Below are 68,003 nucleotides of genomic sequence, written 5' to 3' on the forward strand. Positions count from 1 at the left end.
TTTTTAATGCTTCTCCCCAAACCTCTCGGAACATCCTTTTTTTTCTGCTGCATGTATTTTAGACGGTAAAATAGTTAATCTAAGTGTACGAACCGGGGAGCTTCAGCACTTCCCGGGGGAGGAAATGTGCGGAACGGAGCGCAAAGCGCAGCGGACGCTTTGGGAGCAGCCATCGGGCCCGGTCCAGTCCATACGTATCAAACAAACAATTCTTACTGTTACTGTTTACAATAAAGATTTATTTTGTTTTTTTTTCAAATATCTATTATATCCAACGAAACATACGGTGTTGATCTAAGTGTTCTAAAAATTAGCAGTAGACGAAACGAGTCTTGGCGGCGCAGGTCAAGTCGTCCCCAGGTCAACTAACCAACGAACCATCTAAAAACTAGATATGAATGGTGTGATGAGGATTGCCTTAAGCTACGTGATAGTTAAACTCTCAGTGGGACGCGACAAATATTTCACCTGAACGAATCTTTGACAATCCAATCTATGATGGTAGATGTAGGGGAAGATTTTTGATTCCCAAGGATGTAAGAATCTCAGCAGAGTTGCTGATCACGTTTGTGACATCAACGACATGTCACAGGAAATCTAGTCGGTATTAGTGTTGGGTAAATTTGATTCAGATTAATGAATCTGAATGAATCCTTCAATTGATCCAATGAGTCTGAAGCTAGGTTAGAATGATTCATGAATCTCAGTGATTTAAGATTATTGAAATATTAAATAATCTAGAATGATTAATCAAAAGATTCATAAACCTCGAAAGATTCACGAATCTCAAGTGCCTCAAATATCTCCAAAAATACATAGAGCTTGAGCTTCTTCTTATTGTTCTTCTTCGCGTAACATCCTACGTGGTCATGCCAGTCTATACAGGCTTTTGAGACTTCTGGGCAAGTACCACGCAGCCGGATAGCTTGTTTTGCTACGGGCAGACGTCCCATGCGAGGCTTGAACCCACTACGAGCATGGTGTTAAGTTAGTGCGAGTTTTCCAATGTACCATGAGATAGCGCAAATTCAATGTTTAGAAGAATAAAAAAATGAATGAATGCATGAATCCTTGAAGACTCATTAATCTTTGAAGAATAATGAGTCTTTATAGATTCGTGAAATCTTGGAGATTCACGAATCTTTAAGGAATTCGATTCGAGTTCCGAATCACTGATCACTGAAGAATCACATGATTGAATCTTAAAGAAAGATTCATGGAACCTAGCATGTCAATTGCATCAGACAAGTTGAGAAGTTTCTTGAAGACCTTGAAGAGCTTGAAGAATCATCAACCAGCTGACATCTAAAGTTCAGTAATTGTTAAACATAACTCTGCCAGATTGAGCCGGTCTGGTGGTACAGCCGTCAACTCGTACGACGTAACAACATGCCAATCATGCCTAAGGTTAAAATAAGTCACTGAAAACCAAGCTCACTTCACTTGTGGCTACAGGCAGGCCTTGACCGACAGCGGTTGTTGTACCAAAGAAGAAGAACCCGGCAGATGAGGTTGTAACTATTATTGATTCTTCAAGGATCTATGGGTTTATTTTTCTGAAGTTCTTGAATCGTTGAAGATTCATAACTCTCTCACAACGCAACCGAATTCCTTGATTCATCTCAAAGATTCATTTATCTCTTTGAATCTGAAGCTGTTTTTACCCTACAAAGAGTTTAGATAGATAGAGAGTGAGAGAAAATGGGGGATTAAACTACAAAGCTGGTTGCGATGACAGGAGCGTATGGGGACGGGAACGGGCGATACTACAGACGAGCGGTTTGTAACGTTAGTGAGAGAGATTTCGGTATCACCCTAGCCTCGTTGCCATTTTCCACGCTAGCTGGCCCCTTCTCCTGTGGCGTGCCTGTGAGAAGAAGCAAAAGCGGAAATCAGAAATCCATGCAAATACTACACTCTGTGCGCGCGAACAGCACGTACGTTTCGAGGGGTCGCGACCGCGCCTGAACAGCATCCGCTCCAGGCCAATGATCGGCGACTCGAACAGCAGCGTCCAGAGCAGGGCAAGCGTGAGCGTGAACCCGATGTCGCCCCAGAACTGGTACACGGCGAGCAGGTCGGTGAAGTAGTACGGTACCCGCACCGTGCCCGCCATCATCAGCTGGATTGGGAGGTGGAGCAGATAGATCGCGTACGAGAGGCGCCCGAGCGGCTGCCAGACGGTGGCACCGAGCAGCCGATCGACCGGACCACCGTACCCGTTGACGCACGCGAACACCACCCACCCGACGGCGGTCGCCCAGCACACCCGGCTGAGCGACTCGTAGATGGCGTCGACGGCCAGCGGCAGCCGCTCGTAGTCCGGCTGCTGGATCGGGTGGTCGGCGAACAGGACGGCGAGCATGGCGGTGGCGGCCAGCGCCCATCCGAGCCCGACCGACCACCGGGGCAGCGGGACGTAGTGTTTGCGGGTGCGCTGCAGCACGTAGCCGAAGCAGACGCCCACCAGCCAGGCGCCGGCCCGCGTATGCGTCGGGTAGTAGGTGTAGACGTGCCGCAGCCGCTCCTCATCCACCGCCAGAAAGGACAGGCGCAGATGGTGCACGAAGAACAGCACCAGCACGGCCACCATGGAGGCGACGGTGAGGGCGACGATCGCGGCCAGGACGCGGCGGCCCCACCGCCACAGCGGGTACACGATGAAGGGCGACACCAGGTACAGCTGCATGTCCACCGACAGGTACCAGGTGTGGCCGAGGCACACCTCCTGCGGGTTGACGTAGTTCTGCACGTACAGCAAGGCCGACCACCAGTAGCGGCGGCACGGGTTCTCCGACAGGGTCATCGCACCGTCCCAGAACGGGCCAGAGCCGGCGTGCCGCATCAGGGTGGCGGCGAACAGTATGATCGCGGCCAGCGCCGGCGTTAGCCGCAGATAGCGGTGCAGATACATGACGGGCAGGTTGAGCCGGCCGTGCCGGTCCAGTGCGTTCAGTATGCTCCAGCAGGTGAGCAGCCCGCTCAGCAGGAAGAAGGTATCGACCGACACAGTGGACGCTACGACGAGCACGCTATGGTACGACTCGAGCCACTGCAAGAATAAAGCATTGATGAGATGAGTGGTGGACAGGTCAAGACAGCCAGGTCAACCGGCTTACCGACAGGATGACGGGCGAGTTGTAGAGCGGCTGCATGCCGATGCGCACGTAGTTGTGGCTGAACACGACCCACACCATCGAGATGACGCGTATGCCGTGGATGCAGTCGATCGTGCTGGACTTGACCGTCGTGTCCGTCGGGTTGCGCCGACTCGTCGCTAGCAGCTTCCGGCCATTTCGGTACAGGGAAAACATGGCCAGATTGGGGTGCGGTGTACGGCGCCGGCAGAGCGTCACCGCTTCGTACAGTGTGCTCGCTGCTGCTAGCAGCAGTACTGTGCCGAAGACTCCACTGTGTGTCGAAGTGTTAGTTCTGAGTTGTAGAACGATACGATACTTGAGGACGATACTTACATTGCAACCCACTGGGCAGGTCCGAATGTCGGAGCTACCTCGTTGCAGGTCATTTGCACTGGTGGAAGGTTAGGTACGATGCGCGTGAGAAACTGCTGGAACTGTTCGGCGGAGCAGGCGGCTGGGATGCATACGCCGAGGTGGGCGGCCAGCGGGCCACCTGAAGTACCTGGCATGATGCGTTGGGTCGGTGGACGTTTGGAGGGAAGCAGACCGGTGAGTGGTACGGTCAGGAAGCAGTAGCGGCCGCTTAGAGTGTCCGTCGCAGGCGATCCGCCATAGTCGTGCCGCAGGTCGACGCACTCATCGTAGTGTCCCAGTTCGTACAGATTGCCCGCGAAGATACCGGCCGGCCATTTGCCCCACGAGTCCAGCACTGAGGTGAGAAGAGGTTTAGGGGACATGGAGATAGGGTTGTCACAGTGATTTGATTAGGTTTACATTGAAAGAGCTAGGCGGTGAAAGAATACCGAAAATCCTCAAAGTCCCCAAAGTCTTTCAAAATCCACGTTAGATTATCCCAGAAGCTGCAGACTGAGATATTGATCCTAGAGGTCTGACTGAAGATATTTCTAGTCAGTAGCAACTAGAGAAATGAGTCAACTGTGACTCAATATGTCCACACATTGAAGATACATCGCAATTCGGTGCGTTCAATCAGAAAGTCTGTTAACGACGCCATTGTGCTTGAAAATTGTAGATAAAAAATATCTCTGAAAACTTGCACACATCCTGCAGAGCTAGCTAAAACTATGATACCTATCCTCTGATATAGTGATCATCCTGTGTCTGTGGACATCTTACAAGCTCAGCCTTGGTGGTGCGTTCTAGATCCCCTTAGGAACTGTACATTTCTGTGGATGTACTATGGACATAATCCTGAGAAAAGGGGTCTACAGGTTCCAAAATTAACATCCAGCTAAATGGCATTCACTGAAGTAGATAATGGGAAACTGCACACTGAGAAGATGTTTCTAGAAGCAATAGATCCCCTACCTTTGATCTTCCGAGCAAATCTGATGTCAACTGCGAATGCTTCGTAAAACGTGCGGCCACGTTTAGTGCCTCGAACCAATCGAAGTTGGTAGTAGAAATCCAGTTGAGATTAGCAGTGCTTAAGGCTGCAATAAAAGGAATACTTTCCCCCTCTCTCCCAGTAGCACCTAATGGAGCCCGGTCAGGCACTTGTTGTGCGATAAACCGCCCGCGCACACTTTATTTCGATGATAGTTTCTTTAATCAAAGCAATGACGCATTACTAGACCACTTTCGCTTCCACTTAGGTGCTGTGCATTGATCCCGTACAGTGTGTAGACACACATTCGATCCTTAAACCAGCGTTCCTCGGCCTAATCCCGTTCGTCTTCGCGCCGATAAGAACCTCAAGCAGCACTTAATACCATCTTTTTTAATAACACCTTCGTCACCCACTATTGAACACACCTCAACCCCCTACACTAATGGTGCACTTTGTATATTTTTTCCCTATAGCTCTGCGACACGACACGATTTGCTTACATTTCACTGCCCAAAACTCTTTCGCCTGCACGCCGGCCACCAGCGCCAACAGCTCGCGGTCACACGGCGTCCCCGTGGGCAGCTGGCGCGTCACGTTCGCTGATTGTAGTGCATTTACGATGCCGCCGAAATCGATTGATGGATGTGGATCGGCAAGCGCGAGTACGTATGGTAGCACACCACCGAACAACAGCCAAACCAACCGGCGCAACATGGCTTGACGGGTTTGAAGCGTGCGCCCGACACTGACGGATCGGAATGAGGGGACTGTGCGATTAGTCCGCTGGTTTTATACTTGGCTGTCCCTATGTGGCCGCAGATGTGATGGTGATGTTTTGCTGGCCGCATTGCAATGGGTACTTGATCCGCGTTCTGGTTTTTAAAGTACAGACAGACGCACAGACACACACACACATATATACGGTCGAAGATACCTCTGGTTTCGAGAGGTTTTCGAACCGAAGATAACTATCCCCTCCCTTTTCTCACTAGTCGCAGTAGGATGACTGTGTGCATCTTCCACGGTTCCGTAAATAGTGGACACGTTGACTCACAGGATAACAAACACAGTGAAATAAATTCGTACGCAAACAGCTTCGAACTGCTAGAGGACAAGGGATACAAGCGAGTTGTTGCGCAACTGGTCAGGCTCTTATCAGACATATTGGAAGCTCCTGAGGTAGTTCGTTGTTGGGATCCGGAAAGGAATCTCGGTAGGAACTGTGTCTCTCAGAATCCTAGAAAGCTAGAATCGTTGAGCTACAATTACTATGGTCGCATGTATATGATGAAGATGCTCTAGCAGAAAGGTTTACCACCATTTCCAATGACTTAGACATGTTTTTCAGCAATGACAAGAGCGACGCATTAAGCTCCACAGAGCTTGATAACGTGCATAGTCATAGGATGACAGTCGGCGCTAAGTTGTGAGCATTTTCGCACCTAATTAGGTCGTTGAAGTGGACATAGTGCCCGATAAGTATGGCTGTAATTAGTAATGTTACAGTTCACTTGATGCCTTTATCAAAACAAGTGAGTAGAGTTGTGCAGTCCAAAGGTATGGCTTAGGACTTCCAAAGAGAAATAAAAAAAGATGTGTAAAATCTTTTTCGCCCACGACGTGCACTTGGGCTAGCTCTGAAGTAGTGTAGAGTGAAAAATCTCTGGGTTGAGTTGTGGAGCAGATGACTCTCGTGAGATCTTTATGATGACACGACATCACTTCTAGGACCAATTTAAACAGGAGGCAGAGCCCTGTCACGTGACGTTAATTGTTCTAACAAACCTGTCCAGGATGATCACAATTTCTCTTTTTATCTCTCTCTCTCTCTCTCTCTCTCTCTCACTTTCTCTTTTTCTCTCTGTCTCTCTCTCACACACACACTCTCTCTCCATTTGTGTCGTTGACCTGCTCACTAAAGAGCACGTCGTGGTGACATGGGCTGGTCAACAATAATTCTCCAAGATGCTCAGTGCCTGGCTGCAACTTTCCAACCATGTACACACCCGATCTCTGACATCGAGCTCGGTGTGCTTCCCTGCACCTAGTACCGATCTGACCCTGTTGGTTGTTGACCACGGAGAGTTTCTGGCGCAGCTCCATCATTACCAGGAAATGGACCGCGTCGACGGTTGGGCTTCTGTACAGTTTAACGTCGATAATACTTGAGAAGTGCCATCCGTCGGCTAGCACGTGATCAATTTAGGAATATGTCCGTTGTGGTGATCTTCAGGTGTAGTTGAAGTGAGGTGCATACTGAAAAAAAGATGCTTCGCACGTTCTAATACGTGATGGAGGTAAAGTTGATGAGTCTGAAGCCGTTGTCGTTTGTCAGCTGGTAGGCGCTGAAGCATTCAATTGTTGGTTTGTATGCCTCTACCCTTCCGACTTCGGCAACATCCGAACGTCTAGTTCCGTACGGAGTCTGAGCCATCTGGAGTCGTCCGGAGTTGCCCGGAGTCCTGCGGAGTCCTTCGGCGTCGTTCGGAGTACTTCGGAGTTGTTCGGAGTCATTCGGAGTCGGTGTCGTCCGGAGTCGTTTGGAGTCGTCCGGAGTCGTTAGGAGTCGTTTCGAATCGCAGTCATTCGGAGTCGTCCCAGAGTAGGTCGGAGTCAACAGGAGCCGTCCGGTGCAATGTGCTTGTGACCAGGCATTTTGTTGTGTTTGTTTAGTCGTATTACTCTGTGCGTGAATTTCACTAAAGGCCATTATTCCGCCGACTCCGAAGGTCTCCGATTTCAACCGATTCCGAACGACTCCGATTCCGAACGACACCGGACGACTCCGTGCGATTCCAGGCAGATCCAGACGATTCCGAACGACTCTAGATAATGCTGGGCGGACCTACTTTCCGGAGTCGGTTCCGAAGTTGTCGGAGTCGGTTCGGAGTCGACTCCGGATTGTTGCCAACTTCACCCATCACTAGTGCGGACCGTGTCAACCGGAATTCCTAATCATGCCGATTTCAAATGGCACTCGCGCCGAAGAAGATAAAAATTGGGAATTTAAATCTTTGGGATCTTTTAGCATAAAATAAAATAATATCTGCCAGTTTTATCGTAGCACAAATTGTAATTGTGGAAACAGAAACAAAAACAACGGTTAGTTTGAATAAAAATTTCAAACAGAGATATACTGTGGCGCGATTACACTGTGGAGTATGTATTTTTTTTTAAATTTTGATTTCAAGGCGGTTGGGGCGGAATTGCATAAGGCATACATACTTAAAAGGGAAAAAACCTTAAAATAAGAAAAGCAAGTTATTTCATCGCCCGAGCAGCAACACATGCAAAATAAATGTTTTAATTACATTTTTTCGAATGATCATGAACGGTTCCCACTGTGCGCCCGCTGTCAATTGTGCGTCGTTGACAGGTCGCTTGTTTGTGTGTAAACAGAGCGACCGATGCCGTGATACAGAACAATCGCAGTTCACTGGAAATCGGCCAATACTGTTGAGGCGCAGCAGGCCAAAAGGCATGCAACTTCGTGGATGTGAGATGGAAGCACGCCTAGCTCGTAGGTAAGTTAAGCAGGCCGGCTAAAAAAAGGGCGAGAAACAGCGAGAAACAGCTAACACGGGGCTCCTTTTTTTATTATTCTTTCCAATGCTTTATTTCAGTTGCTAGCTTGCCCTACACCCACTGATACGTTCCGTGTTTGATTTCAAGAAGAAAGGAAAAGAAAAAAAAAGGCACAGAAAAGCAGCATGCCGCCCAAGAACAAAAAGTGCTCCATTTGCGGCACGAACAGCACCGCCCGCTGGATCATACTGAGCCGGAAGACGCTCTGTGACGGGTGCTATGACGTGCAGTGCAATCCGCCGCTGGAACCGCGGCAGGAGGACGGGCCAGATGAGCCGGTGGCCGGACCGAGCGGGCTGGGCCGGAAGAGCGAAACGATCCTCGCGACCGGCCCGGTCCAGAGCAATCCGGCCGACGATGGGATCTTTCTGAAGCCAACGTTCATCCCGCCGCGCCCGGCCAAGATTGCGCGGCAGAACAGCGCCACCCTCGACAGCGCCTCCACAAACAGCGCCAGCAGTAGTAGCAGCAGCACCACTACCACCACCAGTACCACCGCCAACAGTGCCACCCACAGCAGCTCGCGTTCGTCAACGCCGTCGAAGGCGGCCAGTCGAAATAAGGCGCGCAAATCGTTCCCGTCGAAACCGAAGCTGACGGACGAAACGAAGCGCCCCAAATCGGTGCCGAAAGTGTTTCACAATGTACGGGTTTTCCTTTCCTGCTTGCCCCCGGCTTGGCGTGTCTTGCTAATGTGCGTCTTTTTCCCCCCCCCCCTCCCCTAAGCAGGACTACTGGTACGAGGTGGGCGACATTGTTTCGCTGGTCGACACGAAGGACAACACGTACTACGCCCAGATACGGGCGCTCGTGGTCGACGTGTTCAACGAGAAGCACGCGATCCTGACCTGGCTGGTGCCGACCACGGCCAGCCCGCCCCCGAACGAGGGTTTCGATCCGGCCACCTACCACATCGGGCCGGACGAGGACAAGATGCGCAACCTGAGCGAGATGCAGTTCGTGATGCACGCGCCGAGCGGCTACTACCTCAACCGGTGCGATCCGTACCCGCGCAAGTACGTGACCGGACCGGTCGAGCGGGACGGCCGGTCGACTGAGGCGCCGCTGTACGATTGGGCCAACATCTGCCAGCTGCACCTGGGCGAACGGCCGGTTGGCAAGTAGCGAGCGGTGCGCGGTAAGGTATTTTGGGGTTTGCGGGTCGTGGTAAACGGTGGGAGAAATGGTAACTGTTTTTGTGCCGTCCTGGTCTAACCAAAATGAGACGAAGCAAGCGGGAGGTTGGGGGGGGGGGGGGCTAGATGATTGAAGTAGTGTGAAGTAACGTAACAGACCGTATTTTTTTTTAGACGAATGCATTTAGGAGAACTTTGCTGATCGTTACGGTTTTCAATCGGCACATCGGTGAGCGGAATTATTTGCTTCGATTATCGAAGCCACACTTGACGAACAGCTTTTTTTTTTATTTTGCTAATAATTTTAATTCATTTTGAGGGTTTGTTACATATGTATCGTTTTTGTTTAGCAGTACAAAACAATCAAAAAACAATTGTGTCGGTTGCAGCAACACACAGACAGGCCCGATGAGCAGTAACGCTGAGCTATAACGACTTTTTTATAGGATTGCGTTTGGTTTTGTAGCGCCACAAGTCGCGGCGGACAGCGTTTGACAGCTCACAGCGTAGGGGAGCGATGACGTTTATACCTCATGTGCGGTTTACATTGAACGGCAGCCGCGGGTTTTTTCACTTTGCATTTTGCACTGCACTGTCCCAGTAGGGAAGTATTATTTAAGAACGTTTCGTCAAAACTTTGATAGCGTGTAGGCAAACGCCGCGGTTGTTGAACTATACTGTACGGTACGAAAATCGAACGACACTGTTGCTTAGTAAGGAGAAATAACGTGTACAGAAATGGTCGCGCACACACTCTAGTGGATAGGAAAATAGGTGCGAATTAATTAGGAACAACGGAGCAACGGAGCTAAACTCCAACCAAGCGTCAGGGTGTAGAACTCTAACACGAATTTATTATTTTACCGATCATAATGAACTCTTGTTAAAATATTACGCTCATCGTGACAGAGTTATTATTCAAGCTGTAACGCAGGAAACATTTCACGAAGCGTTACGAAATATTTCAATATTTCGAATTATGTCGACTGTTGAGGAAATGGTGAAATGGAATGCGCGCGCCTTTGGGGAATCATATTTTGTTGTCCAGTGTTTTCTTTCTTTGTGAAGTATAAAAGAATTGAGAGAAAAGAATTACAAGTCCTATTATGAGTCTCTATACGTTTACATATATTCTTCCTCGCATGGGGTTTGTTTGTTTGTTTGTTTGTTGTTGTTTTTGTGTGTGTTAAGAACGGGCTTTAGGTATGTGCGAGAGGGAATTCGATTTACAATTTGTAGGGCGCCAAAGCCTCCGAAGACTTCGCCACGTGCTCCACCACGTGCTGCGGTTGACTTCTGGAGGAGTAGCGTTTGGTTTTTCTTTTCTCTTTTTTTTGTGTCATTGTTTGTAAAAAAAACAACAACAATTTGCATTCGATTCGGTTGAATTCATTAGAGCTAGAGAAGTACGAAATAGCTAATACCCAATGGGAAATGCGCTCCGGCGAGCGGTCGATTTCGTGTGAACCATTTTTGGTGTGCACGTGTGTGAGTTCTTTCTTTGGTTACGATTAATGTCTAAACGAGAGAGAAAGAGAGAGAGAGCAGGATGTGTACGAATGGCACTGGGATGGGTTGTTTGTCCTAATCACTTCTGCTCTAGATGCTTATGTTAAAAAATTTGCTCTTTTTGGAAACTGTGTGTGTGTTTGAGTGCGCTGCCTAAGGTAAGGAGTGGTCGTAGGGAGCTACTAAAATGTTGATTGTTCCTTGTGTGTGTGTGTGTGTGGTGTGATTTTTAAACCATTTGCACAAACACATGCACACACACACACACTTTGCTCGAAAGAGAAAGAGAGACAGTGAGCGAGGCGCTTCGTTTTTTGTTTATTTGTTTTTTTTTGGTAAATTGTTACTTTTGACTAGAACAATGAGTAAATCAAACGAAAAGCTCCCGCGCACCAGCCGCGTGTACCACCAGAAGGGAAGGTGCTGCAGCTTTGTTGTTGTTTTTTTTGTTAATATAAATTGTATTAAGTATATGAAACTTTTGCGCTGCTGCGGTCCCTGTCGGGGGATTCACGATAATTCAAACATACACTTCAAATTGCACACACACACACACGCACACGTACGCACATACACACAACACACACACACACAAAGGGCACAACACGTTCAACTAACGGGCGTAATATACGTATGGCACAAACTAATAACGAGTAATCGCGTTAACCTCTCCTGCATTGCTAAACCAGTGGAGCGAACGGAAACGGGGAACGTTAGTCTCTAGGATCAATCGGAGCAGGCGCCTGTCTGAGGGGGTTATGTGTATGCATCTCGTCTCCGGGGCGCTTCGTCTCTCCCAGCACTCACTAGGCCGGCGGAGGTTCGTCGCCTAGCGCGCTGGTGGAGACTGCCGTAGCGACGACGGTCGTCGGTAGCATGGCAACGATCTGCTGCACCGTACCGTCGATCGGTACGGACTGGTGCCCCATGGCAAAGACTGGCTCGAGCAGGGGAGCGAGCAGTATTGTGGAAGGCTGCTGCTGCTGCTGCTGCTCCTGCTCCTCCTGCGGTGCGGCACGTCGTCAGGTCATGATGTTGTTGCCGAAGTAGTTGAGATTGAAGTCGTCGAACAGGATGTCGTCGTCCTGGCCGCTCGCCGACGGGATGTTGATGCCGAGCTCGGCTGGATCGAGTGCGACCGAGCGCAGCCCACACTCCTGCACGATCTCCTCCTTCGGCACCGGGTTCAGGTAGTCGGCAATGTTGTACTCCGCTGGGGTGGTTAGGGGGAGATACAGAGAGGATATTGTTAGTGGAGGTAAATCTGTGTTTTTGAAGCTTTCAAAGATGCATGAACCGGGAGAGAGTTCAATGCCTGAATTTTGGGCTACTCAGACTTGTCAGAAATCTTGATGACGTCAGGAGTTTATATATTTCATGTGTGACAAGCTTCAGAGAACGAACTCTCCTGATATCCATGGATCTCGAATGTCTGATATCTTCAAATATACAAGAACATTAGGAACATTGGAATTAGGAATTAGGAAGTCCGCATTCTCGAACCTCAATATTAATTCTTCAAGAATCTTCTGTATCTATCGTCTGCCATTCGGTTAGAAGTTCAAGATCTATTCTTCAAAGTTTTTCGAGTTTCAAGATGCACAGATCTTCAAAGTAGAATGAAACTCAAAAGTTTCAGATACATAGTACATAGGAGACACATCAACCCAGAGAGAGAGAGTGAGATAGAGGATGACCAAGAATACCTACCAGAATCGAGCATCTCGTACGTTTGGATCGTTTGCGTGGGGCGTTCGATCTGTATCTCGGCACCGCGCCGTATTCCATTGAATGCGTCCTCGTCCGGATGCTTCAGCTCCTGCTCCGTCCTGGCCGTCACCTTAAATTGCGCACCGGTGATGAGGTCCGCGTACAGTGTCTGCGCCTCATGGTACGTCGTCGTTATCTGCTGCTGCTGCTGCTGCTGCGGATGGTGATGATGGTGATGATGGTGATGCTGCTGCTGATGTTGCTGCTGGGGCTGATGTTGGACCGGCTGCTGCAGCGTGTGAGACAGATGCTGTCGATGCGGTTCCTGTGCAGCGGCGTTGATCGTTTCCAGACACTGGTGGACGGGAGAATGCTGGTCAGTATTGCCGTTCGATATTGCTTCCTTACGACGGAACAGTTACCTGACTTACCGGCGAACCGGTGGTGGCCGGCGATTTCGGCACGTACTGTGCGAGGCTGGCCGTTGCAGCGGCGACCTCCGCATCTGTCATCGTGTCACTCGTGCCGACCTCCCGCAGGCGTGCGTTCGCCTCCATCTTGAAGAACCACTCGAAGCGTTGCTTTTTCTGCCGGCAAAAGGGAGAGGGAGAGAGAGCAAAAGACACGGTTAATCGGTGGCGTGTGAAGTGCGGCTAGGTGCCGTATGCACACTTACATGCTCCCAGGCGAGAAAGTTGTCCTCCGAGTTGCGGCTCGAGATTGTCCAGAGGTGGCCGGAACCGTGCGACGATTTGCGACCCTTGCGGAAGTGCGGATTGATCGAGAGGTTGTGGCGGACCGAGTTCTTCCAGCGGTCGTCGTGCGATTTGTAGTACGGGAAGTGGTCCCTGGAACGGCCCGGTGCAACACACGTCCAGCGGGCGGGAAGGATACGAAAGGGATGAGAAGAGGACCACAGTCATGAGACAAAAGGGGGGGGGGGGCGAGGTGGCGCAATGATACTATAAAACGGGGGCATTTCAGTGACCGGAAGCAGTCACCCTCGCCCTCGGGACATTACACGCTCTGATCAGCTGTCAACTGTCGTCGTCCGTCGGAGAATGTGATGGAGGTCCCTCCGAGTTCCGAGGAGTTTCTGGTATAAGTGTGTGTCCTCCAGAGCAACACAGACACACACACACACATGGTTGTAAATTAAACTTCGTACCAGGGAGACAGCCGGTGAACCGTGACGGACGGTTGAAGGTGTGGCCCTTTACCCGGGGTGAGCTCGATTACACGGTTCAATGGGTTTTCATCGAAAGTGATACAGGCGGTCGTTTCTCAACTTAGCGAGCAGAGTTTAATTACCTGCTTGCACTCACACACACAGAAACCCCCCGTGCAACTTGCACCTGCACACATACACGGAAGAGAGAGAATAAAAAAACCCGGTAGCCCCCACGGGTACGCGGGGGCATATTTTCGGGATTGACACGGGCCACACTTGGTTCACTGCAGGACAGGACAGGGTTGCAGAAGCGGGCGGTGAATTAATCACTGAGAAAGAAGGTGTTGCGTGCAACTGTCACTGACGAGCTGTGGGAGTGTGCAATGTGAGAATGGGCAATGAAGCGAAAAAGGATACATCCGGGCGAAAGGGGGTTTTGCAGCAAGAATTGATTGCCCGCTAGCGCTGTAATGCCCGTGGTGGCGTTGGAATAAGATTCTAACAAGATGCACAGATCCCAGGTTTTGAGTTCCCAGCTTTCGTAGAATTTGGATGGAATTTGGAATTTGGTTTTGTTGAGAAATTCGGGACATAAAACTAGATATGTGGAAAGCTACAGTAGCATGTGCATTCTTTCTTTTTTTGTAGCACAAACAACGCTTCGAAGAAGTTCCTTTTTCCAGTGAGATAAGAGAACCTTTTCATAGGACACAAGGGAAAGTGCACCAGCGCCTACATGTGCACCTGAATTTTAGCCAGATAAAACTCTGTTGTTCCTCAAGGAATACTGGATGGTTCGCCCGCTAAAGCATTACTTCAACCCGTGGAAGAAGCCCTATAGAATGCTAGAGATGTATCCAGGTTTTTTTTGTTATGTAAACGACATCTCTACTCACAGAACTTATCAGAGAATCTAATAGAAGTTGGCCTACTTTTAGGACACTCTGTGGTGTTGAGTAGTTCACGAAGTCTTTGTTACGAGCTATGAAAGTGTGTCAAAGAAACCGCCGAGAATCCTGGAAAGGCATTACAGAAGTATTCCGTTTTTTAAATCTCAGTACCCAAGTAAGTAACGGATAGAAATATCCGTTTTGCCGAGATTTTGCATACGCCAACATACAGTACAGACAGGCTATAGACATCCTTAAGCATCTGAAAACACTCGCTGCTGTGTTTGTCTCCACTCCCCAAAATTCCCAAAGAAGTCGTAGTTGATACAAGATTCTGGAGCTGGACGTACTTCCATAAAATCTCCAAAGAACGTACGAAACCATTTCTCCTAAAAGAAATGCGCTGGATTGGAGCTGCGTAGACATTCTTTAAATTATGCTTTTACGTGTCTTGAGGTAAAACCTAACCGAAAGCATCGAACCACTACCATTACGACTGCGGGACCGATGCGCCACCAATACTACCATCGCCAGCGAAAAACTTTACTTTCCCACTACTTTCTTCGCCTGGTTCGCATTTCGCGTGCGGAGCTGTGATGTGATGGTTTCGATGTTGCGTCGTTCTGTCCCAAACTTCGGTGCGGATCGTCAATGGGAGGGGTCTTAGGCAAGGGGCGTGCTATCAGTTTGAACTTTCTTACGCCGAGCGTTTGTCGTTTCGCCTACTCGCCGTCGCTCCCCTCCCTTCTTCCAGGTGTGTGTGTGTGTGTTCTTCGATAAGGCGATTGGCATCCTTTTCGGCAACCTTGCCCGGGCTTCCCCGCCCGTTTTGACATTTGCACTCAGCCAGGCAGTTGTTGCTTTGTTTTACTTCTTATTTTGCTCGCTCCTTCGAAGCACAGCCTTTCGGATCTTGGGGCCTTTTGTCGGGGAAGGAGCCGTCGCTGCACGGTGTTCTATTATTGGAGGTTATTTGGAGGCGGTTTGTTTTTTTTTTTTCGTTTTGCTCCAGACACGGACATCAACGGTAATGGACACGTGCGTCCCCCGCTGTTTCTCCGCTCTTCGACGTCTCCCCAGCTCCGATGTCCGCTGTGTGCAAAAATCTCAACCCCAAACCCTTCGCTCTCCAAGAACCTTCTTGCAGCAAAAAGCGTCGTTCACGGGGCTAGAGGGGGGGACAGTGAGAAAAGAAGCAATACCAAAAAAAGGGGACCCGGTAGGTCTTTGGTGCCCCCTCCACCACCAATACCAGTCGTCGGTGCTGTCCATCTGACCGGGCCAGGCGGCGAACTTCGGCAAAAAGCGGAGCGACAATTTTGCTCCAAATTTTAGGACCTGCCCCGAGCGCCATTTTGCTGCCAAAATCGATTGCATTCGATTTTTGGTTTTTCTTTTTGGACCAGCCAGAGCCAGAATCTCAGTTCGACGCAACCCGAGCAGTGCTGTGGAGGAGCTGTCACCACCATTAAACCCCCTGCCTCCTCGCTACTAATTACGATAGCGCGCTGTCGTTCGCTGTTGTGTACCGTACTCCGTTGGTCCGACTGGGAGGTTGAGTGCCGCCCAGCAAGCGCTCGGCTGAGTCGGTGGCATCGATTTTTTGCTCGGAACATTGCAGGCTTCCATTGAGCTCCGGTCCCCAAGAAAGTCCAAAGAGATCCTAATTGCGAAGATAAGCGAGATGTTGGGTTTACATTGTACGATGACTCAAATCCTGAAGAACTTCAATGTGCTCCAACAACGTCTTGGGCCAATTTCACAATGCTCCCCATGTCTTGTGCAGGTTCTCTCTGTGTGTGTGTTGGCCGACATTTTGTGTCTAGCATTATTCTTCCTTTCAAAAATGCTGCCCAGAACCTCCCTCCCACTGTCTATTCCGGTCCATAAATCTTCCCTTCTGGCCCGGAACCACCGCGGCAGTTGCTCGCGCTCGCGCGCCCCGGCGTGTCATAAATATCCGAATAAATCAAAGCGCATTACAAAGGGAAAACGCTGCACCACCACACGTTACATGGCCGTGGCAGGTTGAGCTTTCCCACATGAAAACCAAACCACACACACACACACACACACATTGTAATGAAGTCTTTAGGCAGGAAGGAGCCAGCGGTTCGTCGGAGGGGTGCAAAAGCGAAAATGAAAAATGGAATGACAGCGTTATAAATCAGGCTCACGGATTGACGTTGATGGCTTTCACGTTTTCCGCGTCAGGTGGGCAGACGCATGCGGAAGAACCGGGTAGGGGCATTACAGCGCAAAATATTGGGGGGAGGGGGGGGGGGATGGGTGGAGCGCAGCTTTTGATGCAGCAGAGAGCGGTGGTGTGCAGTCCAACAACGGCTTTAAGAATCTTTTCCAAAAAAATTGGAAGAAAGAGGCGCAGGACAGGATAATCTCGCCCGCAAGGTACCGGGGATGGACCGGGACGGAGCCGGGGGAGCTATTATGCAGAGCAGAGCAGAGACAGGACCCCTTCGGCCAGGAACAAAGCCCTTCTGCAGCAATAAGCGCTTACTGCAAAGGCTGCAGTTGAGTGTTCGGAGCGCCGAGCGACTAAGAAATTCGGAAGCCAATCAAACCCTGAAACCTACATCGACTGTGTATGTGTGTGTGTGTGTCTGTGTGTGTAAGCAGCAGCTGGCAGTGGGTTTTGGGTGAATAATGTGCACCGCGCCCTCCTTCGCTGTTGTATATCTGCCACACGCATTCGAATCAGGCGAAGGTCCGTGAACGAACAGGTGACATGCGAGATCGGGACGCGGAGAGGAGAGTCCACTTGCCATTGTTGGCACCCTGGAGGGTTGGGGAGCAGCGGTATCATTTTTTTTTCCTTCGACAGCGAACACACCGACAACAGGGAAGGGCCACTCCTAGATATTTTCCCCTGCCTGGGCTGCACAGGTTGTTCCACGCATGCAGCAGGACCCCACCGGGAACAGGTCCTGCCCGAAGCAGGGAAGACATAAGAGACTCTAGCTCGGGCTCAATCAGGCGGAACGGACCATTGCTTCTGGCGCGGGGTGTCGTGTGCAAAGTAGCGATAAAATGGAAATTGACCCGGCCGAGGGCTTCCTGCCTGCCCGTGTGTGTATGCGCGCGCGCGCTCGCGCTTACGTTGCGCTCGCCCACCTGCTGCCCGGCTGCGGTTGTCACTCCGACATCCCCCTGGGATTCTAGACCAACAGAAGAGGGTCTGTTTTTTTTTTTTTTTTGGGGGTAGTTGGACTCAGCAAATGACAGTTTTTGTTGTTGGTATTGTTGCTTTGCTTCTGACGATAAGTAATGCGATTGCGAGCGACCGGGGATCGATTCGTTCGATTTATGGTCAATCGAAGCTGGTGCAGGACTCGCTCGGCTGGAATCGTTCGATTTGGTTCTATAATATTTTGCCAGAAACAGGCGTTAGTTAAGGCGTAGTAGCGTAGTAGATTGAAATTAAAGAAACCTAACCATCAAGTAGGCATTAGAATGAGAAGCGAGTGAGTGTTAGAGCTCTGGCTCATCTCTTAGTGAATTTAATCAATCCTGAGTTGTGTAACTCTTTCGAGATTAAACTCTCGATGAGACCTACAGAGTCCTAAAATAGCTCCTACGTGGATTAAATCGTATTAAATTGTATTTTTCGACAACAAACTTCTATCGCTCGCGGTAGCTCGTTTGATAACTCTTTTGCTCTGAGTGAGAGTGTTGGCAGCCGTTTGGCGCTCATTTGAACTCATTTGCCTCCTGCCTGAAGCGGAAGATACACACAAATAAGGCGATCAATGCGTCACACACATCCGAAAATCTAGATGCGACGTGCACTACCACCACATTGTTGTGGTCGCATGGACGATACGAAAAAAAAAAATGGCTACCGACAGCCGTCATTCGCTCTTGGATAGTTGCGCGCTGCCGTCATCAAAACTGTCATAATATGATAACGCGTTTTATGTATGCAGTGTGGTGGTGGTGGTGACAATAAAATAGGCAAGACACAAACCCTGATCGTCAAGCAGGCATGAGCCGATGTGTTGCTTTTGTGAGATGCCACGCTAATGGCGAATGCAAAGGACATTTCTTAAATTTAGAACATTCGGATGAGAATCTCTTTTTCATCTGTCTTTCTCTCTCTCTTTCCTTCACACTCCATTACGCATCGTAGTATAGCCGCACAACATGTTATTAACGGGCAATTTTTTTTCCATTTTGTCTATTATTATTTTATCATAAATGTGTGCACACAGTAGCAGCGCAAGCAATCCTGCCCGCACCAACAAAAGCGATAGAAGAAGCCAACCAAAAAAAAGAAAGAAAAAAAACGCAGAAAGGAAAAGTAAAAAAAAGAAAAATGGGGTGCGCAATGTACAATGTCACACAGAACCCACAAAAAATAGTAAGAAGGGATGGTGGTGGTGGTGGCGGGTAAGAAGAAAATGAAAAATTGCGTTCTCGCGTGGGTCTGTGTGCGTTGTATCAAATAAGGGGGAAAAAAGGGGGCGAACAAAATGGATTTTTACCGACGAGGGGTCGGCACACACGGCGGCCTGCCTTTTACATCGCGCTTTTCCCCCTTTCGGAAAAGGAGCTACCCACACACACACACACACACACGCGCTCCTTAGGTCGACACAGTAGAAGGGCGGCGTATGGCGTTACACCCTATTCCCTGCTTGCTGTGCTTCGATTGCGAGTTTATGTTCCGCTGGAAGGACGTTGCACGGACCTGCGCACAACGCGCTGCGTCCACCGTGGAAGAAGGAAGCTCCCCTTGGTTTTTTGTGGGGGGGAGGGAATGGAGAGAGGACGCCGAGGGCGCCAGCAAGTTGAAAGAAACCGCAATTGGAAGGACAACAACAGGACAGCGAACAGGTCGCCGCTGACCAATCAGAGAGCCACTGGAAGTGTGCTGACCACTGGGGAATACTGATAGTCCTCGTACATCGATGTGTGTGTGAGTGTGTGTCCACAATGGTGGCAAAATAACAACCACAAACCACACGCACAGGGAAGGTCATTGAATAAAGGGCGTTTACTTCGTCGCGAGCTGGGTAATGCTGCTTGAGCTTGTTTTTGTTTGCGTTTGCGATGGAGCGCTCACCGATTCCGCCATTTGTAAATCGTGCACTGATAAGCAGTAAAGCAATGATTGGAGTTAAGTTTTGAGTTTTAATGAACACAATCTTCAAGCCTAAATAGACTTTTTTTTAAATTAAGCAAGGCGAAGACGCCGAATTCAAAAATAAATTGGGTAAGATGGCTTCTGAAGCATTTCATGTGACCTCACAATAATTGTTTCTGCTCAAAACCGCATTCCAGTGAAGATGTTAACATCATTTCATTATTTTTCGTTTAATTTTTATCATTCCATTGCTTCATATTGTGGAAAGAATGATATAAAAGATATCATCTCAAAGGATACCTTTGAGAACTTAAATTAACTTACGTTAAGAGGTTGAAATTTGAAGTTTATGGGCGTATTTGAATAAATGGAACCCTAAAAAAATACCTCACCTTCCCACCAAGCATTCCGATTCACTTTGTACGCCACCTCTAATGTTGATTGAATCTGATTCAGATTCATGATTAGATTTATCTGAATGTCGGTTGAAAAGTTTTATGAAACTCAAAAGATTCAAGATTCTTCTTGGCGTAAAGGCCTACATGTGGTCATGCCAGCCTATGCAGGCTGTCGAGACTTCTTGGCAAGTACCACGCAGCCGGATAGTCTGTCCTTGCTGCGGGAAGGCAAAATCGCGCAAATAATTTTTTTTGAAAGTCATACATCTGGGAAAACTCATGATTCTTTGGGTATTAATGATTCTTTATGGACATATCAATCCTTGAATCTTTATAAACTCATGAATCTTTTGAGATTCTATACAGATCAACTATCGCTAAAGCTTCATAAGAAAGAATCCCAACGAAAGATTCATGAAATACAACATGAACGTGGCCTTGTTTGCGCTGCGGTGGCGTGTGTTTGACCTGGTGGCCATTAAGACACCCGCCCAAGCAAACAGTGGCCTGGATGGTTGAGGTTTGTAAACAACTTCGCATGCCAGCGCCGACCAACGATACTTACGAGATCCACTGGTAGATGGCGGCCACCGTCAGGTCGCCCTGCTCCTCCAGCGCGTACTCTATCAGCTCGGTGTAGGTGAAGGGCGGCTTCTTCGGTCTGTGTAAAGTCAGGGGGACGTCACAGCATTAGCGACCGACCAGTGTGGAACATATGTGGCACCGAAAATACTTACGACTTTCCGTTGCTGCTCTCGATCGTCACATTCTCGCCGACGTTCAGATCGCCCTCCTCGATCGCAACCGTGCCAGAATCGGGACCCAGGCCGCCACCGCCGCCGCCACCGCCCGCTCCAGCACTACCACCGGTGCTACCGGCGGCACCACTGCCAGGGAGGGCTCCGCCGTCCTGGTTCGCCCCACCCGGTCCCGACCCGAACGCTCCCTTCGAGCGCTGCTTCCGGTTGGAGCGGGGCGACAGGTTCGGGATGTCATCGAGCTTGAAGTTGAGCAGCCATGACAGATTCTTGCAGTCTTCTGGTGTGTCGGGGGTTTGTGATGCTGCAAAAGGGGAGGAATGAAAGAGAGAGAGAGAGAGGGGGGAACTATTGATGAAAGCTGGCAATCAACTACAAGTACAGCTAGCGGTGGCAGGCAGGTGATGATGGGGTCTCCATGACCGGGTAGTGTTTGTGTTCAATTTCATCGCCATCCATCCACATCAATCGCGTTAAATGGTAGGCAATTTTATGCACCGGTGCGTTTCGATGAAGTACTCGCCGGAGCGTGAAACCGTTGGGTCGTTTGATCGGTTTTTTACAAATACAAACACACACAAACACACGTGCGCGTGCAGCGGAAGGACACGCGGCGATCACGCATCATTACTGCTGCCCGGGTGTTTGGTTCAATATTGGTAGCAATTTCAATTTCCGGCCGAGAGAGCTCTCTCTCTCTCTATTTATGAGTATTACTCCCTACGCTAGGAGCTTGGAGGTATCCGAGGTCCGAGGGGTTACCAAACATTAGAATCTGGAGCAACTTTTTAGTTACGGAAAGTTTTGTTAGAATTCCCACAATTCTTCAAAATACTTGGAATTAGGCTTCGGAGCTTCAAGGCACTACCATCAAACTGGAATGGCATGTTGCACAATGTTTTTGGACTCTCCAATGTTCTCCAATTCAGTTAGAAACGGAATTTCGAGCTCTAAAGGAATTACCAACAACAAGAACCTTGAGTGGCACTCATTACACATTCTTATTTTTGAGTCAAAATGTTCCCCAAACTGCTCGGAATTAGCTTTGCTTTGGGTATCCCAAAAAACCATTGGTATTTTTGGAGCTCCAAAGTTTCTCTAAAATCCTTTAAATCGATCATTGATGCCCCAATTATTGACCAACAACTGCTTACAACTTATTTCACAATGTTACATTTGAGTACTCAATGTTCTCCAAATCGGTTCCGAAATTAGACATTGGAGCTCCAAAGAAATTACCAACAACTTGACCTTTCCGAGACAATTCTTTGAGAGCTTGTTGGAATCTACCACTATTCTCCAAAAATCTCGAAATTAGAGCATTGGAGCTCCAACGAAGCAATTGCTCCCCGTGGATTAATAGTCCAGTGTCCTTACCTAATCGCTCGGGCGTCTTCATGCCGTTCGTGAGCGTCAGCCCGGCAGTGGCGGGTGTCGCCGAGTCGGCACGCCGCGGGCTCCCCCCGTCCGTGGACCTTGGGCCGGGCTCGCCGGCATTCGGCCAGCTCTGATTGTTGATGCCATTGTTGTACGGGCTGGTGTTGCCACCGCTGCCTCCAGCAGCACCACCACCACCACCACCACCGCCGCCGCCAAACTGCTGATTCACTGATTCTTGATTGTTGCGATGGGTGTGCGCGTGGGTGTCGGCGGAGGATGTGGGCGTCGCGGGAGCTGATGGCGGTGGCGGTGGCGGCGGGGGAGGAGGAGGTGGAGGCGGAGGGAGAGTGGGTGGCGGTCGGGGAGAGGACGGCGAGGATGTCGATTGTTGCTGAGGTTGATGGTGTGTATGCAACGGCTGGTAGGGCTGGTGATGATGGTGCTGCTGCTGCTGCTGCTGATGATGATGGTGTGAGGTAAGATGCGCATGTTGCTGATGATGGTGATGCTGCTGCTGTTGTTGTTGATGGGTGGTTTGTTGATGTTGGGGCGGTAGCTGCTGATGGTGCTGATGCTCGGTGCTGACGATGGAGTAGCGATGGTGGTGCACGTTCGTCGGCACGGTCGCGGCTACACCGGCCGCCTTCCGGTCGAGATCGAGCAGCTCGGCCGTGCTGGTCCAGGTGGAGGAGCTGATGTCGGTCAGCACGATGCCCCCGTTCGTGTGGTGCACCACGTCGCTGCCGACCGGGGCCAGCACGGTCGAGGTCAGGTGGTGCTCGCTGATCGGGATGACCTCCGTCGCTTCCGTCTCGATCGTGCCCGGCACGTCGTAGATGTACGTCGCCATCTGGTGATGGTGATGATGGTGATGATTCTGCTGCTGCTGATGATGGTGTTGGTGGTGTTGGTGGTGGTGGTGGTGGTGATGTGGATCGCCTCCCGCATCACTTAGCGGGTTCGCCGAGCTGTTGTTGTTCGTGTCGTTCGGTCCAATCACGTAGAACTGCCCTATGCCCGACACGCCCTGGAACGCTTGCCCGAACGCGGGGAACTCGTGCAGCTCGACGCCAATGCCACCGCTCTGCTCCACATCCTTGCGCTGCTTCGTCCCGAGCGGGCCGGTTCCGTCGGCCAGGGTGGAGGAGTACGGTGCCGCCACCGTCACCGACACCGGGTAGTGGTCCTCCAGCTCGGAGATGGGCAGCTTGCGCTTGAGCGCACTACGCCCCGTCGGACTGCCGAGATTCGCCTCCAGCGTGATCGTATCGATTGGCGTGACGACACTGTAATGTTGCTGGTGCTGCTGTAGCTGCTGCTGCTGCTGCTGCTGGTCGGTGTGACTACTCAGGGTGGTCAGCAGGGAAGGTATCGTAACGGACGAACCACCGCAGCTCGGCGTCACGTACAGCGAACGCTGCATCACGCTGCCGAGGATGTTTCAAAAATGGATACAGGAGAGGCACACAAACACACACTCTTTAGTTCACTCCACTGGGACAAAATTCACAACAACACCGTCGGACGCTCTTCTGGAGCAGAGCTACCATTACCACTGCGCGCTTGGAATTTCGGGAGGGGACCCAACAAAACAACGCGACAATTAAAAAAAAAACCCGAATATTGGCTCACGCTGGCACAGGCATCGATTCCAAGATGGCGTCCTAGTGTCAGAATTTGATTGGATCGGGATTTCCAATCCTTCCAGGTGTTCCAGGCAATTCGCGTCCTCTTCGCCGTTAGGTTCCTTCAGAAGCACTCCAAAGTCCGAACTAAGGACACAATTGCAACTTGCGACGCAATTCGAGGGTTGCGACACACCCACACACAAACACATACACAGCACTACTGCTGCTACTCCAACATGATTATGAGATAAGTTTTCTTACACAACACACATACACACACTCACACACAGACACACACACACTGTGTATTTGTATAAGGGACTCTTCTGAGCTAGGGCCTAGTACACCTGCGACGACCCTGTCCACCGACGTCCAGCAATCAGCGGCTCCAAAGGCTGCTCCCCCATGCCCCAAGACAGTCCCGAGAGCTTCGTCCACTTGCTTCCCACCACTCCCCACCCCCTGCTAGCTAGGTAGACGAGGTAGGAGTCGTCGTGTAGGCTCGCAGGCGCTCGCTCGCCTCTGCGACACTTTTTCGTCCGTAGTACCGATACGGTGCGCTCTGTACCATCCGCTACCTTCGTGCGGTCGACAAACACTGCCGGAAACGCAAGCGCATGCCGCTCGGTGAAGCTGTGGGCAAACACAAGGGACCCCATAGGACCCGTCCGTCGGTCGGCCGTCCTTGTCGTTCGGCCGCTGGCGCTGCTGGTTCCTTCGCTGTCGGTGCGCCTTCGCAAGCCGTCTCGCTTGCACGCAGCTTCGGACCGCGGACATTTTGTGCTGTTTTTGTTTTATGTTTTTTTTTTGTTGCTTCCTCTTTGACGTCCTGATTGCCCTCCCAAACCCTTCCTCCCCCCGGTTCCGGTGGCTCCCCCGGAGTTATTTCAGCTCTCGCCCCCCATATACTCCATCGAAGGATGTACTGGGCATGGGCAAACGGTAGGATATGCCACCCGAGCGTGGGCGAGAGCGAGCCAGATTGAGCCTCCTGTGCTGTCCATCCCCCCTTCATCTCCTCCCCATCCCTCCCCCGTCGATAAAGGATCCTTCGCGCAGTGCGCACCCTTCGTGCACCGTTCGGCCGGATGTCGATGTCCTCCGGGTGCATGGGTTTGTCCGCTGCCGGTGAACCGTGACGAGAGGTGCCGCGCGAGGGACGCACTGTCGCACTCGCCGTATCGATAATCGGTTGCGCATGAAAGAAGACGACGATGGGGGCACTGCGAGGGGGAAAGAGTAGGACCTGTTCGGTATGCAAAAATAAAAAAAAACAATCCAGCGGTGAAATTTATTTCGGGAAGGAAAAACGAACACGCGGTGCGTTTGAGTTTTTCCCTTTTGCTTGCCGCTTGCTGTCCTGCCACACCGCTTTCGAACAATGCTGTCCGCTGTACTACACTGCGTGCCAAACGGAACGCCTCACCTGAAGTGTACACCTTCGCGGTGAATGGGTGAAAACAATTAAATTAAACAAAAAACCTACTAATGCTTGGGATTGGCAGTGTCAACAATAAACAAATCTACAAATGAAATAGAATTATTGAAATTTAGTGTTCCATAATGTAAGCCTCACCTGTTGTAATAGTACTTGCGGGGAGTGCAGTCGGTTCTCGAGCTACACCGTTCTTTTCAATTTTGAATTTTGCAGGTATGGGTTTTTCTAGTTTTTACAATTATGGATGTGTTTTTTTTTACATTTTGAAATAAAAAAAGCAATGATTTGTTGTCAAAAACCACATAAGGGAAAGTTGGGGTAGTTTCGACATTGGGGGTTAAATCGTTTCCTCTGCAGCTTTAGTATTTATTGTTCCTTTTGAAAAAAAGTTAGTACACCTTATTTATACTAATTCTTTAGCATATGTTGTGTCACTCGGCACTGAGCATAAACCTGTCAATTGTCAAAATAAACAAAAAAAATCCTTGGTGCTTCTTACTAACAGCCGGTGTGAAGTTGCACCCTCCAAGACTTAAGTAAATGTGGCGCATTTTCAACTAAATTGGAGTTGCCATGTGAATAGTATATTGTTTTATATACACTTTTGTTTACTTCTGTATTCAAATTTATATTATACTAGATAGTGGACAATGTCACCAAAATATGTGTGGCCAGTGGGGGTAAAATCAATACCTCACAAAGTAGTAGTTGGATGCCTATTTAGTAGTATTCAAACATTACATTTATAACACAATTTGAAAGTGTCTACATGTTTATACTCAATTAAAAAAACACCCTAGAAGCTATACAACTCGTGATGTCAACAAAACAGTTAATAAAGTTTGAAATCCGAGAGCAACACTTATTGGATACGTCGCTGATTGACTGTACTGGAGCAAGAATTAGTCGAACGAATGGAAAGAATCTACACGAAATGGAGAGCCAATTTTATAAGATCACAATTTTATATGGCTTTCAAGATCGCAGAGAGAGAAAAAAGTCCCATTTGTGTCGAATTTGTCCCGCCCCACCCTGGGAGTAAGAAAAAGCTCATATTTTATTTTTTATAAAATATTATCAAAATCAATTCAGGAACCGTAATGTCTCGTAAAGTAGAACATAATGGGCCAAAATGATTATTAGTAAGTTTTTCCGATGTTTATTAGTAAGTTTCTTCTCTTCTTCTTTGGCATAACACCCGTTATCGGTCAAGGTCTGGGCTGTGTACCACTAACAGACTTGGCTTTCACTGACTTATTTGATTATCATTGCAGGAGCGCAGTAGAATGCAACGTAAAAGAATTTCAACCTGGAGCGAATCTTAAGGTTTCGAAACTACGCCCACGTGCCTTAAAATAGTCTGCAAAGTCTCGAGACACACGCGCGGTACATGAACACTGGATGTGACGTATACCTAGACGTAGGGATCGGAAAGAGTTTATCTCCTACCAGAGGCACTAGTCAGAATTAAGTCCCCAGACATTCATTCAGTTTATTTTGCTTTTTGATAAGAATTTATACATTTAATGATACTACTCCAAATATTTTTAATCTCGTCCATCTCGATCCTATGCAGGGGAAAGGGCGGGACATCATCATCATCATAAAAAAGGATGACAGTCGAGTTATTGCTGATGTGTGTAACCTGTATCTGTGACTATGAGTTGTCATTTAAACTCGAAACTAATTGCACTATGTTGAAATATGCTTAAATAAAACTAGGTGAGTGCTTTAGTTTTGGAACGTATTGTAGGAGTTGTCCTGAAACAGTATTGAATCAGGAAGTAGAAAAAATGAGCCTAGAGCGATAGAAATCTTGTTCGAATGTTTTGAAGACACAAATTCTGTCCCAGCGAACCTGTGAGGAGGGAAAAATAGTTCTACGGGCACAGGAATGCTGCACGCTCTTATCAGTATCTTCCCATCGGTACGCCAAATGAACAAGTGACGCAAACGAACAGGACAGGACAAGGACTTGTGAATAGCTCAAATTGTTTTCCGCACAGCAATCGGCAAAGAAACGGCCACAACGCACGCAACCACGGGGTCGGCGAAGATCGGAACCGCATCCCAACCGAGCGATGTACGTGAAAACCTCTTTATTGATATTTCCGGGTTTTTGTTTTATTTTTTGCCTTTTGCAAATAGAGAGCAGAGTCGTTCTTTTACTTCTACTATTGCGCCTGCCAGTGGTCAAGCTCTTGCAGCTTCGCGTACAGATACCGACCCGGGCTGTTGGTACTCTGGAGCTGGCGGGCACCGTACAGCCGGTAGTCGTCGGCCAGCTCACCCAGCTCGACACCGCACTGGAGCAGCCGGGCAAGCAGGTTGAGGCTGCGAGCGGTCGGTCGCTCCTGGTCAAAGTTGCCCAGGAAGGCGATGCCGATCGATTTGTCGTTGTAGCCGCGTAAATGCGCCCCCATCCGGTGCCAGCCGATGCCCTCGTACACATTCTGTCCGCTGATTAGGAAGCTAAAGATAGAGAGAGGGAGAAGGAGATGAGGATTCCACATAAACATTAGTGATTCAACGTAAGCTCACTTGTAGCCGATGTCACTCCACCGGTTGTCGGTCTGGTGGTAGGTCTGTATGTTTGCCACCATCTCCTTGCAGGTGGCCACTGTCGCGCACCGCTCCCCGGTCGTATGGTGCACGATCACGTTCGCGACCGGTTTCAGCTGGTAGGTGACGTTCTTCGACTTGGCTGCACCCCAGGCCGCCCGCTTCACGATGGCCGGGCAGGCGGATTCCTGGGCTGGCTCGTCCTGGGCCCGGGCAACTAGAATCAGCAACAAATCTGGTTATTTTCTGGCATCTGGCAGACGACGGGAGTTTTCGAAGAAGGTTCTACCCACCATTGACCGGGGCCAGCAGCTGCCATAGCACTAGCAGATACGGTAAGATGCCTCCGAACAGCATCATTGTTTTGGTTTGTGCTCAGAGTGACTCTCAGAATGACGTTTGCTTATCTGTTTGTGTTTGTTTGTCAGTTATAGTAGTTTACACGCAGGATATTGCACCTGTGCAGAACAAAGATGACGCTTCCAGGGTCGAGGCTGTCACAAACACTACGTCACATCGTCTGTGCGCGACGATCGGCGGCGAATGTGTTATTGCTGCCTTTTGGCATCCAAATACGTTAACGACTGTAGTGTAGATGACCGCTCCGTAACTCACACTATGAGAACGATCGTACCTCCAAGCGCAAAGCCACTGTTTCAATTGTTCTACCGTCTGCGACCGTCAAACTGTTCCGGCTAAGCCTTCACCTGCACGTCAGACTGGTTTAAACCCGTAAGCCAGGCGACCTTCTTATCAGCTGTCAGACCACACGCTTACTAAGCTGCCTAATCGCATTGGAGGTATTTTTCAAGCGCACCAACACAGAGAGATTCGGTCCACGGACGGCTAGAACTCACGCGCGCGCTCTTCACTGCGTGGAGCAAGTCACACTGCATCGACCGGGACCGGAATTTCTCTACCACGGTCGCATGCTGTCTGCGTTTGTGTAGGTGCGAAATGGAACCTGGAACGCATCTTCTCTCTTCGCTCTGCGCTGTGGTACGCTCGTTCTTATGGTCACCCCACTACCAATCGCGTGTGTAAAGCAACGGGCGAAGGCAAACGAAGCGAACACGTTGTGCGGGGAGTCCCACCATGCGCTGGGATTTTTCTGATTCCGCTTTTACCGCACTTCCTAGGGGTTTCATTTTTTATCGTAGCTGGTGGACGAGGAACACCGGGTTTACGAGGCGTTTCCATGCGGCCACTGCAAGGGTAGGCACCTACACCACATTGCGCATGTGCCGTAAAAAAGGAATTTTACAGTGAAGCGTTGCTTTTTGGGGTGGCTTTCAGCATTCAATTGGATAACCACCCGCTTGGAGCGGGGGCCATTACATTTAAGACCCTCTGATGATGATGATAATCTCTAACCTTAATGCGGGTTAATATAACAAGAAGTGTTTTTGAGATATTATTCTGAAGTTTGGAGTAAAACTTTAAATTCTATAAACTTGTGGTGGGGTCTTCTGAGTGTTATCTAATATCGAGTCAAACACACCTCTAAGATGACCAACATAGGAACTATCGTGGAAAAACGAGTCTTAGTCCATCGAATACAATGATATTCCCTATCATCATTTGCATAGTTCGCCAAGAACCAACAAATGGATCTCTGGCGCATCTCATTATCAGGACATAATTGCAACAAACATACCGCCAGTTCCACTGGTGCCAACGGGTGGTTCGAAGACATTACCTTCCGAAGCAGGAGAACCTAATATAACTGGAATTGGCCACTTACAACCATGAATAAGTGAATGTTTATAATCTTTAGATCTTTAGTTCACCGTATTCCTTTGTTTTGGAAGACTAATTACACCTTATTGTGCATTCCTAACATTTAAAACCGCAGTTTTGACAGCACTGATAAGTATCTGTTGTAAGGATTGTAGTTGAAAAAAACGAAACGATCGAAAGTTAAGTCCAGACTAGGGGTGTCAATATTAACTCTTTTTAGTGCGTTTGAGTCTCCCTGCAGAAGAGACTTGAGTGGTTGAAGCGATTTTAATCTTGAAATGATTATTTAAAGGTAAAAAAGGTGTAAATGATTACACTACACAAACTCCTTTTATTTCTCCTGAAACTATTACGAGCTTCTAATGCTTCATTCTTTTCGGAATTAAATGACCAACTCTCTGGACGGGCTGCAGCTAGGGGTCTACAAACATTTAAAGTAAAGGGCCGGATTGAAGATGCTTATACACACTGCGGGCTGGATATCAGACATAAAAAATGACTGCTTTTTCGTAAAGTTGTGTATACACACTGTGGATATTTCCCTACGTACTAATAAGTTGCTAGCAAACATAATTATCCTCACGATTTGATGATTTAATTTTGTTTTATGCATGGCATAAGAAAAATCTAAATGGTAAAATCACCCGGAATACATCTTGATCAACTATAGTCAAGAGAGGATTTATCAAAAGGCTGCAGCTTCAAAAGTGTCCACGTAAATCAGTAATTGACAAAAAAGCGAGAGATGTATTCACTGGACCTTTTCGTTAGAGTTAATTTCAACGGACCTACTCGTAATTTAAGAAACTAGACGTGCATATATCGATAATGAACCTATGTCTGCGTTGGCTATTAGATTTAATGCACACTATGACTCTTTTGACTAGAATTCCTAATGTGAACCTGTATGTCTTGCTGTGATACTCTTAGTTATTTATTTCGTGCTGATGATTTAATGTACCGTGATGCTTTATGTTATTTATTGCTACCCTGGAGAATTAAGATAATTTATAATATCAGTGATAAGGCCGCAATGATGGCAAATTACGTAACAAATGCAAATAAACAAATAAACAAATCACATGTTTGCAGGAATTGTATGACTGATTGTACCACTTGCAGGAAATTAGTTTGTTCGCTGAACATGTCAAGACATAACTTAACCTATTGACCAGAACAATAAAAATGAATCCAGGGAAATTGTACACACATCAACACGATGCACGATGCAAAAGTACATTATTTGATTCATTATGATTGAAATGAGACTTTTATCAATTCGCTGTCAGCTACGCAGGTTTAGTGAAAGCGATCGCCACACACCATTCTTCGCATCCACGAGGCGCGCGCAATAATGAGAGATCTAGAAGTTTTTCCAACACCAGTTCGGTTGCATAACACCCCGCGTTAGGGGAGGGGAATTTCGATATCAAAAATAAGCAGAGCAACAACACGAGCAAAACGGGGGGAGTTTTGAGGGAGCGACCGGGTTCGCACGCTCCCGATTAGCATACGCGAGCATGCAAACGGTTTACAGAGCGGTGCGGGAGGTTAAAAGCGTGACTTAACGCATCATAAAATCTTGCAAGGGGTGTGTGTGAGTGTGTGTCGGTTGAGCATGTGTCTTCTGGTCTGATCTTCTCTTCGACACTCGCAAACGGGCTGGTACGGGGGCACCAAGTCACGCCACAAGCGTCGTGCCCGCGATCCAGGAAGATGGGTCGAGTTTGGTACATCGCCCCCCTTAGGTGTGAAGCAATGCAATGGTTTCGATTAACAACTCTTTATCTCTCTCTCTCTCTCTTTCTCTCTCTCTCTATCTCTGTTTCTCATTCCCTGACAATAAGTACGGGATGCTGTGGCACTGGGTCACTGGCTCGTTGCACTTTCGCCGAGATTTGCATTGTTTTCGGCCGGGTGCCGTTGAGAGGTATCCGCCCAGTGTCTTCTTCGCCAAAACGCCCCAGGCACGCAAACGTTCCATCTTCGCACCATAACGATCATACCGGCAGCTGACACCTGGCTGGTCCCAAGACGAGTCATTAGCGCCTGCTGCAACGCCCATTGTCTTGCCAGTATCAACTGATCGCCGTCTGGCCCGCCGTTTGCACTGCAACACTAACACACCCACACGTACATGCATCACGTGTGCATCGCAATTTCGGAAGACTGATGCACGTGAATGTGCGATACGATTGAGCAACGAATGGGGAGAGGTGGCAAATTGTAGCGCAGAGAAGAGGTTTGGCGCGTCGAGTGACCCCAACAAATTGCAGCAAGGTGTCGCTAAGGGTGTCTTATGCAACGCTTCAGGGCAGTGCGCTTAGTGTAGAGTTCAGGAAAACCTACTCCACACCTATCCTATTTGGTTTGGATTCGCAATCGAACCCTGTCGGACACTTGGTAGATTCTTGGTAGGCGACATTTTTCCACTTCAGGCTACTTGCAAACCTGCCTACCTCATCGCCACAAATGACACCCCCCCCCCCCCCCCCAATCTGGCCGCAGTAATTGAGGCAATGCATTTTATTTGTTTTACAGTCCCTTTTTCCTGCCACCCTTCCAGCCCCCTTTGAAGCTGCATATGATCAAAGCTACTACCTCCTTCTCCCCGCATGGGCCATTGTCGGTCGGACCGATTTGCACATTCGTGAAAGGGACACCGAAAAGGGAAAACGGGTTGCGGAAAATTGGTAGTTTTAACAGTTTGGCGCCCCACCTCCTCGCGCATCTTCAGCAATGGGCGGTGGGGTATTGTTTCGAGAGGATCGGGGTGTGTGTGTGTGTGTTTGTGGGATTTGTGGGTGCATTATCCGGAGCATCTACGATCGCAAAACAAACGCGAGCGTACGGATTGCCTACCGAAGCGATGTGTCGAACGGTGCAATTGCATCTACTACTACTACTACTTGCCTCTTAGACCCTTGTAGGGAGGAGGGGGTCTTGGTGTTTGCTTGCAGTTGCAACACTTTACGTACCATTGTTTTTGTTTGATATAAAACGAATCCTATGCGCTTCATGCTTGCTTAGTGAATTGTAGCCCTTCTGCCAGCGCACATCGGAGGGATGTTTTGGGAGTGCCCGTGATTTGCACGGATCGTAGCTGAGTGCAAACAACTACTGCTGCGGTACTAAAGTGTACTAGTGCGTGTGAATCTGTGCTGTGAAGAAATTGGACTCCTTTTTGGAGGAGCAAGAAACAAACAAACAAACACTCCCTTAAGAACTGGAAAGACCGACCGGGGTGGGCCTGATATTCTCTGAAGATTGCTTGCTTGTGCAGTTGCTACAATATGGCGCACGTAGTGACAGTGATGTGTTTTATGTTTATGGTGAGCACTATCAAACATCAGCATGCCATCAACGCCGCAATCAATCAATTACTTCTTCAAGCTGTGGCTGGAAGATCTTGAAATGGAAAACCTTTGAACTTTTGTTGAATTCCACCAAATCCCATTTCAACATTGCCAATAAGTTGTCATGCGTTTCTTAAGTTTACTGTCTACTCTAGTAGATCTTTTGTGATATCATTAAGTTTGTAAATTGTTTTTTGCGACATTGAAACATTGACTTCTTCAATTACTTCAAGTACAAAAAGCATCAATAATTCTACTTCAAACCCCAAATTCTGAAGAATTCTGCAAGAGAGTTCTGTTCCAATTCAAAGTCTACGCCACAGTTTGATCCCTATCTTTCAGACCCTTTGCAGCGACCACCGTATCCGTCTCCACTTATCCCTATCCTTATCCTTCCAGCAACTGGGCAATCTTGCCGCCCGTCCCGAACCGCCCGTGCTCGGTCCGTCGCCCGGTTCGCACGACACGGGTCCGGGAGGGAGCTCCCTCGGCTACAGCTACGGGCCGCCGGCGCCGCCCTCCCCATCCATCACGATCAACAGCTACGGGTCGGCCACGTCCGAGTACGGACCGCCGACGCAGGCACCCATCATACACAAGCACGTGTACGTGCACGTACCACCGCCGGAGCCGGAATACGTAACGACCAGGTAAGCCGCCGTTGCGCAACGCAGTTCCAAGATGCGCCAAAAAAAAAAACCGGAACGCAAGGATTTTGGCTGAGCCCCGTGGACGTGGAAAAGGTCACAAAAGGGGTGGAGCGATGGGTGCCACCCGAATTGCAAGCGAAAGCAGATCTTGAAGTACACACTCGAGGCATCCCGAAGTGATAGAGTGCGGCTTGTCTCCGCCGTGTCTCACCATATTGAAGTAGGTCCTCGAGGTCCACCCATCCTCAACCATCATCCGTTTCGATCTTTTCTCTGCTTCGTCGTTACGTGTGTTTGTGTGTGCCCACATGATGGATGATGATAGGGCGTGGGATTGGGAAGATCCATAAAGGTGGCAATTAAAACGAAGCAAAAAAAAAAAAGAAGCATGGCCACGGCTGGTTGCGTCGGGGTGTTGCCGGGCGACTGATTTCACTTTCAGCTCCGAGTGTCATCCCTTGCACAGTGTCGGCGGTTTCGGTTGCGCAACTGGAGAGGAGAACGACCACCGCCGCAAGCACGATGACCTTTTCGGGAAGTCGAAGACGGGCCAGGATTGATTGAGTTCCTCCCGCAGCTTTCCAAAGCGTTTTTTGGTACGGATCGAAACGATCCGTAGCTGCTAGAAGATATGGCCAACCACACACAAACACATCGTCTTTAACAATTTCGACAACAATTTCTTCTTCCTCTTTCGGCTCCGCAGAAAACCGATCGTTGTGCCACCGCCCCAGAAGCACTACAAAATTGTCTTCATCAAGGCGCCGTCGCCCCCGACTCAGGCCCCGCCGGTGCTGCCCCCGATCCAGCAGAACGAGGAGAAAACGCTCGTGTACGTGCTGGTGAAGAAGCAGGACGAGCCGGAAGAGATCGTCATACCGACGGTTGCGCCAACGCCCCCCTCCAAGCCGGAAGTGTACTTCATCCGTTACAAAACCCAGGTACGTGTGCGTGAGTGTGCCCAGTGTACCATAACCAACCGTCTCTCTGTTTGCCCCCCCCCCCCTTTTCCCCATCGCAGAGATCATCGGCCGAGCACGGGAGTAATGGCGGTGGACCATATCCGGAGAGCGGCGCGCCAACGCCTCCGACCGAGTACGGGCCACCGCCAGTGCCGAGCCAAAGCCCCAGCAACAGCTACGGTGTACCGCTATAGGTACATCCTGGGCGAGTACCTCTACCACAAGTATCTCAAGCTGTACGGTTTGCCGCCGGAAGCGGCGGACGACCACTGTTTGGGCTTGCTTTCGGACTGAATCGGTGATTGAAGCGCAAAACACGTGCGACGGCGCAGCTGAATTTATGTTATGTTCAATATCTCTATATTTCTTCATTCACTCTATCTCTGTCCCGCGATCGTTTCCCACCAAACCATTCCCTCTCGCTCTGCCACGTCGTCGTCGTCACAGGTGTACTTAAATAGTGGTGTAACGCAACGAAAGAGAAAACAAAATGAAACGTAAAAACAAAACAAAAATACAAGTGCACTATAACATGTGCTCTGCCACCTGGGTTCAAAGCATTCGGCTTGTGTGTCGCACACCATCGGTCTGCTGGAGAGCTTGAGGTCAACCCCAGCGCCGGCAGCATCCCGCAAGCCGTAACGCAAGCGCGCGCGAGATAGAGAGAGAGCGCGAGCGAGTGAGCGAGCGAGCGAGTAATCGTCAGGGAAGCGATCGAGTGCGGCGCGTGCACGATCGTGCAGGAATAGAGATGGAAACGTTTGAACCTGTCGTTTGAATAGAGAGGAGGGGAACGAGGAGGGAGATAATAATAAAAAAAGATGGCTGGCAGCAGCAATAGAGCGATAAATAATTTAACCGAGTATTAATTTGCTACGAGCTGCGCGTGTGTTCGGCGCACGCGCGTCCGCTTGGTGTGCGCGTGTACGCCATTTCGTTTGCCTCTTCTTGGGGTGTTTGCTTACATGCTAGAGAAAATTTGTCACCGCTTTTTGTTTTTGTGTCCTAATTTTTATCATTATGTTTTTTTTGTATGTGCTATAATTCACATCTTTTTTCACCTTACTTTGCGAAAGTGGTTCGCATATTTTTGGGGCGTTTGTTTACAAAAATTGTACTAACTAAGTTGTTTGTTTTTTTTTTTTTGGAGTAATAGAAAGACAAGATTTGAAAACGTTTAGGCAAGGTAAGTTTTGAAAGAGGAAGAACAAAACAAAAATGGCGAATAACAAAAGTATGAAGGAGTTGAGTCGTGCCCGAATATCTACTGCGTCGCTAACGGGTAGGCATGGCGCAGAGGACTACTACCAGGCGGTGGCTCAGGGCTTAGTGGTAGCCACCATGGTGGTGCGCCGGGGTACCGTACTGCTGGGCTGGAACGTCTGCAATGGAACGGAGGGAAGAGCGAGATGGTTTAGAGTTATATTGGCACTACGGAAATGGTGCGAAAGGCGAAGATCTTCACGGGCAGGTTTGTTTACAGATTAGCGCAGACGTGCGAATTTTTCCTTATTATTTATCTCCAATGTTGAGGTAGGGCGAGGGTGACGTTAGAAATTGAAAGTTTCGAATTATTTTTTGTAAGAACTACGAAGAAGTGGCCTTATCGTAGAGTGTCAAAATCTTGAACTCCTGATAAGAGTATGCGAAACGGACACAAACAAACAAAACCAAAACCGTGGGGACCCAAAGAGATGCATGTGAAAGCCGGAAGTGTAAACATTCCACCCCTAAGTGGATAGCGATAATGCGGGGAAGGAAAGGGAGCTTGTTGTCTCATTAATAATTCATGCGAACTTGGAGACTTCCCCCCAAAAATCGATGATCGAAACCATCAAAATTAATGAGAGAAATGAATCGCCACCAGCCATTGACATGGCAATGAAGGAAACGGAACTGTGGGGGATCAGGGGATGCAATAAAAACAAATCTTGTCTGCCCCGATGATGCCGGGAAGGGGAGATGCTGCACGCACTGCTAAACAAAAGGAAGAGGAGGGCGAGAGCGCAGTAAAAACGGGACGAAAGGGAAAGCAGAATAGCGCAAACAATGGTGAAGGAAAGTGCAAACCTTGCGCTGGATGCCTGGAGGATGCTTCCACTTCTACTGCTTCTCCTTCCCGCAGCAAACCTGCCAAACCGAACGCCACACGCCAAACATTATCGATTGTCTAAGGGGATGTGGGTGTGTTTGTGCGTGTGTGTATGTCATCCGGAGGGAGAAAAAGAAACTCTCTCGGTCAGCGCAAAGCCTGGCCGATATGCAAACGAACGCGCACACGACCCCTTTACAGGGCGGAGGTGCGTCGTCCAGTCTTCGCCTGGGCAGCCGCACCAGACAGTGTGTCACCGACCCGGGGGCATGCGAGCAGCGCGGGAGAGCAGACGGCAAAGACAAATCCCAATGAAATGACACTTTGACAACGGTCATCTGCCGCCGTAAAACGCCGCACCACCCGAACCGATCGAACCTGCCGAGATCGAAACCGCTCATCGGCAAGTGAAAGTTCCTTCCACTGCCCCTCCGGGTTGTCCTTCGATCAATGGGGACGTTTGTTGTTTTTTTTTTTCGGGGCGTCCGTTCGTTTTGATTCCCTCAAAAGCGGCAATCTTAAAAAATGGGAAGAAATCGAACTCCAAAGAGTCTTCTCTGCTCTCGGGTATAGACCCGGAGATGGAGGGCGCGGGCAGATATGGAGAACGAGTTTCGTTTCCGAGGTTAGGGGTGAATGGCTTTTGGTGGAGGAATTTTGGGGTGACTTCCAAAACCGATGCAACTCCTACAGGCGCTGGGCGGATGACTTGCAGGCGCTGGTTGTTCAAGATCTGCCAGAACAAGACACTGAACTGACCACTCCATGGGGATACTTTCGGCTCGAGAATTCGTTAACGGTTTGCAGCACTTAACGGCAATCTAAGAGGGCGTCTGATTCACTCTCCGTTGGGAACATTTATAGGGGGCTTGCGGGCTCCGTTAGGGAAGACATAAAATCGTTTATGTTCTCCCGGGCTCAAAGTGAGTTCTTGGAAGACTTGATGGAAGGTATGGCAGCAGCCTCTGCTGTGCTGCTCTGCCCACCGCGTCCAATCGTGCGGTCGTGCTTCTCCTTTTAGCGGCTATCTAGAACCCTGAAGTGCGTCACCCGTCAGAACCACCAACTTTCACCACTTTTGGGGGGTTTTTGTTGTTTTAGGGGGCTCGAGCTTCGGCCTGAACTGAAACTGAAAGCCTTCTCCCTGTCAACCGCCCTTCCTCTCCCCCACCCTCACCAAAAGACAAGAATAGTATTTTTCGGGTTCGTTAAACCCTCCCGCATACTTACTCGAGTGCGAATGGCCTCCGGCGACGGCAGAACTCTGGGCGACGGCTGCGCTCTGGGCGACGGCTGAGCTCTGGGCCGCACCGCTGGACGAGAGGAAGCCGAGACCGCCGGCATCGGCCTGGGCAGTGGCGGACGAGCCGACGTTGACGCCGATCGGGGCCTGCACCTCCTCGGTGTTGGTGCGGTACTTGATGAAGTACACCTCCGGCTTGCTGGGCTTGGTGACGGCCGGCAGCGGCAGGCTGATGTCGCCGACCGCCTCCGGCTTCTTCACCAGCACGTACACGATCGTCTTCTCCTCGGTCTGGGACTGCTGCAGGGCGAGCTGGGCGGCGGACGGCTGCTGGTGCGGCGTCTTGATGAAGATGATCTTGTAGTGCTTCTGGCGCAGGCCGGGCGCGACGATCTGCTGCTGGAACGACTGCTGCGGCTCTGGCGGCGGCACGTGCACGTAGATGTGCTTCTGGACGATCTGCTGCTGGGGAGCTGTGGTGGTTTTAGGATTAGCAAGAAGAACCAGAAAACAAGGGTTTAAGATGCGGACTAGGACATTGGACAGGTTGCGGGCTCGCACTTGCGCCTCACGTACCGACAAACGATCCGGCGTTGCTGAAGGCGTTAGCGTTGGACTGGGTGAAGGCGTTCGCGTTGGACTGGGTGAAGGCGTTCGCGTTGCTGAAGGCGTTCGCGTTGCTGAAGCTGTTGGCGTTGGTGAAGGCGTTCCCGGAGCTCAACGTGTTGGCGGTGCCCGAGAACGAGCCGGTCACGGCGCCCGACAGCGTGTCGGAGAACGAGCCGCCGGCCGACAGGGCTGCGCCCGAGAACTGGGCCTGGTGTCCGAACGGTTGCGTGTGCGCCGGGACAGGCGCGTTGTAGTTGTACCCGCTGTGTCCACCGTGGCCTCCGTGGTGATGGTGGCTGTAGCCGCCGACCGGCGGTTCCGGGCGGGCCACAACGATGGCCACACAGGCTAATACCTACGCGGTACGGAAATTTCGGGGTTTGACAGTTGGCACAGGCAGGCGGCAGCATTTGATAGCAGGGAGCGTGGAAAGAGAACAGAACAGAAACAGAAGAACAATTACTACGTGACTTGTCGATTGACGATTCTTTCTCTATCTCTTTTTGCAAGCCCGTTAAGCCCTCCCGGATGCGTGTGAGCGTCCCTGAGGGAACGCGTCGCTGGCCCCAAGGAGTTGGGGGAAGTTGGGGAGTTTTGGTGAGTATTGATTGAAGAAGTTGTGGACATCCCGGACAATCCAGGCATTGGCTGTTTGTACACTGTTTGCACTAGCCCGTGGGGGGACAGACGCACTGAGGACAGTGTTCGCCGGGCTGTAGGATATTATGGGCAACACACATCGTTTTCTGGCTCTCCTTTTTTTTTTTTTGCAAAAAAACACAATTCTTGGGGAAACATCACTTGTACCACTTACCACTAAAACTTTCATGGTTGCTCTGATGCGAACAGACGACAACGCACACACACACAAAAGCACAACACGTACACGCAGGCACAAGCACACACACCAGCACACACTTGAGGCACTAGAAAAAGGATATGCGAGCCACCGGGCAGGACACTGTGGTTTGACCGCGAGGAGCAGGTGCCGCTTTGTTGGTGATTTTCGTTGCTTTGGGGTTGCTGGGAGCTCCTATTGAGCTGTCTCGACTGCTCGGCTGTCTGTGATGATTGGATATTGTGGACGGGCCGCTTAAATATAGTCATCTTCCCCCACCGCGCCACGGTAGCGGGCGGGGTCCTCCAGCCCGGCCCACGGCCCTCGCCCGGCGTTCGTGTCGCCAAACACAAAAGGTTTCGGCAACAAAACCTACCCGGGGTCCACACGAGCGGGGTCCAGGGATTTCGATGATATGCCCCTACCCCGGCACTGCTGGATGCTGCTGGCGTGCTCCTGGCGAAGGAGAGCGAACGAGAGAGCGAGTGTGCGCACGGTGCTTGAAGATGCCAGCAGGTGAAGCGAAGAGAGGGAGAGTCCCCGAGGGTCTCCGACGCAATCCCAGGTAACCGAAAATGCTTCGCTGGGCAGGAGGTGCAGAACAGGGACCGGATCCGGGGGACGCGCAGGAGCTGCGAAGACGATATTGGGAGAAACTGTGTGCGCGCGACAGGGAGAAAGTACCAGCTGGTGAAGAAGAAGGACGAGGAGGGGTGGGTGTGGGGCAGGAGAGAGTGGAGTAGGGAGCGGGGGGGGGGGGAGTTTTTTCGTGGCCCAAGCACGGCAAAGACAGGTTGGTTCACGCGGCACGTTGGGGTTTGGTGGAGACACGCGTGTGGGCAGAGGCTTTTGATGCGCGGGAGAGAGTGAAAGAGAGTGAGAGTTTGAGTTTTTTGTTTTCTTCTGCTGATCCCGGGGCGGGAATGTGCGAGATAATGCGAGCCCACAATAAAACCATAATATCATCATTCACACACAGACACACGCACCGTAGGCTTCGATCGTTTCATCATGCCATGGGACACACGGCGAGGTGGAGACCTTTCGGTGGAGATGGCATCTTAACAACCAACAACCAACAACAACCACAACAACAGGTAGAGATGCGCATCTCCTCTTCCCCCGCTTTGCGTTCGTTCTTCTTTCGCTCTCTTCTCATCGTGCAGTGTGTGCGTGTGTGTACGCTCTGTTCCATCGGGTCTTGCAGCACATCTTGTACAACTTTGGGTGAATGCACGAGCCCACGGGTGGTGCGTTAAGAACGTGTTATTGTCGAGATGGTGACGTAGCAGAACAATGTCTGGCGCGCGTTGTAGAACAGATGGAAAGCGGTTTTGCAGGTTGGAAAATAGGTAACTGGATGGCGTAAAGTCTTGGCTCCAATTTCCAAGTTCAAAAGATACTTAAGGCATGACAATAGGAATTCCCAATGTATATCCCCAATAGTTCAATGTATCTGACCTGCTTCTGATATAAATTAGAGTAGATCCTAGAAGCTCTTTTACCAGTGGAAGTAGACAAATTCCATAACCCATCACCAAAAATCTAAAGGTTAAAGTTTCTCCAATATATTCACACCAATGTCGTCCATCATCCAACATACAGTTGTCCAGACATCTTCTCGTAAGTGCACCCAGAGCTATTGTGTATTGTCGGCAATGGTCTTCTCTACTTTCCTTTGATACGCTCACGCACAGCCCTCCATTAAGACCTGGCTTACGATCACTATCTTAGAGATTTATCGCAGTGCAGCAAATGTTGGGATAAGAACACAACTCATTCGACCGATTCTAAAAAGAACGTTCAGAGGAGTCTCTCTAGTATGTACCTCACAAGGTCTTATAGGCGTGGAGGAGAGTCTTTCATCTTAGGGAAGCTCTAGCTAAACCTGTTGGAGCATTCAGGAAATATCGAGCGTAACAATATGGTCTCCGTTGACCGCACCATAAAGTATGAGCGGTAAACTGTCACTCAACGATGCATCTTTGCAGGAAGTCACATCGCAAAGGCAGCTTGGAGAAATTTGCCAACGGGGGAGAGCTTCAGCTAAGCGAGACAAAACCTGCTCCGTAAGTGAGTCATATGTAAGTAACAATTGCTGGTGGGAAAAATATGCCTTTTCGAGACTTGTTGTTTGTTTTCTTTCTTTTCCAGTGATATATCAGATTGTCGTGGTACTATTGTTGTGGTAATCTTAAGCGATATGAAGCTTTACAATATATTTGGATACCTTTTTATTCAGTAGATGTTGTAGCCTACGGTACTCTTTTAATGTTTAGGAGACGCAAGTGCCAGTCATTCTCAGAATTGAAATGATATGGGGAACCTCTTCGAAGGGTTATTGCTCAAAGAACGCGTTCAGAAAAAATGCTTCCCATCATCCCGAACGCCCAAACGAGCCACTCTTCCGGCTACAGCCGGACATCTTCGGAGCAACAAAATGACCATGATTACAACCATGATGATGACACTCGGATCCTTGGCAGATCGTCTCCGTCTCGCGGGTTCACTTTCGCTTTTCTGGCCTACCCGGACGCGTTCCATCCTGGAGCTCCATCTGCTCCTAATCACACTCTTCACACGGGGACCGAAACAGAAGAAGAGGAAGAGGAGCACGAGAGAAACAACAAACCCCAAAACCGGACCGGAGTGGTGACATTTTTGCTTCCGACCGACGCCTTCTTACATCGGAAAATTACCGTTTCACCGTTCGAACGATCATCGAGCACACGCATTCCTTCGCCCGTCGCCCACCTTCCAATTTGAAGCTCTAACTCCTGGGAGAGAGAAAGAGAGAGGTAGCCCAGGAAACAAAACTAAGCCAAGGCAGCAAACTCTCCACACTTCACGCTGGAGTGTGTTTTAATTGTTTGATAAATTTACATTTCTGAGGCAGGGCTCGTTGGCACAGGGGTTTTTTGTGTCTTAGTTTTGGAGAGCAGACACCAGCGTAGGGGGGTGGGGTGCAGCAGACCATAGCAACCGTTTTTGTTTTCCTCTCCGGCACAAACAAGCGCGAAGCACCCTGCATCATCTGTTTCGGGGCCAGTTTGTCCTTTGTGTTGCGGTTATTGCGCGATGGTTGCTGGCGGTTTTCGGCCTTTCAGGTGCGTCGGGCCGGTTGGCTTCGCTGTTTAGTGATATTCGGCATTATGCTTTGTTGCTTTCTTCTCCCCCCCCCCCCCCGCGTCCCCTGTCATACCGGCGTCGTCTCCTTCAACGTTTGGTGGAGTTCGATGTTGCCGGACTCTTCTCGAATGTCTCCCCAGGCCGTCCTGCTAAACGGGCCTGCGATTGAATAATGGAGCCCCGGAACCTCGCTAATGTCCCATGCCACTATCCGGTCCCGTGTCCGGCTGGAACTACTTCAGGCGAGGCCCTGTTATGCGTTTTGTTTGCTCCAAATCCTCCCGACAATGATAGCCCCCGAAATAATGGCATCCAATAAATGTCCTGACTTTCGTTTCCGAGACTTCCGACTCCGAGCGAGTTCCGGGACGGGTGCTGCATGGTTTAGAATTCATTTCCGCACCCTCGTTACCGCTTCGTGCCCCGTCGCGGTACACATCGCAAGGATAAACGGGCCGTTTCTTCGATTGGGTCGCGAGAAGCGCTCGTTGGGTAATAGGACCTTCCCCTCTGCCAGCCGCTTGCAACCACGAAAAGGCATTTGGAAATGGTGCAGGCGGTGGCTGGGGGATCTTGCGAACATTATACGCTAAAAATCGAAACCTCCGAAAACAACGGTTTGCGAAATGAAAGCCCGCCTTTGGAGTATCGGTCGTTGCAGTGGTCAAATTTCTAATCATATTGGTGGGTTTTTTGTTTGTTTGTTTGTTTTTTTTTTTGCAAAAATAACACACACACAAAATCCAATCGCCCATATGGACTAATTTCAACGCGGCAGCCTCCTCCATCCTTGGTGGCCCGGGGATGCTTCGCTGGAGGTTTACAACCGCTCGTCTAAATCTGGTCGCGTCACTTCACTATCGCGGGACAGATTTCTTTTTCCAGCAGGAGAGGGTTTCTTGCTTCTCGTCGCCGCCGTCGTTTTTTTTCCGTCATGGTTGTAGTTATCTTGTCGCTTTATTTAAATGTCACGCGATTGAGCAAAACTGGTGGAACTCGATTTCGGATGCGTTTGTTTATTTAAGGCAGAGCCATTTTTGTTGCTGTTGTTGTTGTTGTTGTGTGGTGTGTGTTTGCACGGGTCGCTTCTATTTGTAACGTTTATTCGCTTTCATTCGCCTCACACTGTTTGCCTATTGTCTTGTGAGTGTGTGTGTGTGTGTGTGTGTGTGGGCGAGCGAAAGATTTCCTTTTTTAAACTCAAACATGCGTGGTTTTTTTTACGTAAGCGCACGTACGTACATTTTTGGGGGTTTTTATTAAAAACCGCTTATTCCACCCCTGCCGCAGCAAGGTTTTCATAAGTTCGCTCCCCCCCCCCCCTCACCTCATCTCAGTCTCTGTGACGGACAGTTGCTGTACAAGCACGAACCAAAAATCGTTGAAAAATCGTGCCCCGACCGTCGGCTTACCTTCGGAGTCTGGTGAACTTTAGCGCCCGATTCGTAACCGATGCGTAACCTAACCCTCAAAGTTGAGGGTGAAAGGTCAAGATGCTCTCCGGCACCTCATCGCAGCCCGGGGGATAATCTGTGCAAACTACCTTTGCAGTTTTTTTTTTCGTTCAGTTTGTTGTACAACATCAGTTTGTTTGCGCCTTTCCTCCTTGCTATCCATCCTCCCTGTGGGATCCAAAACTGACGATGGCGATTGCCGGTAAGGATCGCACACAAGATGATATCTCGCTTTGTTGATGCCCTGCTTGGAATCTAATGCCCCGCTCGCTAATGAACACAATCGTTCGGAGCCTGTGAACATAGCTCGTTGATTCGTCACGGTCCCTTGCCATCGTTAAGCCGCCAATAGCCCCATTATAAGACGTTGTCCTTTCCGTTGAAAGGACAGCGAGGCAAAGAGAATGAAGAGAGGGAGCGTGTGTGAGTGAGAGATAAAAACTGTATGGCAAGAGGTGTTGAGTTAAGGGTTCGCATTGTGTATGGACGGTAAAAAAAGAATATGGAGATGAATCAAAACGGGTGTGCGTGATGTTTCTGAAGAAAGACGGCTTCACGCAATGGAGAAATTGGCCTCATCCCCTCGAACAAGAGAGGGAGCGAGAGAGAGAGATCAAAAGGGCGGCTGAAGATGAAACGTCCGAAAATATGTGTCAGCAAGTTACCGCGCGAGACCTGGTGCTGGACTGGTATCTGGCGTTACCTAAGCACTTGTTGGCCGCAAACGGGCAGGCGGCGGGAGACGCGATCGGGGCGCAATTATGTCAATGGACATGCTTTCCGCCCGGGCCCGGGAGACAAGCGGGACAGAACAATTACGCTATCTCACGGTGTGACTTCGCTGCGCGAGACTTCACCGCGGGGCGAGAAGGTTGTCAAGTACACCGTGTGCGGTGGAGATGAGCGTTTGATGCTGCGCTTATCTAATAGGTTAAGGTGAAATTGCCCAACCCGTCCCAGCCCACCCTTGTTCCATTCCTTTCCGTGTGGGCAACGCAAGCGTTTCGTTTTGGCAGCAGCGCAGCGCGCAATCACACCGACCTGCGCACCCGGAGGACGTCCCACAAAAGGTCACGCGGCGCCCGAAGGTCATCTCCCAAAGAAGGGGCGTTGGATCTGGGGAGCCTACGAAGCCCGATGTACCAAACCATCAACGGCACCAGCATCGCTTGCTCCTCTTCCGGACTGGCATATCATATCGCGCTGGAAGAAATCGTCGACGCCCAGGAAGCGTCCGGGATGTCAGGAAGAAGCAAACAAAGCGAAACCAACAACAACAACAACACCCACAGACCCTCCACCCTGTACGAGACACTACTGGGTTGACCGCTCGGTGACGACACTTTCGCTTTTTGCGCTCGATTTCACCCCCCCCCCCCATTCGTCGTGTGATTGCGTCTCTCGAGGGAGGGTTTGGGAGCGTTGAGGCATCTTCGATTTTATCGACACACGAACCCATTGGCTTTCCAAATAAAAATAGGCAGCGGCTTTCTCGTGCCAGATATCTCCGAGTCGGAGGTGGAATCAGATGCTAGACCAAGTTGTGGCGATGGCGAATTGCCGTCAGTTACTTCCGTCCCCAAACAAAAAAAAAAACCATTGGAAAGACGAAATTCCCAGCAGCCGGGTGGAATGTTGGGATGGTCCAAAAAAAAGTCGCGCGCATTACTCCAGATCACAATCGGGCGCGTGGTGAGGTAAGCACACTGCTCCTATCAGCAGCCAGCGCTCCAAGTGCAGTAAACGGGGAGGCGACGACGTAATGGCAGGCGACGGCGAACGTATCATCTCCGCAGCGCGATTGATTGGACACGCGGGCCTTCGGAAAATGGTAAAAGTCCCCGAGGGGCTGCGCGTTTCTAATGCGATATTTACGAGCCCGTTCGACGCCGTACGCCGTCACGCTAGCATCGCCTGGAAAGCCGCAGAGGGGCAGGACAGTAAAACCGACCCGGAAAGCTGGCAAATATTATGTGATATGCTAATAGCGGTGCTCTTTTTGTTGTTGTTGTTGTGCGACTCCATGCATTGCGTTCCAGAGCTTCGCCGGGGCCAACCACTAGCCCGCAGCTTTCACAGTGGACAGGGTTCAGGGATGAGTTTTTGGTTTTCCACATTCGCGCTTCCAATTTCACGCGCGACCTTGCAGACCCCCCACATTCTTCGGGCTGGATGTCACTTTCACATCGCGAATTGCCGGCCAAGCGTCGAACGCGGGAGCATTATGATTTCCACGCTAAAACCACACACATTGTGCACTAATTAATCCGCGTTTGACACTTCCGCGGCGAGTGCACACGTGCTAATTGGAGGTTGCTGCTTTCGCCCCGCAAGCACGTTGCATCATACCACGATAACCACGTGGTGATGGCGACGTAATCGGCCATCTTTCCAAAGTGCCAAAATCCTTTCCTTCCTTACTATTTGTCGGTATGTGTATTTGTGTGTGATCTCTGTCTCTTATGGGCAAAGATCTCCTTTCTGCAAGCGTGTGTCTCGAGTGTGCGCACTACTACTAAGTGTGCAATCGTCCCGCCATTAGTGTACTCATTGTGCACTCGAAAGCTTGCACAGGGTGGTCACAATCGTTGCACAATAGTCATTAGTATCATGAGAGATAGAGAGAGAGCGAGCGATGGCGGCTATTTGAATCGGAGCGCTGACACCCAAGTTCTCATCTCGAGTAGTATTTCCCTTCCCTCGGCGTCTCTTCTTCATCCCACGAGAGCTGTCAAAAGCACACCGACCGCAGCCTGTTGGGTTTCGAACTGCTCGGTGCTCTTTAACCATCGAGGCGTGTGTGTGTGTGTGTGTGTGCATTGGGTAATGGCGGGTGCCTGGTGTGATGATACCGTTTTGGATGGCATCGGTTTTGCGGTGGACACGATCGATTGGGTAATGTGGTAAACGGGTCGAGGCTTCCAGGCCCGGCCGTAGTCATAAAAGCTGCGCCGCGAGAGCGCACAGAAGCATCACTTCTCCACAGCGCTCAGAAGAAGAGGAGGAAGAAGAAACAAAGACGACAAACGGTAGTAAACCAAAACAAAAAAAAAACAACAAACGCGAAGAGTTATGGATGCACCAACCCGCCTGATGCCATCTTTCTTTTTCGCTGCATGTGGATCAAATTGCGTAAGGGGCCCCGTTTGGATGAAACACGCTAGTGGATGAAAGCGGCCCCAGCAGGATGTGATGCGGCCATACCCCTCCCCCTTCCCCCCCCTATTGGGAGAGAGATAGTGTGTGGGCAGATGGGTGTGATGGTGCAGGTGACACACACACACGCACTAATTAGTCAAAACCAGGCGCTCAGGTCCTGTTTTGCGAGTCAATTTTTGGTTGGTTTGGTTCACGCTACACACGTACGCGCTGAAGTGCACTCAACTCCGATTTCAGGAGGAGCACGTCCAACAACCAACAAAAAAAGGTCATGGCTTTGCAAACACAATCAACGACGAGTGATGACTTTCAAACAATTAACCGCTCGGCAAACACGTACCGAGTTGGTGGCCACCAGCGTCCATAAAATCCTTGAGAATCTTGAACTCCGAATTGTTGTTAAATTAAAGTGTTTAGAGTGTGAAATTACAACGCCATCGCAGTTATTGGATCATTTTCACTATCTGATCGTCTAGCTAGTTGAATTCTCAGAAGTAGTGTTAGGTGTGTCTGATTGTGATTTATGAATCTGAATAAAAATTTGAAATGATTCAATGAATCTCAATATCAAAATGTACCTGAATCTCGAAAGAATCATTGAGCCTGGGCTTCTCATTATTCTTTTTCTATGGTTAACGATCTACATGTTAAAGCAAGTATATACAGGGATTGGAGACTACTTAACATATAACATGATTTCTCAAGCGGATCGTTAGTCCTTGCTTCCGGGAAACGGTCCATGCCAGGCTTAAATCCACCAGCATGAACCCAGGATTGCATGTTGTTAATTGCAGATTGCATTCAATATTTTAATAATCATAAATCTCTAACCTTTCATGAATCTTTAGAGATTTATGAATATTAGGAGATCAGATTCGAGATTTGAATCACTCGTCACTCAAGGTTCATATTAATGCATCTCAACGGTAGGTTCATGAAACAAAACACTACTCAGAAGTCTGTAGTTGCGAAAAGTTCTACGGGGGTATTATTACGACGGCAAACGAATTTGCGGGTCACGCCAAGGATGCGGGCTTCTAAAACAACCCCGCTCGGGTAACAGCGATCTTCTCAACCGTTCGAGACCCATAAATAACCTACAAGCTAGTAGCTCTCCCAAGAAATTTGAGGAGCATATGTCGCAGAAGGGGGTGAAGAGCTAAGAGAGATTTTATTTCTTGGTCCGAATATGCTCTACGAAGAAATCAAAGTTTCTCTTAATGTTTGCAAATTCCGAATGGTTCGTAATAACGATTCACACTCAGCCTACCTGCTTTATAGATAAGGACGATAACGTACATCCCGGATTTACATTTATGTCAATTCTTGCTAGTAATTTGGGCGCGTCAATCGTACCCGTCAGTAACTTACAGTTGTATATACCCGTGGGTTATACATTTGTGCTACGTCATGTCTCCTTCCAAGAGTCTCATAGCCAACCAGCGATTCGGTGAGTTTCATACGAAGGACGATGGAGCTACACACTACGACACGGTGCTACATGCAGAACAAAGCATGTGAACTTTCTCTGCGCTGATTTTAACTTGTTTGACCACAAGCTGCAGGCAAGCAGACCATACTACCGAAACAGGATTCAAGCAAATGGACTAACAAAACGATTTAATAAGACATTAAGAGGCAGTTTGGATCAGTATATTTCCTTGATTGCCTACGAATGTAGCCAACATTGCAGTTTTGTTCCAGATATTTTGTAATTATCGATTAAGGGACAGGCAGATCGATGGAACAACATATACGACGCATTAGTTGGTCGTAAGGTAGGATCTAAACCATTTCACCAGGGTGGTGGCGTACCCAGGACGTTCTAGTTTAGTTAGCAGTAAGCGCAATGGTTTACACAATCGTCTGCCGCTTTCAGCACCGTATAAACAACTTCCATTAGAGCTCCCGTGGTAAGCGCAGCATGATCCTCCGATACAAACTTCGACTTCGAGACACTACCGCTTGAGGGATCGAGTCATGTTGGTTTGTTCACAATCGAGTTTTGCATGCCGATCTCGAAGACCTCCATCAAACTTCCTAATGTTTGGGCCATCCAAGAGCTGTCCAGCCAAAGTCATCGCAAAAGAAGCTGCATTTACCTGTAGCTTTGTTTGATTTGGACAGGTTTCAATTTTCTAAAAATACGCACCGCGGAAATGTTAACGAGTGCCAAGAGCGAGCGAGATGAAACAAGAAGAAAGAGGAAAAAACATAAAAGACACCAGCGGGCGAAATCATGCCCTGCCCGTAAAGTGTGGACACAATTTATGCATAATTTATTGTTGCGCTCATCCCCACAAAACTCCGCACAGCAAACTTTCGCGACAACCCGACCAAGGGGCCTGCGAAACAGTTTGAGTTGCTTCTCCTTCTTTTTGCTGCTGCTGAGGCCAGTGGAAGACAGGATCGCTGGCGCGGGTGCAAAACTGTAGCCACTTTCTGCTGGGCGTGTAAAGGGTGAAATCTGTGCACACGGCGCAAGTAACATGAGCTCGCGGTCGTCGGTTTCGGTGTCCTGTGTCTCCGTTCCCAAAAAACTGCCTAGTATCGTTTCCCCTTGCAGACTGGCTCCAGCATTCGGCACATCATCGGTACGTCCGCCGGCGTCGTGCCGGTGCACCGTTTGGCTGTTTGGAGCAGCCGCCGCCGGTAGTCGAGCCAGGCCTGGTCGCGCAGGTACCGCCGGTACAGCTCGTCCCGCCCCGGTATCGCGCCGTCGAGGTAGAGGCGCAGCCGCTGCCACGTGTTGCCCACGTTCTGGCGCTTCAGGAAGAGCCAGCAGCGGGGCAGCAGCAGACACTGGGTGCGGGTGCGGGCCACGATCGTGCGCTGGTGGTGCCGCTCGCCCAGCCCAAACACGGCCCCGCACCGCAGCGTCCCGACGTCCACAAACTGATGCACGATCGGTGCGTCCTGGGCAGGTGTCTGGCGGGAGAGAAGGAAAGCGTTAGATTGCTGTCCGAGACGAGTTGACCCTCTGTTGGAGCCTAGCCCGCATACCGTAAGAAAGCACGTCGCATTGGCTGGATCGTGGCGAAGCGTTCCGGCCGGTGGGCTGGTGGCCGCCGTAAACGTTTCGTGCAGATGGCGCACCGTCTCGAGCTGCACGTCTGGCGCTGGAGGGCCCATGGCGGGTTGCGGTGTGGGTTGGTCCCGGTCGCCCGCCGGACTGGCCAGACGAAGCGTACCGCGCACCAGCGGCAAACACTGGAGCATCATGCACTGGCCGCTCAGCACGAGGTAGGCGAACGGGAGCGGCAGCTCGAGCGGTATCGTCTGCTGCGGTGCGTACTGTACCACCCGGGCGAGGACGCTGCACTCACGGATCTACAAAAAAAATTTGAAAAAAATTAAAACAAAAGCGAGAGTTGGGAGGAAAGCGCAAGAGCGATAGAACCGCCTCTCCACAAAACACAAACCTGATCTTCGGTCCAGTGCCGGAAGTAGGCGAAGCGGCCGAGCGTATCCCGCAGCTGCTCGTAGCTCAGCCGGACCGTCGATTGACCGGTGTTGCCCAACGGGTCGCTCATGCTGTACTGTTCGCAGGCCGGCGAACCAGGCGCACACACTCGAACTCGTCCCGCCAAGCACTGAGCCGGCGGCCGCGTTACTTACAGCGCCACGGAGGGTTGCCTGCTCGGCCTGACTCGTTCTAGCGAAGGATGGGAAGAAGGGTGTAGGTAGTGGGTGGGTGACGTGATGCGAGTTTTGCCAAAGTTCGTTCCTGCATGTTTCCGCAAACATTGGCAGGGTTTGCCAGTAATGGTTTCGTCCTGTCGGGTGCGAAAGTTCTTATGTTTCAATCTGAAAAGAGAGAGAGAGATAGAGAGAGAAGCATCAAAGCTCTGGCAATATCCTTGATGTAATGGTCTGTAAAGGTTTGGTTAGGCATTAACTCCACCAACTGAGGAAGGAACCACTGCTCCACGATTCTTCTCCAGGGGCAAATCCTTTCGCACTTCAAACAATTCCCACACACACACACACACACACACACACACACACGTAGAGGGTAAATCTAGATGTAGTGCCCTTATTACCACCAACGAGCGGACAGGGAACGAGCGTGGGCGATGAGGACGGGGAGTTTTTTGAAATGTTGCAGAAGTGCGAAAATTGGGTCGATGATTGGATTGGGCCCTGAGGGCGAGCAAACTTGACGATATAATGCGGCTTACAGGGCGTACCGCAGCAACATTAGTGTAAGCACATATACCACGGCAACAACAACAACAACAACAGCAGCCGAAAGCCTCCACCAATAACCTTGGGGAGGAATAGCTTAATAGATGGGAAGTAATGAAAGTGTGCGGGAGGTTTTCGTTGATGTATTTTTTTGTGTGTGTTTCGTTCATTCGCGCTCCAGGAAAAAAGACACGAAAGAATGTCTGCAAATACTAAACCCCCGGGGCCTCCCATGTCCATAGTCTGTCGCAGGCAGGTTAGTAGTTGTCATAGTCGGTGCCTAACCACTGATACACAGACACACACTGGCGCGCATGTGGTTGACTTTGAACTTACAATCAATCATTCGGCAGCGCAACCGACCGGGCCGGGGGCAGAACGTACGTGGCACGTGGCTTAAAATTTGGCTCCAGCAATAGAAAAAGAAAGAGAAAGAAATAGAGAGAGAAGGAGAGAATACACGCTGGAGGAGGGCAGACAGCTCACTACTAATGGTATTAATAACTATAATGGAAGTTTGTAGAAGGCAGAACGCGCATTAAGGTCTACATCTAGGAAGTCGTCCACCCGCACCACCCGGTTCATCCGTTTTTTTTTTTTGCTAAGGAACGGGGTAGCGCAGCGAGGGGCGATGGTTCAACTATTTCTTTCCCATTTTTGGCCACAAATTGAATGGACCCGCGGCACGCGACTTCTGAAAGTTGTACTTTCGGGCACACGGACGAACCCCTAGGCAAAGCGCCCATTCCTTACATCAACAGCGTACACCCACTGCACAGTGGAGGCAGCCCATACAAGCACCGAGGTTAAACCAATATTGTGTAAATAGATCTTAATATTTGCCATTGAAGAAGGAGTTTATAGTTAGGATTTAAAATTCCTTGGCTCCTTCGTACAGTGAATTCGCTTTCCTATTCGTACAGTGCGCTGTTCATGGTGATGTTTGGGCAAAAAGTTAGCAACGTAGGTTTACTAGACTAGCTATGAATTGTTGACCTTTGAAAGGAGTTAGTAGTATACCAAGCTATCGGGACCATTCCTTCCTATTAACCAAAGCTGCTAGTTTTCAGACGCTTAAGCATCGGCACAAAGTTAATCAAACTGGCTGCAAATTGTATTGGATCTCCACCTGCTAGGACCCGTCCACCGCGCAGCTTACTGAATACTGCACCAAGACGCACACTATATGGAACAAACGATCGTCTATTATCAAGAACACGATATTGACCAGTCTATTTAACGACTGGACTGATAATTTTGATTTTAACCTCTCGTCTGCTTCTTACAAGACGAGCCTTTTATTACTTTTCGGTGAATTTCGGTGATAATAGTCGTTGATTTAGGGATTAGTTCGAATTTTAAGTATGAGATAGTTCAATAAGTGGTCGTAGCACAAGTATGCAGGACAATTGCACGAATAAAAATAAATATAAAAATAAACAAATAAATAAATAAATACATAAATAAATAACGACATAAATAATTAAAGAAATAATTAAATAAATTATTTAAAAAATAAATTAATTAATTTATTTATTAAAAAATAAATAAATAAATAAATAAACTCATTGATAAATAAATAAATAAATAAATAATTAAATAAATAAATAAGTTGATACATAAATAAATAAATATGACAGATAAATAAATAAATAAAAAAATAAAAAAAAAATAAATAAATAAATAAATAATAACATAAAAATAAAATAAATTAATTAATTAATGAAATAATAATTTAAAAAATCATGAATTTTTCAAGATGAAAATAAAATGTTTTAGTAAAGTCCGGCAGTTGACTTTAAAATGATGGTAAATTTATATTAATGTAAATTAATAAAAAAGATGATAAAGAACTTCCTTGACAATCGAATAATATTCTAAGTAAAGCATTTTACTTAAAGGCTATTTAATGATCTTTCGAAAACCCTTTTCTGTGTATCTTGAAAATAAATGCAGTATTTTTCAAAAATTATTTTCGTTTAAAAATGTTCATTTCATGTCAGAAAATTAATTCCTTGTGGTTTACGGGGTTTAGACGCGTAATTTGTTTTGCCTTTTTTTTCATGTAATAGTATCTATTTTAAAGAAGAAAATTAAATAAACGGCATCGAAATCTAAGAATAAAAAATAAAATACACTAAAAAATATTTTCATTCCGGTCTACTTCCACTGTGCACTGCTCAGGCAGGGCGACCGTGAGGATGAGTCAGGTGTTTTCCATTTTCGGATGTAGTTGTGTATGTGGGTGTCTGTGTTCTTGTTTGTAGAAAATCGTAAACATCATGTGGGTGGGAAAACGTTTTAATTAGCGCTAAACTGTTTCCATTAAAAGTATATGCCCTACTTTTAAACACATATTAAAAAAAATGTTTTTTTCTGAGCTGAAAGCTGATAGACTTATTCTTACAAACTAAGCCAAGCACAAGCTAGCGAATAAATAAAATCTGCCAAAGTACCAATGTCTGCTCCCGTGTTACGCGGTGTTTGATGCAATTTTGAAATGTTCTTTTTCTGCTTCCGCGCATAAAAAGTAAAAAATTAACCCGACTTAGCCGAGTTTTATAAACGCTAATGTCTGAACTAAACTGCGTAACTCGGTCGAAGCAATCGTATCAATTTGCTAACACTAAACAAAAGTACCGAAAAAGAGAACTTCTCATCGCTCACTATTCAACCAATATGATTTGTGTGAGGTGCGTCCACCTGTTTAACGTTCAGTTTGAATTTCTCGCACGCGCTGCAAGCGCCATCTGTATGTCAAGCTACAGAACGATCGTGCGGAAAGCGGACAGAAGCTCAAAGTAAAACTATTTAAAAAATAAATAAATTAACACTCTTATTTCCCCTTTTGCCAGCTAATTGTAGTCGAGCATGCCCCGCAGCAGCTCGAGGGTGTCCCGCCCGATCGGCACGATGCTGGACGGGGGCAGCAGAAACCCGTGCGTCCCCCGGTCCGGTAGCCGCAGCGTGTAGCTGTACCGGATGCCGGCCCCGTACCGCGCATAGCCCGTCGCCGTGCCGTGCGTGGCCGGCCCGATCACCGGCTCGAGCGCGTACAGGAACTCGCCCGGCTCGGCCCGCAGCGCGTCCAGCCCGGCCTGGCCCATCTCGTGCACGTCGCCGAGCGGGTCCGGCCCGTACGGTGGATCGTCGGCCCGCTCCAGCTCGGGGTAGGCGAGCAGCTGGCCGTACGCCTGCAGCGACAGGTAGAGGCGGACGTGGCGCCGGCGCGCCAGCAGGAAGTCGCGCACCGCCCGTGTCTCTGGCTCGGAGAAGGGCTGGGCGCCGGCGTAGCTGTCGCTGCACTGGCCGGGATGCACAGCCTGCGGCCAACGGTACGCCCAGTTGCGGTCCAGGTCGACGCCGTAGCATCCCTCGCCGGTCGGGTCCTTGTCGGCGTTCCACCAGCTGATCCTACGAGAATGCGAGAAATGGTAAGAGAGAAAAAAAAAGGTTCGTTCAATCGGTTTGGCTGGGACGACGACAAGCGGAAAACACGTACGCGCTGGAGAGTAGGGCCTGCCCAACGCCGGCCGGGTGCGCCTGGGTGTGGTTGGAGCGGTTCTTCGACCACAGCCGATCGTACCGGTGGCTGTACTCGTACCCGTCCGGATTGAGCACCGGCAGCACGTACCAATCATACGACTGGATCGTGCGCGCCTCCCCGGGCGACGTCCCATTGCTCGGCTCGGCTTGGGGCAGCTCCAGCAAACGGTGCAGCAGCCAGGTCGCCACCGACGGGCCGATCCATTCGTGGCCGTGCGCACCCGCCTCCACAAACACGGCCGGTCGCTTTTTGGCCCGCTTCGGGCGCTTCGGGCCGCTATGGAACGAAACGCGCGCTACCGTAATTGGCCGTCCCTCGTACGAGCGACCGATGTGGAGGAGCTGCACCTGCTCCGGGTGGCGCCGCTGCAGGTGGTACAGGAACTTGACGATGTCGGCGTACCGATGGTACCGGTACCAGGTCAGCGGATGGCCCTGGTGCAGCTCCAGCTCGAGCTGTTCGCGCCGCGTCATGGCCGGGTTTTCGTACGCAATCGCCTGCCCGACGTCGCGGATGGTCGGTTCGTGGCGCAGTCCCTCCTCGTCGAGATACTCGCGCAGCGAGTCGGCCAGTGCGCCCGGCGGCACTAGCACATCGGTGGGCCGGTGCAGGGAGGGATGGGTCCACCATTGGAGGCGTAAGCCGTCGGGCGATTGTCGATAGTCTTCCAGGCGCTGCAGCTGTTCCGCGGTTTGTGCGAAGATGCGCCACAGCTGGTAGTTGGCATAGGATACCATGCGCGAGGGCCGCTTCGAGGGGGCTGCTGCTGGTGGACGCTTGGTGGTGGCAGACTGGGCGACGTACTGCGCCAGCACCGACAGTATCTGCTCCGGCTTGGGCAGAGTGGTCGTGGAAGGAGGCGGCGTGGTCGTGCTTGCCGTACCGAAGAACTGTGACAACCAGCCTGACATTGGGGCGGAAGGTGTTGGAGTCACTACCACCTGTGGAGGAGTCACCGCCGGCACAGTTTGAACTTCAGTGATCACTTCCGGGTCTGTCGACTCGTCAGACGTCCAGGGGTTGAAAAAGTCCCAAGGCATCATAAGATCAAACCACCCGGAGCTGGTGGGCGAAGGTTCTGCGGGCAACTCCAGCGTTGGAGCAACTTCCTCCTCCTCCAGCTCGTTTGTTAGATAGGCTCCAGGTAAACCCAACCAACCGACGGGACTCTTCTCAGGTGTTTGGACCTCCGCCCCAGGATAGTCAGGAACGTTCGCGGTACTGCGTGTGGGGCGCCGACGCACCTCCTGCACCCGCGGTGTCGTACTGCGCGCTCCTCCGTACTCCTCATAGTCATCGGGGGATCCTCGAGCAGCTCCGCCGAACCCGAGCGACCTCACGAACCGCCCGAACGTGGAGAACATCCGGCTGAAGAAACCTTCTGCCCCGTCCGGCGACTCGCCTGACTCGTAGTCCTCCTCATCGTCGTCATCCTCCCCAACCGATTCGTCCCGCTCCTCGTACTCATCGTCCGCCTCATCCGACGAGTCCTCGTCGCTGTACTCCGCCGTATCCTCGTAGCTCGTGACAGCTGGGCGCTTCTTGCGCCGCCGCTTCTTCACCCGCTTGATGCGCACCGGGCGCTCGACGTTTGTGCCTGCTTCCTCGTAGTCCTTGTCGTTGGACAGCGCTGTCTGACGGTTTGGGCGCACCGACTCACTGCTACCACCCCCGTACTGCTCTCCATTCTCGTCATCCTCTTCGTCCTCCTCCTCATCGTCCTCATCGTCCGTCTCTTCGAACGCGCCAAAGTCTTCAAAGTACTCCTCCTCCGACTCACTGCTGTCGTCGTCGTACTCCGCACTGCTCGCGTCCGGCGTCGGCCTGCCGAGCGTAACGGTCGGTGGAGTCGCCGCCGTGTACTCGCTCGTCACCTGTATGTTGGTCGTCATCTTGTTCTTGTTGCCGTCCGTGCTGATCGTCGACGGCAGGCCGGAAATGGTGACCAGCTTCGGTGTAAAGTGTTTCGTAACGGGTGACGCCGCACCCTCGGCGGACGCCAACGGGAGCCACGTCTGATCGGCCCCGGGCAGGGTGGAGCGGGAAGCACTGTCGCCCTCGCCCGAGTTGCTGGCCACAAAGTCGGGCTCACTTGCCGACACCTTCGTGTAGGTGTTGCGCTTCACCTTGGGGCTCGCGGAGGCGTCGCGCAACGGCCGAACCTTCGCTGCCCGCGTCTCCTCCGAGTCCTCCACGTACTCCGTGCTGGTGAGCGCGTTCTCCATGAATGTGTACACCGACTCGAGCACACCGCCGATGCGCTTTATCACCGGCGGTTCGACGTAGACGACGGGCTTCCGCTGTTTCGCGTTGGTTGGTACTGAGGTAGTCTGGGGACGCTTGGTTGTAGTCTTAGCCGTGGGCTTGGTCGTTAGGTAGCGTGTTTTGGTGCGGCGCGTTGTACTTTGGACCGGCGGCAGAGGAGTTGGCGTAGCTGTGGAGGGAATCGGTTGCACAGGAGTTAGCGTGCAGCTGAAGGAGTAGTAGCGGCTTAACAGGGACAGCGTTTCCGGTGTTAGTTGGGCTTTGGTTAGGTCGGCGGGGGTCACACCACTCACACCGAGTGCTGCAGCGGGTGGGACGGGGGTCAGAGTTGGTTTCTTCTTTCTACGCCTTCTGCTAGGACCTGTTGGTGTGCGGGTAGTGGAAAATGATTGCAGCTGTGGCACTGTCGCGCCTACACCGGTTGATGGAGGAGTCGCTGGAGGTAGCTGGTAGTCACCAAAGTACGCCAGGTTCGTGTTGTTGAGTGTGTTTTTGATAGTAGATTGATCGTCAAAGTACTGAACGGTATTCTTCGTTACGTTGCTGGCCGATGTTGCCGGTGCCCGGGTCGTCGCAAACGGTACAGACGCTGAGCCTGCGCCACTACCGATGCGAAAGATGGAGGGAAGCTGGGTCTTGTTTTTACCCCACAGCAGATCAATATACTTCACCGGGTTCTCGCCCACCAGATACTGGTAGTACTGCTGCACGCTGGTAAAGTTATCTTTCGTGAGCAGCTCGCTCTTGCTCACGTAGCCCGGGGACGTGTGGCCGTCGGACGCTGGACGCAGCAGCTTCACACGGTCCGCCTCAAACTTGTCAATTTTGTGATTGTTGACGTATATTCCACTGACGCCATGCGCGCCCCGTACGAGCAGCACTACCGTCAGCACCAGCGCCACACTGAACTTTGCCAGTGAGGCCATCTTTTCCACCGCACGTGGCTGAGGACACTTACACCGGAAAGGACACTTTACTCGCACACGGCAGACTTCATTGGGCGACAGATAGCGCGCGACTGATCGTGGCCAGAGCGCGAGGCTCCAAAAACGCTCTAGGGCTCGCTAGCAGGATCAGTAGGCCCTGCGCCCCGCTCGGGTGCACTGAACCAAGACGCTCCAGTAGCCTAGAAGCGTCGCCGCCCTGCCGGATTGACTTCCGGTCATGCTCCAGTTGTGGCCGGCGTAATGTCGCGCGATCGAGACATCGCTTTGCTGCCGACCCGACCCAATAGCCGAGACGAGGCAAAAAGCATTAGTTGTAAGTTCTTCGTGTGCCTCCGCAATTACTACCTCCAGCCGCTGCCCCATTCTCAAAGGGAATCCCGGGGATTGTCATGCCGGGGAGCACGGAGTTCCCCCGGAGGTCTTTAGTTCTGCTAGCGTCGGCTGGCAGACAAGATAAAAGATGCGACCGGCAGCGCAATTACTTCTGCCTTGACGTGGCTTTGGGTCGTCATAAAACTAACATAGAATGGAAAGTGTGTGTGTGTGTGAGAGAGAGTCTATTTCTTTTTGGGTGAAAGTTCAGTCGAGCAACGTATGAGCATGTAAATGATATGCAAATAATAATCCGTGTTTGTGGGTCCGCTTCTTTTGAAAGCGCCGATACTTAAGCCCAGTTTACATTCAGGGGAGCCATCATTGTGATGACGATCATTTGCTTTCGCGTAGCCCGTGTTTGCGGGGTATTGATTTTGTTTGAATCAAACAGTTGTTGTTGTTATTGTAGTTATTATGAGATTTAAAGAGGCTTTGGAGCCTCTTATTGCTAGTTGAAGAGGGAGCTTGTTCCAACAATTGCTGAAACTAGTTAGTGCGAGGCATACGACAACACATCCGATACGATTACCCTCAGGGCGGAACTTGAATGGCACGTGGTGCGGGTCTTATTTGCATTGTGCTTCCCAAACAATCCGCGTCCCACGTGCTCATCGGACCGTCATCTTTTGCAGTTTGAATCACGTGCATCTACGAGTCGCTACGGTCTCTACGTGGTGGCTGCAAAATCATACGCTCTATCAAGACTACAGCTCATTAGCGAGCAAAGAGTGAGGGATTATGATTTCAAGAGAGAAAGAGCGAGAGAAAGAGTTGAGAGCACTAGTAGACGGTGGTAGACATAGGTCTAAGCGGGCCATTATTACTATCGAGCAGGACAAAAAGAGTTTGCATTTGAAGTTGCGATCAAACTGACACTTTCGTGTTCTTTATTGCTTTGTTCAACCCGACACGACACAGCATTAATGCTTCCGCTCGGGTGGTGTAGAAACTGCGTCGTGTTTGAAATTAACTTCAACGCATTATGAGCCATATCCAAACTAATAACTCGGCAGTGTAAAGCAATGTTCTGAAACCCTGGGAGTAAAATACTTGTTTACTTCTTTACAGGCAGTAATATCAGTTTAGCCGAATCCTGAACATCAAACCTTAAAAAAAGAGCTAGCCTTTCAAATGAATTATGAATTTTCAATGTATGAATTATCAACATGTGACCTATGCCTATCCGTGGCTCTAGATCAGTGATGACAAACTTATTTGACCACGAGGGCCTAGACATTACTTAAAATAGTTGGACGAGCCACAACCTAGTTTTTACGCATTAGTAAACAAAACTAATAGCAATAACTGGCTATGACTTGATATTATCCCCCTTGACTTGATATTAGCTCCCTTCCTGCTAGTCTCCATAGAAATCCCCATTGGTCATCACGACCAAAATCAAAAGCATAGGCCCACCTGTAGTATAGTATAGTCACCTTGGAAATGCCTCATGGAAAGCTTGAAATTGTTTGTAACATCCTAACACATGTTTGAGTTGACAGCTCTGATTTTGCAGAAGTATTAAGTTCTAAGTTGCAACCGTGCCTGAAGAGGAGCAGGTCCTAATACTTTCCCAAAACAAGCTTGCGTTTTTTTATTCCTATTAGTTGAATGGTTTTGTTAATTGTTCGATGTTTTTTTTCTAACAGATATCTGTATTTTCGTTGCAACACTGATGTACTGAATAATTGATAGAAAATTTAATTTTAAAAAATGTTCCAAAATCACGCACAGTAAGTGTCAATTAAATCCTGATACTTACAATTTCGTATGTGTTTTAAGCTAATACGCTAGTGTAAGAAGATGCAGTAAAAGCTACATAGAGAGCAGGTTGGGGAAATCCCTGAGAAGGTCTTATGACGATAACAATGGTCTGACAATTAGAAGAGGAATTTGTTAAATTGAAAATCTCTTCATACATCAGGTGTTTGGAATTGGCTGCCATGTACTGTAGAAGCAGAAAGGCAAAATAAATCTCAAGCTCAAGCGGCCACGGGCCACCAGTTTGACATCCCTACTCTAAATAAAAATAAAAAAAAACACACACACAAAATCAACTAATGGGGGTTCTTTCTCTTTCCGTTTTAGGTTCGTAGGCTGAAATTTCAGCCTGTCAGCTGTTTGCATAGTATAGTAGTTTTCGAGCAGCTATCTAAGTCGGTATAAAATACAGGTGGGCTTATCCCAAGGTGTATGAATTTATAAGCCTGATTTTTATTGCTTCTGCTTCTGGATGAAGATATTAAGAGTGTTTTGTATATTCGCCAAGCCTCCAGAAAGCTTTTAGAGCAATAGTTTTCACCCGTCCTGTCAGAAAGTGATGTTCAAATTTGGTTATAACAAACATGCTCTGAGACCACCTGGGTTACATACTCTTTGATTCTAGATTCCACCACCTAATCTATTTAATGCACCTTGGGATAAATGTAAACAACACATTGTTTTACCATTTTTTCGAGCAGGTACTCGAATCTAATTCTAGCTTTGAGGCTAGAATAATCTAGACTGAAAATTGGAGGCCAGTTTTATCTGTGGTTTTGTAAGGAGTGTTTACATGATTTCAGCCTCCAACTGTCAAACTGTATACAAAAAGCTGACTAGAATCGTGAAGGGCCCCAATGACGGTTTTCATCTCACCAACTAGGATCTTAGTTGGTATCCAAGATGTACTCATATAATTTGCGCACACTGATGCGTATGTCCACCACTGTAGCTGAGTGTCCTATGGAATCGAACGGTCCCACACTGACGGCTTAATGGCCGGGAGGAATCAGACGCCGGCCGATAACAGTTGCTAACCGAACCTCGTGCAAAGGTGTAAGTACGGCCAGCAATTACTTCATTCTAATTGCACCCGGCTTCGATGTGAAGTGGCAGAACTCCCCCCCCCCCCCCCAACCCCACATACACCGGTACAAGCGGCTAGTAAGAACGTGCGTGAACACCCGACCTTCCAACATTAGCACACTTCCACCACCACCAAAGCAATTGCAAACAGGCAAACCCGGTTTCCAGGTCAGCCACACACATACACCGGAGTCGAAGGTGGCTGGACAACTTTCCCTAGCCGCAGACAAACATATGGGCGCCCCGTTCCGCGCGGATTGTCACCCATTGCGTTCCGCTCCCCTTCCCGGGCACACTCAGCGCTGCTTCACCCATCGCTCACCTGTTTTGTTTTGATCAGGTTATTCGTGCCGGTGCACCCGTGTCCGCCAGTTGCGACGGATCGCACACAACCAGAACGTCGGCGAATCCGCGGACGGCCAGCTGTTAAAACGCGGCGCGCGAGGGCGAGCAGAACGTAAACGGGAGGGGAAGGCACGATCGGATGGGTTTACAGCTGGTTTCAAGTGGGGAATTTTGCCAATCCACTTCATACTAGCATTCGCGAATGTGCTAGTTTGTGTGTGTGTGTGTGTGTGTGTGTGTGTGTGTGTGTGTATGAGTGTGTGAGTGTTCAAAATCATTAATTATTGCTACAATCGCGGGATTATCCCAGTGCGCGCGCAGCAACTTCGACATTTGAGCCAGTGCCGGGGTGAGAAACTATTAGGGAAAGGCAGGTGAAGACGGACACTTCTCATAAGTACATGATAAAAGCAATTATCGAACAATTCAACTATTTTGAACACATTTTAGAACATTGTTGGTAAGATATCTGTAAAATTGGGTAAATTCTTCAACAAAACATGTTTTCAATTCCCTCTTTTTTGGATCTAATTTGACTACTATGGATCTTACTACGGAGCTCTGTAGCTTGCCTCATTTTTATGTTCAGCCGCTTTATTAAATGGTAAAAGAACGGCACCGAAAACAAGAGAGAGTCTTATTTTCTGGAGGTTTAAGCAGCCTGATACTGGAGTAGGAAAGATGGTCACCAAAATTTGTATTTTTTTCTGATATCTCATTGTATATGGTGATGAATAGATGACATCAAATACCTTAAGTAAGGGTAATCGGACCTCATGGAGCCATCCAACAACTATAGAAGACATTGAAAATTGCGAGAGGCGGAACACCGGTCGAAATAACAGCCGCTATGCTATGCTACTACTCGCTCAAAGCTGATGAGTCCTCTCACGAGACCCAAAATCTTGCCACGACTCTGATCACCTTTTGCTTTTGCATTTAATCAACAAGAAGAAGATACATTGACATGACATCATACAGGAATAGAGGACAGATTCTATGGGATTTTGAAGATCATTAAGTTGAGGCCTATTTAATAACAAGTCCTCCAAACTTGCTGGGATCACAGGCATTAATAATCGGGAGCATCGTTAGCTATTATTGCCCGATGGTTCATTTCATTTCATTTCATTTCATTTCATTTATTTAATACAATATCTGCCATCAAGGCTAAATATAATGGACTTAAAACTAATTAAATACTAACAAAAAAACAAAATGATTCATGAAAAACTAAGCCTAACTAACCTAGTCTTGACCTAGCAAAAAAGAAAAGAAAAAACAAGGGTAGAGCGTAGAGACTATCATAAACTTAACAAAAAAAAAAGAGAGTAATAGAAAACTAAGGAGAATAATTAAAGGGAATTAGAAGAAAAAATACGGTTACGGAAAGAGTTAAGAGAGGAGTCGAAATCAAAGAGATAGTAAAAGTGGTTAAACAATCTGAAACAGGACAGAAGAGGGTCATTGAAAGTATAAAGAGTATGACGTGTTTCAATTGACAGAGGATCACGTGGACGAAGAGAACGAGAGGGAACATACAGCGAGATGGACGAGAGTAAATCAGGAGCATCAGTAGCAGAAAGTAATAAGCCACCAATAAAACAAGCCTGAAACACTTGGCGGCGGAAGCTTAAAGAGTGAAGATTGAATAACTGCAATCGCGTTTCATAGGGAGGTAGTGAGGCAGCACCGAACAAACGACGAAAAGCAATCCTGGTAAAGAGGCGCTGAATGCTTTCAATTCTCGAACAGCCATCAATAGTGGGAGGATTCCAGATGATACTAGCATATTCAAGAATAGGCTTACCAAAGCACAATAAAGGATTCTTAGGATGCTTTGATCTCTAAAATAGAGGTAAAACGTAAGATAAACCCAAGGGTTCGGTTTGCTTTTAGTAGCACCTCATCAAGCTGCAGTTTAAAGTTAAGACGACAGTCAAGTATAATACCAAGGTCACGGATGGACATAACACGAGAGAGGGAAGCGCTAGAGAGAGTATAGTTAAATAAAACAGGAGAAAGAGAGTGAGAGAAAGAAATAACAGAACATTTTTCGGGACACAGGCGAAGTAAATTGGATGAACACCAATGAACAAATGCATTGAGGTAATGCTGAAGTCTCAGACAATCAGAAGAAGAAGACACAGGTAAAAGATTTTGATATCATCCGCATAAAGAAGATGACCATCAGGAGGTAAAACATTACAAACATCATTGATGAACAAAGAAAACAGAAGTGGACTAAGCACACAACCCTCAATTGCAATAAGCACACAAGTTTCAATTGTGCCTTACATTCTGCATTCTACGATGTGTTGGAAGCGGCGCTTACAATTCCTAAATTCACGGCTGAGCAAACAGTCGATGCAAATGATAAAATATTTTGTTCATACACTTAACTGGTAGTGGAAAGCAATAGGTAATGTTAAAATACAGTACATTTCATCAGTTTTCATCATTTTTTACAGGTGGAAGATGGACTCTCCCACATCATGTTTCCGTCCTACCCGAATATTCCAAAATTGCTCGAAAAAAAAAGTTTCAACACTTTTTCTGCTAAAATATGAGTGCAAACATAAGGATGGTAAATTTCCATGGTCCATTTTTAAATATCTTAATATTTGATTAAATTTTTCGTCAATGGGTCCGTCTTTACCTACCTTCCCCTAATAATCTCTCATCACACTGCTTGTCTAACAAAGTATTGATAATGCAGCCATTAAGAAAAAAATAAAAATAAGAAGAAAGAAGAAAAAGAAGAAGAAGAAGAAGAAAAGAACAAGAAAGAAAAGAAAGAAGTAGCAGAAGAAAAAGATGGATACAAACTACAAAACAAGCAAAACAACAGGCATGGCGTCAAACGGCGAGTTTGTGCTAAAAATACAAGCAACAATTCTAACGACTGATTTATGTTCGTTTGACACTGTCTGATCGGTACGTCAGCATGGGGGGGGGGGGGGGGGAAGCGGATGGGGGGGGGGAGGAAGGCAAATGTGAGCAAAGCAAGAGCTCAAGAAACCACCATGAAATTCAATCTCATCAAATAGCCGTTTTTTTGTAGTAGGTAGAACACAAGTAAACAAACCCTGCGATGGATGTGTGGAAAGATGCAGGTGGCAACATAATCCAGTCCAAATATTGCCGCATTTTAGTGTGCATAACGACCCCGTTTTAAGTCGAAAATGACCAAATTTAGATTATACACGTGTTAGTAACGTTTGGAGACATTCAATTCGATAGCATAGCAAAGGACCTAGTCTAGGTGCATTAGTATCAACAATGTTTGGGGTTTGGAAACTGAGGTAACAATTGATCGCCGCAGTTCTTTAAATTGTACTGATTCAAAATTCATAAAAAGGAACCTTTTAAGCAGTGGAGTCAACAACTAAAGCGCAGGAATTTACCAAAAATAATACGAAGGTTAAGGGATGACATTTTCATTCGTTTAGAAGTGCGCTAAAAAAACAATAAAAAAGTTTGGTTCTGAACCACATTGGTGACATGGAAATTTGTATTTCAGAAATCTTGAATCATTGATCAGTGAGGTCACGCTGAAATGCGGTAAGGAAAACTAGTCGTAAAATGCAATGACCTTGAAGCGAATAACTTTGTGGCCAAAACGTAACAGCCAAAATTTCACTTTCATGTGCTCCAAATTTTCCCATTTTCGATTGATCCCTATGCCCTGCTCGAGTGGCGGGGGAAAAGAACCCCCACCCACCAGGCAAAACGTTCTAACTTGCAATCATTTAAGATCTTAAACGACAAAAAATGCCAGAGTTTGTGTGTGTGTGTGAGAGAGAGAGAGAGAGAGAGAGAGAGAGAGAGAGAGAGAGAGAGAGAAAGGAAAGGAATGTTGTGTGTCACATCATAATCTACACACGCACACGCACGTAAAGTACGGTTTCGAACGAAAAAAAAAACACAACCCAACAAACGGTGAAAATGTGTACTAAAAATAATATCAAAACCAAACCGACCCACCCCGCACTGGCCTACCACGACCCGCTCCATCCTCCCAGCCCTTCAAGTGGCCACTCCCGTTGGGGTGTATGGAGCGCGGGTGCAAGTGCCAAATAGTACGCTGGCACACGTGTTTGACGCGGGTGTTTTTTTTGTTTTGCAACTCCGGCCGGTCACGTCCACACACACACGCACACACACACACACGGGAGGCGACGCTCCAAACAGGTAACCCTGCCAGCAGTACCGTTCAGGGGTACTAGCCCTGGGTCGGTCGCAGCTTCTTGCCACGAACAGTGGCCGGGAGCGTAAGTTCTCGAGCACCCCCCCCCCCCCCCCCCCCCCCGGGCGCCAAACATTGTTGTCAAGCTCCCGCGTCCCCGCGTCTCGCCGGTTCAAGATCGATACACACACACACGCGCGCGCGCACACACGTTTCACCTTCGATCGTGACGGGTTTTGTGCTGGTGGTGGAACGTGTGTGCATGTGTGTGTGCGCTCGATAGGTGGGAAAGTATTATCTTTGAAAGGGGTTTGGGAAGGGGGGAGGGGTGGATTGTGGGTTTACTGTTGTTTGATTACTCTTTTTTCATACTTCACCCCGTCCCCTCGGCAGTGAGAAGAGAGCGAGAGAGAGCGAGAGAGAAAACGATTTTTTCTTTGACCGTTTGTGAATGAATGGCGGCGGAATGTACGCGGTGTGCGGGACTGGTTAAACCAAAAAAAAAAAAAGGCAAAAAAACAACACGCCGTTGGCCACGACACAAGCCGGACCGGGGTCCCCCGAAACGGTCACTAGCAGTGTAGCCACTGGTCGAAGTAGGTCGTGGTGCTGTTTTGTTTCACCCCTCTTTTTTTTTTTGTTTTCGCGCGTCCGGCCCCGTGCTGCATTTGAAGGTGTGCGTGCGTGCGTGCGTGCCAGCGGAGCGTGTGACAAAACCCCAAACTCCGAAAAGCATCCCGATATCAAACGCGGTTGTCCGCTGCAATCAAATCGCGGGTTTTGGTTTTGTTTTTTTGCTTGGCCAACATCTTCACCCTTCATCCCTTTGGTCGATGCTTGGGCCTGCAACGGCTTCGGTGCCGGTCGACACGATCAACAGCCTGCAGCAGCAGCAGCAGCAGCTACAATAGGTAAGTGAGGACCACTAGTGAGTGAATGTGTGTGTGTGTGTTTCGGCAGCCCAAAAGGGTTCAAGGTTGCAGCACTGCGTGGCCGTGGCACGAAAAAGGCGCAAAGCCTTCCTCGTGGTTTGGGGCGCCGATGAGATGAGTCCCCCCCCCCCGTTCCCCAACCCAAAAGACGTGTACACCCCGGCTCAAGATACGCCGTTTTTTTTCTTCTCCTTCCTCTTCTTGCTCGTTGTTGCATTTTTATCTCGCTCGGTCGGTCGGACTACCTTTAGCGCGAAGTACGAACTTCGCGCGAACTCTGCGAGCGCATGCAGCCGACGCGGGTCGCGAGACCCGACAGCTTTTTTTATTTTTGGCGTCCCAATCCTGGTGGCCGTACGGGACCTAACACCTCCCCCCCCCCCCCCCTCCCTAATATCCCCAATCCGTCACCGCCACATCGGTCATTTGTCCGCGAATCGCTTCTGCCGACGAGCGGGGGGGGAGTGGGGGGGGGGTGGGGAGGGTTTTATTTTGTTTCGTTTCTTTCTGATGGTTCGCCCTCACGGGCAACATTACGCGGGCGATTGTAAAGGTTGTTTTCCTTTCGCCCGCTCCGAGCCAAACCGCGGCCCACCCACCCGCTTCCACCTTCCTTCGATGCGCCGATAAAGCTAGCGCTAAGTGCGAGCAACAACAGCAACACAAATAACAAAAATAACAAATAACAATAATGCAGCCACATTAAGGAAAGCAAATTAATAGCATTTGCTTGGCTAATATATGTGAACATTGGGGGCTTGGGGGCGGGGGCTACAGTGTGATAATAAAAAGAACAAACCAAACCCACTCCCCCTCAGCCGGCCGCTTTCTGTTTGTTGTTAGGAGCCGCAGATTTTTTGTTATTGTTGTTGTTGAGAGAGGAACCGCGAAAGCTGCCGCGTTCGATTGATGCTGTGGAAGGTTTTGCCGGCCAGTGGTTCTCAGGCATTTCACGAGGGGATAGAAGTATTGTTTGGATCATCATGAGCGGGGTCCTATCTCCAGCGCATCAATGCCAGACACGCTACGGGTTCAATTGCTGTTGTGTTTCGTAGTTTTGTCATGCAAGCAGGGATGTACCAAATCGGGTTAATTTCAAATTTGAGAAAAAATCCACGGGTAAAAACGGTATTTTCCCGGGTAGATTGGGTTTTTGCAATCGCGCAACAGCTAATCAGAGTTGTTGCAAATTGGAAGTAATTGGTATCTATAACATGGCTACGATGGAACGGTATCCAAAGGAAGTTTGAAATAATAGTGAACATGTCAACAAGCATGGATGCACGAGGTTGCAATGATTCCAGTAGAATATATCTTAAATGTAGAACGTAGAAAACATCAGTGCTGCTACTTCTAACTGAAAGCGCTTAAGCTTA

At 49.2% G+C, this 68,003-nt stretch overlaps 9 protein-coding genes across 9 annotated transcripts in view; 3 read left to right on the top strand and 6 right to left on the bottom strand.

Moving 5' to 3' along the window:
- Positions 1-1,423: 1,423 nt before the first annotated feature.
- On the bottom strand, positions 1,424-5,291 carry LOC121588696 (nose resistant to fluoxetine protein 6-like). Its single transcript, XM_041906957.1, has 5 exons — positions 4,992-5,291; positions 3,474-3,849; positions 3,120-3,411; positions 1,942-3,052; positions 1,424-1,867 (listed from the first exon to the last, which is right to left on the bottom strand). Exons 1-5 carry the CDS (start codon positions 5,203-5,205, stop codon positions 1,767-1,769), a joined length of 2,094 nt encoding a protein of 697 aa, XP_041762891.1. The 5' UTR covers positions 5,206-5,291; the 3' UTR covers positions 1,424-1,766.
- Positions 5,292-7,887: 2,596 nt separating this feature from the next.
- Positions 7,888-10,247, top strand: LOC121594729 (GATA zinc finger domain-containing protein 1-like). The gene is made up of 3 exons (XM_041918351.1): positions 7,888-8,015; positions 8,115-8,720; positions 8,806-10,247. Exons 2-3 carry the CDS (start codon positions 8,202-8,204, stop codon positions 9,199-9,201), a joined length of 915 nt encoding a protein of 304 aa, XP_041774285.1. The 5' UTR covers positions 7,888-8,015; positions 8,115-8,201; the 3' UTR covers positions 9,202-10,247.
- A 739-nt stretch (positions 10,248-10,986) lies between these two features.
- LOC121594721 (homeotic protein female sterile-like) lies at positions 10,987-25,329 on the bottom strand. Its single transcript, XM_041918341.1, has 7 exons — positions 22,130-25,329; positions 20,732-21,056; positions 20,560-20,655; positions 13,108-13,279; positions 12,854-13,018; positions 12,432-12,786; positions 10,987-11,934 (listed from the first exon to the last, which is right to left on the bottom strand). The coding sequence occupies exons 1-7, from the start codon at positions 23,553-23,555 to the stop codon at positions 11,744-11,746; spliced, it is 2,730 nt and encodes a 909-aa protein (XP_041774275.1). The 5' UTR covers positions 23,556-25,329; the 3' UTR covers positions 10,987-11,743.
- A 1,851-nt stretch (positions 25,330-27,180) lies between these two features.
- On the bottom strand, positions 27,181-28,856 carry LOC121596266 (peptidoglycan-recognition protein 2-like). The gene is made up of 3 exons (XM_041921056.1): positions 28,054-28,856; positions 27,740-27,977; positions 27,181-27,670 (listed from the first exon to the last, which is right to left on the bottom strand). Exons 1-3 carry the CDS (start codon positions 28,118-28,120, stop codon positions 27,373-27,375), a joined length of 603 nt encoding a protein of 200 aa, XP_041776990.1. The 5' UTR covers positions 28,121-28,856; the 3' UTR covers positions 27,181-27,372.
- Positions 28,857-32,540: 3,684 nt separating this feature from the next.
- Positions 32,541-35,280, top strand: LOC121596257 (leucine-rich repeat extensin-like protein 2). The gene is made up of 4 exons (XM_041921045.1): positions 32,541-32,832; positions 33,256-33,506; positions 34,213-34,447; positions 34,528-35,280. Exons 1-4 carry the CDS (start codon positions 32,794-32,796, stop codon positions 34,660-34,662), a joined length of 660 nt encoding a protein of 219 aa, XP_041776979.1. The 5' UTR covers positions 32,541-32,793; the 3' UTR covers positions 34,663-35,280.
- Positions 35,281-35,293: 13 nt separating this feature from the next.
- LOC121596254 lies at positions 35,294-39,471 on the bottom strand. Its single transcript, XM_041921030.1, has 4 exons — positions 39,227-39,471; positions 38,380-38,767; positions 37,791-38,276; positions 35,294-35,850 (listed from the first exon to the last, which is right to left on the bottom strand). The coding sequence occupies exons 1-4, from the start codon at positions 39,239-39,241 to the stop codon at positions 35,795-35,797; spliced, it is 945 nt and encodes a 314-aa protein (XP_041776964.1). The 5' UTR covers positions 39,242-39,471; the 3' UTR covers positions 35,294-35,794.
- Positions 39,472-49,259: 9,788 nt separating this feature from the next.
- Positions 49,260-50,585, bottom strand: LOC121593827. Its single transcript, XM_041916532.1, has 3 exons — positions 50,415-50,585; positions 49,996-50,322; positions 49,260-49,920 (listed from the first exon to the last, which is right to left on the bottom strand). Exons 1-3 carry the CDS (start codon positions 50,523-50,525, stop codon positions 49,537-49,539), a joined length of 822 nt encoding a protein of 273 aa, XP_041772466.1. The 5' UTR covers positions 50,526-50,585; the 3' UTR covers positions 49,260-49,536.
- Positions 50,586-54,035: 3,450 nt separating this feature from the next.
- LOC121589838 lies at positions 54,036-57,918 on the bottom strand. Its single transcript, XM_041909028.1, has 2 exons — positions 54,683-57,918; positions 54,036-54,594 (listed from the first exon to the last, which is right to left on the bottom strand). Exons 1-2 carry the CDS (start codon positions 57,916-57,918, stop codon positions 54,036-54,038), a joined length of 3,795 nt encoding a protein of 1,264 aa, XP_041764962.1.
- Positions 57,919-66,243: 8,325 nt separating this feature from the next.
- LOC121595426 (proton-coupled amino acid transporter-like protein CG1139) overlaps positions 66,244-68,003 on the top strand; it is a 9,517-nt gene continuing 7,757 nt past the window's right edge. Inside the window, exon 1 of the mRNA XM_041919419.1 lies at positions 66,244-66,606. The gene's annotated coding sequence lies outside the window, so the exon portion shown is untranslated. The remainder of the gene's footprint in view (positions 66,607-68,003) is intronic.

The sequence above is a fragment of the Anopheles merus genome, chromosome X (genome assembly GCF_017562075.2).
Source record: "Anopheles merus strain MAF chromosome X, AmerM5.1, whole genome shotgun sequence".
Lineage (NCBI taxonomy): Eukaryota > Metazoa > Arthropoda > Insecta > Diptera > Culicidae > Anopheles > Anopheles merus.

Excerpts from the sequence above, each read along its gene's own strand:
- LOC121588696 (XM_041906957.1), bottom strand. The coding sequence starts at position 5,205 with ATGTTGCGCCGGTTGGTTTGGCTGTTGTTCGGTGGTGTGCTACCATAC. Across the intron at positions 3,850-4,991 it reads AGAGTTTTGGGCAGTGAAAT|TGCTGGACTCGTGGGGCAAA; the intron begins GTAAGCAAATCG and ends TTCTCACCTCAG. Across the intron at positions 1,868-1,941 it reads CGGTCGCGACCCCTCGAAAC|GCACGCCACAGGAGAAGGGG; the intron begins GTACGTGCTGTT and ends TTCTTCTCACAG.
- LOC121594729 (XM_041918351.1), top strand. The coding sequence starts at position 8,202 with ATGCCGCCCAAGAACAAAAAGTGCTCCATTTGCGGCACGAACAGCACC. Across the intron at positions 8,721-8,805 it reads TGCCGAAAGTGTTTCACAAT|GACTACTGGTACGAGGTGGG; the intron begins GTACGGGTTTTC and ends TCCCCTAAGCAG.
- LOC121594721 (XM_041918341.1), bottom strand. The coding sequence starts at position 23,555 with ATGCAGCGTTCGCTGTACGTGACGCCGAGCTGCGGTGGTTCGTCCGTT. Across the intron at positions 21,057-22,129 it reads GAAGACGCCCGAGCGATTAG|CATCACAAACCCCCGACACA; the intron begins GTAAGGACACTG and ends CCCCTTTTGCAG. Across the intron at positions 13,280-20,559 it reads GCCATCTACCAGTGGATCTC|GGACCACTTCCCGTACTACA; the intron begins GTAAGTATCGTT and ends GGGCCGTTCCAG.
- LOC121596266 (XM_041921056.1), bottom strand. The coding sequence starts at position 28,120 with ATGATGCTGTTCGGAGGCATCTTACCGTATCTGCTAGTGCTATGGCAG. Across the intron at positions 27,978-28,053 it reads GCTGCTGGCCCCGGTCAATG|TTGCCCGGGCCCAGGACGAG; the intron begins GTGGGTAGAACC and ends TGCTGATTCTAG. Across the intron at positions 27,671-27,739 it reads TGGAGTGACATCGGCTACAA|CTTCCTAATCAGCGGACAGA; the intron begins GTGAGCTTACGT and ends CTCTATCTTTAG.
- LOC121596257 (XM_041921045.1), top strand. The coding sequence starts at position 32,794 with ATGGCGCACGTAGTGACAGTGATGTGTTTTATGTTTATG. Across the intron at positions 32,833-33,255 it reads TGATGTGTTTTATGTTTATG|CAACTGGGCAATCTTGCCGC; the intron begins GTGAGCACTATC and ends TTATCCTTCCAG. Across the intron at positions 33,507-34,212 it reads CCGGAATACGTAACGACCAG|AAAACCGATCGTTGTGCCAC; the intron begins GTAAGCCGCCGT and ends TCGGCTCCGCAG.
- LOC121596254 (XM_041921030.1), bottom strand. Across the intron at positions 38,277-38,379 it reads CAACGCCGGATCGTTTGTCG|CTCCCCAGCAGCAGATCGTC; the intron begins GTACGTGAGGCG and ends AAACCACCACAG. Across the intron at positions 35,851-37,790 it reads CGGAGGCCATTCGCACTCGA|ACGTTCCAGCCCAGCAGTAC; the intron begins GTAAGTATGCGG and ends GTTCCATTGCAG.
- LOC121593827 (XM_041916532.1), bottom strand. The coding sequence starts at position 50,525 with ATGAGCGACCCGTTGGGCAACACCGGTCAATCGACGGTCCGGCTGAGC. Across the intron at positions 50,323-50,414 it reads GGCACTGGACCGAAGATCAG|ATCCGTGAGTGCAGCGTCCT; the intron begins GTTTGTGTTTTG and ends TTTTTTTTGTAG. Across the intron at positions 49,921-49,995 it reads ATGCGACGTGCTTTCTTACG|ACACCTGCCCAGGACGCACC; the intron begins GTATGCGGGCTA and ends CTCTCCCGCCAG.
- LOC121589838 (XM_041909028.1), bottom strand. The coding sequence starts at position 57,918 with ATGGCCTCACTGGCAAAGTTCAGTGTGGCGCTGGTGCTGACGGTAGTG. Across the intron at positions 54,595-54,682 it reads CAGGCCCTACTCTCCAGCGC|GATCAGCTGGTGGAACGCCG; the intron begins GTACGTGTTTTC and ends GCATTCTCGTAG.